This window comes from Panthera tigris, chromosome C2 (genome assembly GCF_018350195.1).
Source record: "Panthera tigris isolate Pti1 chromosome C2, P.tigris_Pti1_mat1.1, whole genome shotgun sequence".
Taxonomy (NCBI): Eukaryota; Metazoa; Chordata; class Mammalia; order Carnivora; family Felidae; genus Panthera; species Panthera tigris.
This window is the reverse complement of record NC_056668.1, coordinates 102,689,851-102,761,939: the sequence shown is the minus strand read 5'-3', so window position 1 is coordinate 102,761,939 and position 72,089 is coordinate 102,689,851. Positions and strand designations below refer to the sequence as shown.

Genomic DNA, 72,089 nt, shown 5'->3' with positions numbered 1-72,089 from the left:
CTGGAAAATGATACATTTAATGATATGGGAATTAAAAAAATGTATATATTCTATTGAAAATATTGATATTCAAAGAAATAGTTTTGTATCAATTTTTAAAATTATATTTTAACAATTAATTAAAATCAGAAATGTTGATTTTATTGTTAGAAGAAATGTTCATCCTCGTAAGTCTTAACTGAGACTTAGTTTCTACATAAATGGTTGCTACACAATGTATCAAATATAAACAGTGTACCAAGAAAATAAATAGACATAAATTATTTCTTACACAGCAAAAGGAAAAAACAAGGCGAAAAGACAACCAATGGAACAGGAAGAAATATTTGCAACTCATACATCTGATAAAGGGTTAATATCCCAACTATATAAAAAAACTCATACAACTCAATAGCAAAACAAAACAAAACAAAATAAAATAAAACAAATAGTTCAACTAAAAAATGGGTGAAAGATCTACATAGACATTTTTTTCCAAAGAAAATATACAAATGGCCAGCAGGTACATGAAAAGATACTCAACATCACTCATCATCAGGGAAATGCAAATCAAACACACTGAGATATCACTTCATGCCTGTTAAAATGCCTGTCATCAAAAAGACAAGAGATAACAAATGTTGGAGAGGATGTGGAGAAAAGAGAACCATTGTGCATGTTGGTGAGATTACAAACTGGTACAGCCACTATGGAAAGCAGCATGGAGCTTCCTGCAAAAAATTAAAAATAGAACTACTATATGATCCAGCAATTCCAGTTCTGGAAATGTATACAAAGGAAACAAAAATACTAACTTGAAAAGATATCTGTGCCCCCATGTTCATGGTAGCATTATTTACAATAACCAAGGCATGGAAACAACCTAAGTCTTCATTGGTGGGTAAATGGATAAAAAAGGTGTGGTATATATATACACAATGGAATATTATTCAGCCATAAGAAAACAAGGAAATCCTGTCATTTGTGAAAACATGGATGAAACTTGAAGGCATTATGCTAAGTGAAATGAGTCAAACAGAGAAAGACAAATACTGTATGATCTCACTTATATGTGGGATCTAAAAAAAAAAAAAACCAAAAATCCCAAACCAAACTTATAGAAAAGAAAAGAAAGTTTTGGGATTACCAGAGGTGGGGGGTGAGGAGTAGGGGGAATTGAAGTAAGGTGGTCAGAACTTACAGTTATAAGATAATTAGTAGGGTTGTAATGTACATGATGACGATAGCTAACACTGTTGTATGATATATAGGAAAATTGTTAGGAGAGTAAGTCCTAAGAGTTCTCATCACAAGGAAAATGATTCTTTTTCTTTTTCTTTTTGTTGTATTTATGTGAGGTTATGGATGCTAAACTAAACTTACTGTGGTAATCATTTCACAGTATATGTAAGTCAAATCATTTTGTGGTACACCTTAAACTTATACAATGATGTTAATTACTGCCTCAATCGAACTAGAAACAAGAAAAAAAAATTTAACCAGTAATAATAATTCAGACTACCTTTTCAAGGATTCTGGAAACATACAAGGATTCTGGATACACAAAGAATGGGCAAATATTGCTATAAGACTTTGAAGCATACAAAAGCATTTGATCTTGAGGCACATGGGTGGCTCAGTCAGTTGAGTGTCTGACTCTTGATTTTGGCTCAGGTCATGACCCCAGGGTCGTGGGATTGAGGCTCCATGCTGAGTGTGGAACCTGCTTGGAATTCTCCCTCCCTCTCTCTCTCTCTCTCTCTCTCTCTCTCTGCCCCTCGCCCCTGCTCACACGCTCAATCTCTCTCTCTAAAATAAAAAAAAAAAATAAAAATAAATTTAAAACAAGAAAGAAAAAAAGCTTTAGATGCTAATTCATTATCATTAATACCTCTTTCTTCTTCAGCGGTGATGGACCTACATTATTTTCTGTCAGTTCACTAAGATTATTACATCACCCATAATGCAGGCATGTGTGCAGGGTAGGTCTTGAATGCCAACATCTGCCATAGGCTGCTTTAGTGAAACACAGGATTTCAATATTGATATCATTTACTGGGCTTTTCCTTCTTTCCTTCTGAGATGGATCTTGTTATCCTCCTGGTGTTTTTTTTTCTCCAGGAGGAATGGATGAGCTGTAATAACCAAGGCAGGGCAGTAAAGACATTCTGACGCCTCTGTGTTCCCAGGGGTGGAGGTGGCGTAAGACGCACAGGAAGCAGCACCTCCCCCACACAGGCCCCTTTCTCTAGCTCCTCCCGGAAGAACATTTACCTTTAGCTGAGACTGCTGCTCCTGCCCCAGTGTGTGCAGTCCCAGTCTTAGCTGGGCTCTGCTCTTGCTTGCGGTCATAGTTTGCTCATTTTCATTGCTGTATAGCATTCGTTGTGTGACCGTGCCACAATTTATCCATCCACTTCACTGTTGATGGATTGTTTTTAAATGTTTGACATTTCAGTAGGTTGCATCTCCACACAGCGTTCAAAACAGTTTTATTGGATGAGTGGATATGGAGTAGGTGACGGGAGATCATACTGGAAAAGCTCAATAGGGCCATTTTTTGGAGAAATGTAAAAGTCTGGTAAAAAGTCTGTAAAAGTCTGCACCAATTTCTTCAGCAAGAGGTTTAGGGAGAAGGGGTTAAAAGCATGAACTATGGGGGCGCCTGGCTGGCTAAGTTGGTAGAGTATGCCACTCTTGATCTTGGGGTTGTGAGTTCGAGCCCCATGTTGGCTTTGGAGTTTTATTTAGGAAACAAACAAACAAACAAACAAACATGAACTGTGGAGCCAGAGTATTTGGATTTAATGGTCAGTTCTACTTACTAGCGCTTAGCTGTGTAACCCGAAGCAACTTACCTAGTATCTCTATGCTTCAACTTTCTTATCTAAAGTAATAGTTATCTAAGGAGATTGTGAAGTGTCAATGAGTTAATAGTTATACATTACTTGGACCAGGATCCAGCACATAGTGAATTCTACAGCAGTAATTGGTAAGTAGGAGGAGGGTCCACTGTAGGTTTTTGAACAGGGAAGTGGCATTCTTGGAGCAAACTGAGACGTTGTAATAAAGGCAAGACGAGGAGGGCGCCTGGGTGGCTGAGTTGGTTAAGCATCTGACTCTTGATCTCAGCTCAGGCCTTGATCTCAGGGTCATGAGTGTTAAGCCCTGAGTTAGGCTCCATGATGGGCATAGGCCTACTTAAAAAAATAAATAAATAAAAGGCAGGACCAGTGGTCCAGCGAAAGGTACTGTTTTTGTCAGGAAGCTGATTGTCACTGACCCAAGGGGTGTTCTTATACAGTGTCCTGTATAAGAAACACTAGTGCGCAAATCACATGCGGAGAAAAAACTTGAAAACAGGGATGACAAGACTACATTGCAAAGATTCCATCCTCTGCCTCAGCAGACAGCTGTGAATGGGTGCTTTGGAGTTATAACCTGTAATTAGAAAACTTTCATCTTTTATAACCATCAGTTAGTGAACAACCTATAGTTATAGAGGTAGAATTTCAGACCAGCAGAACAGGGATTTTTTTTTTTTTCCATCCTACTGAAATGGCACAGTGTAAGAATCTTCCTCTGTTCCTTGATCTATTGAGATTTGCAGGAATTGCCACGGGATGCTTCCTTCAGTTGAGTTGTCTGGGTTGTGCTAGATTATCCCCTTGGAGCCAAACTACAGAACAGTGAATGTGTAGGAGTCTGGGAAGAAACAGGTGCTACATTCCAACTGCATAATTTGAAAAGAGGGTAAGAAAGGGACCATTTTACAGAGTCAGGAAAAAAAAAAAAAACAAAGGTAGTGCAGAACTCTAAGACGAGCAAACTTGGGAAGATCTGACCACCCTAGGCCTGGGAGGTAGAGCTTACCAGAACCCAGAGAGGGCTGAGGACAGAAGCTGTGGGCTTTGGTACAGTGGGCACCCAACCCATGGTTCTCTGGTAAGGAGTGAACTGTGAGAACGAATACTGTACTTCCCCACACTCCCCACTCTGCCAGTGCACCCACTGTCAGAGCCTGTCTGGAGGCTGAAAGACACAGGGATCTGCTGGTGTAGGTCATAAAGGTCATCCTTCCCAAGACACAGAGCAGGTGGAGTCCACAGAGGCATGAACCTGAAGGGGCAAATAATGGATGTCCAGCAGAAACAGAAAACCATGGCATTGGCCAAGCGGCGCATTTTGCTACTTTCAGAGTTAACATAATCTCATAAAACAGCTGTGATTAATATTAATAGTAATAATTGGTATAGTTAAAACATGCCTTTTATCTATTGGGCACTGTGCTATGCCAGGCATTGTGCTTAGCACGTTGCATGCTTTAATTCATTTAATTTTCACAATATTCCTATAGTCACTACCACTGGTATTTTGCAGATTAGGAAAACTGAGGCTTTAGAGGATTAGTTGACTTGTCCAAAGTACCATAGTTCAAAGGAAACACCTGAATCAAAATTTAGTCCCATGCTTTCTGAAACCAAAGTCCGTGCCCTTTTTATCACTTGAGTAATCTACTGATCCCTTTTATTTATGCATTTACTTACTTTCTACTCTGTCAGATGAATAAATTTACATATAAATTGAAACAATAGAGAAATTATAAAGTCAAAGTTCAGGTTGCTCCTTCCCATCTCTATCCCTCAAAACACTTACCTCCTCGCTTCTCAGAAGTCTGTTAATGGTGTGGTATGTCTCCTTCCAAACATTTTTGATGCATTTACAAATATACATGTACGTATGTTGCTCCTCTATTTTACATAAATAAGATCATTTTGTTTATAATTTTCTTCAACTTTAAAGAAATTAATGAATTTTTTGATATATAATTAATTGACAACACAATGCTATATTAGTTGTACAACATAGTGGTTTGATATCTCTGTACATTATGCGATGCTCACAAGTGTAACTGCCGTCTGTCACCATATGAAACCATTACGATACCATCGACTATATTCCCTATGCTGTACATTTCATCCCTGTAACTTACTCATTCCATAACTGGAAGATTGTACTTCCTGCTCCCCTGCACCCATTTTGGTAACTTCTTTTTTACTCTGCCTACCCCCCACCCCAACTTTGGACCCCTTCATACCATAGTGACTTGAATTTTTTATGTAGTGGCTTCAATACATACAGATATATAATTAGGTATAAATTATATAAGCACCTTGTGCTTCTAGGTGGTACACAACTATAAAACCCAAATGAATTAAGGACCAACAAAATTTCACAAAAATAAAAAATTATCAGCATTGGTGTAATGCAGTTTAATGTAACTTAAATGATATAGATGTTTGGGTTTAATGTAATTTACATTATAAAGATGGTTGGGTTGAATAACAGGGAGATGTTTGATTATTTATTTATTAAAGTTTATTTGCAGTGAGAGAGAGACCATGTGCACATGCACACAAGTAGGGGTGGGGGGCGGTGGGAAGTGGGAAAAGAGCAGAGAGAGAGGAGAGAAAGAATAGCAAGCAAGCTCTGTGCTGTCAGTGTAGAGCCCACCAGTCTCAACTTGGGCTTGATCTCACGAACTGTGAGATCATGACCTAAGCCGAAATCAAGAGTTTGGATGTTTAACTGACTGAACCACCCAGGTAACTCTTTATCTTTCAGTTGTTGAGTTGTTGGCTTGATCCTTTTGATTCTGAGTATGGTAGACTATTCTTTATGTCATCATCATCATTATTTTTATTTTTTCTTTAAAAAAATTTCTAATGTTTATATTTGAGACAGAGAGAGACAGAGCATGAGCAGGGGAAGGGCAGATAGACAGGGAGACACAGAATCCAAAGCAGGCTCTAGGCTTTGAGCTGTCAGCACAGAGCCCGATGTGGGGCTTGAACTTGTCAACCGTGAGATCATGACCTGAGCCAAAGTTGGACACTCAACCGACTGAACCACCCAGGCACACCTGTTTTTTCTTTTAAACAATAAATAATACACTCTCTTTTGATCCTATGACCAATCAATGTAATAAAGCATGCCTGTTTTACAAAGGACCATTGAACAAAAATATTTTCCATGTATCTCTTCAATTACACGTTCTGACAACAAACTTTTGCAAGCTGATTGGTATAGAAGAGGATACATACAAAAAATCATCTTGCTTCTTGAGTGGTGCTAACAATCATACCATTACATCTAAACTGCTGTGGATAGTATGACTTGATTCTCCAGATGTTAAGCTTTTGCATAGCACAAGATGAGGTAATTTGACCTCCTGTTGAACTTGGTGCCTCATTTCCATTCTAGGTCTGTTTGAATTCTTTCCTCATTAGCTTGCTGCATTTGAGTATGTTACTGCACATTCATTTTCATGATGTCATATCAAAATCCCAATTTATTTTTAAAAAATTTTTTAATTGTTTATTATTTTTGAGAGAGACAGAGACAGAGAGCAAGAAGGGAAGGGGCAGAGAGAGAGGGAGACACAGAATAGGAAGCAGGCTCCAGGCTCTGAGCTCTCAGCACAGAGCCTGACGCAGAGCTCAAACTCACAGACTGTGAGATCACGACCTGAGCTGTAGTCGGCTGCCCAACTGACTGAACCACCCAGGTGCCCCTTAAAATCCCAATTTATTAAGTAAATTAAGAAACTCAAGTTTTAGGGGGGCCTGAGTGGCTCAGTTGGTTAAGCATCTGACTCTTGATTTTGGCTCAGGTCAAGATCTCACAGTTCTCTGTGAGATCGAGCCCCACGCTGGATTCTATGCTAACAGTGTGGAGCCTGCTTGGGATTCTCTCTTTCCCTCTCTTTCTGTCTCTCCCCGTTCACATGTGCTCGCTCTCTCTTCCTCTCTCTCTCAGAATAAATAAGTAAACATTAAAAAAAAATTTTTTTAAACATTTTTATTTATTTTTGAGACCGAGAGAGACAAAGCATGAGCAGGGGAGGGGCAGAGAGAGAGGGAGACACAGAATCTGAAACAGGCTCCAGGCTCTGAGCTGTCAGCACAGAGCCCAACGCAGGGTTTGAACTCACAGACTGTGATCATGACCTAAGCTGAAGTCGGACGCCCAACCGACTGGGCCACCCAGGCACCCCTAAATAAGTAAACATTTTAAAAAAAGAAATTAAAGTTTTAGTCCATGAAAATTTCTTTCAGTTTTGAATATCATTGCAAATATCAAGATTTATCCTTATAATTGGCCGAAATAAATCATTTAAGTCTAATAACAGATATGTTGCCATTTGGGTACTAAGATGTGCCAGCTCAAGTGTGGCTAGTTACATCTATTAACACATAAAAGTAAAATGCTATCTCTTCAAATGATTAGGTGATATTAAACTGATTATAAACAACAGTGCAAATATACAGGCACTGGAATTAGTGGCAGTTTGTGGGTATTAAGTGGTCATTCAGATTGGCTCAGAATATGCCTATGTGTGTTTTTTTTTTTGAGAGTATCAACCATACGAAAATAAAGGTATTTGTGGATACACCTACCTCCCCCCAATTATGTGTAAGTGAACATTCACAGTTTGAAAACCACTGTGCACTATGTTTTTATGTTCCTGCATATGGGGTATAAAGGCAATCAGGATCAGGGGCAAGAAGGAAAGGATTGCTGGAGTAAAGAATTTACAGAGTTTCTGTCTGTGACTGGCAAGAAAGTTGGTGTTAAGAATAGGATACTGTGGCCTATGTGGGCTTCTTCCTCCCCAGTCCCCAAGCCAAGGAGATATTTCTCCCTTCTTCAGACAGACTTAGACTAAATTCTTTCTGTGCATGTCTAGGCCCTAAAAGATTGACGTCAACCTTCCAAGTTACCACTCCACTAGTTTGTACTGTGGCTTGAGGTCCTTGATTCCTGTTCCAAGGTATACTCAGTTACTATAAAAGGTAGGAGGAAAATCCATAATGGTGTTTGTATGGTATGCAGTGGCCTCATAAATGTGTCACCCTGCCGTATACCTCACCCAGGGGGCATGAGTGCCAGAAACGTGTTTTGTTTCTAGACCTTTTCTTGGGATTCAATATGGGTTTATTCCATTGGGGGAAAAAAAAGTGTCCTCTTAAAATACTACTTTTTCAGAGTAACCAATAATTAAGGAAAATTACAAAAGGTTAATTTTCCCTTTTTTCTCTCCTTCCCTCCTTTCCTTCTTTCCCCTCTCCTCTCCTAGTCCTCCTTTTTCTTCCTTCTTCATTTTTCTGAAAGATACCCTTTAGGTTACCTCCTTTAACTTGGAAGTATAAAACAGACATTTCCAGGTCAATAAATCTCACTGGGCAGAGCTGTTGCTAGACAAGGATCTGCAAGACTCCCAGAACTGTGCTCGCCATACTAGACATCTGCTAAGAAGCTTAAATCAGTAATATATTAATAAACACTGAGCCTTAAAGAATTCCAATTAATAAATCTAGAATGAATGAGGGAAATATAAAGCCACCATTAGGCAAATACCACAGTAATAACTGTTGCAGGCAAGATCCATTGATGGATAAAAGCGGTGGGTGAAAGTTGGAATAGAAGCAGGTTATTAGTAAAATCTGAAAGTATGTCCCCCATTCTATTTTTCAATTATAAAGAGAAGATAGTAACTTGCAATGGAGGAACCCAATAGATGCCACAGTAACCAAGTGGCCAAGATTAATGTCACTGGCACTGAGGCATACCAATATCATATACCTCTTGTTATGATGCACTGAGAAGGACACATCAATTTTTCAATTTTAAGTCAAAAAGGCTTAAAAACCTCTGTTTAATCATGAGAAAACACCCAATAAATCCAAATTGAGGAACATTTTACAAAATACCTAGTACTCATTTAAAAAGTCAAGGTCATGAAAGATAAGGATAGCCTGAACAACAGTCACGGTTGGCGGAAACTAAGGAGACAACCAAATGCATACGGGATCCTGAATCAAACCTGGAGCAGCAAAAGGACAGTAAGAGGAAAACTAAATAAATTCAACTAAGATCTATAGTCCAGTCAATAGTATTGTACAACTATTCACTTTCTGGTTTTGATCATTGTGCAATGGTTATACACCATATTAACAGTAAAAGAAGGTGGGTGAAGGGTATATGGAAATTCTCTGTACTGTTTTTGCAACTTTCTGGTAAATCTAAAATTATTTCAAAATAAAAAGTTAAAAACAAAAGAAAAAAAGAAAAAAAAATACTCAGAACAGAGAGTCTTTCTTGTGAAGGGAAGAAAAAATTCAATCTTTAGGACCATCTTTAAAGTGTCAGGCAGGTTGATGAGATAAAGATCTTTGAGAACATTTGTATATTTAGTTTGTGTGAAGATGTGTGAGGAATTGTACTGATTTGATTTTGTCCTCCCTTTCCCATTTTTCTGCCAAAATAGCCTGTTTTTCCTTGATAAGTGTGATTTGAAAATTGTGTTGTATTTTACAGTTGTCATTATAAAATTCTGAACACACAATTTTTCCTGTTGGGAACTCATCTCAAACTTTTATAGGGAAATAAAATGAGTTTTACTTCCCACAGTTATCTGTGGTAGTCTGCTTTTAGTGACTATATCTCATCTTTTAAATGAGTCACAGTTGCATCCAAATCTGATAAAATTAATCAATCAGCAAATGTCCACTTACCACTTGCTGAGAACTCAGAACATAGCTGCAGTCCTCAGTAAGTTCACAATCTCCTTGGAGAAACAAGGTGAACACAGAGAAAGCAGGAAAAAACCCTCAATGAAACCCTGAGTGAGGTTGTAGTAGAGAATTTAAGTGCTGTGTGAGGAGAGGTGGTCAGAGGGTTGGAATGGTCACAATAACTTTCCTACAGAAGAAATTATTTCAATATCCAAACAAACATCAATTCGTACAGATTAAGTATATACAATTTTTATATGTCAAAGATATCTCAATAGAGCTGTTAATAAAAAGGCATGATTTGATCTCAGTCTTGAATTGTGGGCAGAATTCCGTAGATGGTAGAGAAGGGAAGGATTTCAGACAGGGAGAGAATAAGCCAGCAAACCACCACTTGAGTGATCAATGACAAGCACAGCCTGTCTGGAGTGGGCAGTGGATGTTGACCTGAGGTTTGGTCAGTAGCCAACAGTAGGGGAAGGAGGAGGACTGGATTATGTAGATTCTTGAAAACCAGGTCAAGAATATTAGATTACAAGCCTATAGCAGATAATAGAGAATCTTTGCACATTTGGGAACACAGAGTCTGTCGTAACGATCCAGATGGGACCTGAGGCCTCGCTAGGTTTGCATGTTGATAGTGGGGATGGAGAATGGACCTAGAATATCATAGGAAACATTCAAGATTTGATAAATGTGAGGGAAATGGAGAGGAGTCATAGAAGACTTGAAAATTAGGCTGAGGTAGGTGGATGTCAGTACTATTGACAACAGGAAATTCAGGAGGCAAATAATTCAGAGGCAAAGGACATCATTTTGGTGTAAAGTCTGACATATTGTAAGAGAGTCCAATGAAAATGTTTTGGTAATAGTTTTATAAACTCATTCATTCATTCAAAAAACTATCACATGCTTTGTGCCAGGATTTATGCTAGGTGCTGCACATTTTATTCTAAGGGAGTCTGGTAGAGACAGATATACATGCTGTGATTATAGAGAGGATGAAAAGGCTCTAGGGGCATCAAGGAGGGGCAAGTTTCTCAAGGTGTTGGGAATATGGGACGACAGGTCAGACAAAATATGGAGGATCTGAAAATGTTAAAGTCATCTGCAAGAAGTGATAAGTAGAAGCCTTGATTGGCTAGATCCAATTTTAATGAGAGCCAAAAAACAGGAGGTCAAAGCGTGAGTCCTGCTGTGACACAGAGAAAATAGGAGAAAGTCGAGTGTCAGTGACAGGGAGAGAGTACTGGAAAAGTTCCTGAGAATATGTAGTGGTGTCATAGACACTAAAGAGAGAGTTTCAAGGAGTTTTCCAGTTATTCAGATTTTGAAACAGCTTTGAGCTTTGAGGGGATGGTTTCAGTAGAGCTCAAATAGCAGAAGTTGGAGAGGAACTAGAGAGGAAGTGAAAGCATTAAGCACTTACGTGAAAAGTATGGTAATAAAAGAAACCTAAAAAATAGGGAGATAACCAGAAAGAGCACAAAGAGAGAGTGAAGTAAAAACTCCTCCGTTCATTCACTCCATTAAAAAAAATGTTGATTTGGTTGCCAGGCACAGTGATGGGTGCTTCATATATATTTTCTCTTTTAGTCCTCACAACTTCTTGAGTGGGTAGTGTCTCTTCAGCAAACATTTATTGAGGGCTACTTGGTGCCAGGTAGTGTTTCCTGTGACAAGGATATAATAGTGGACAAAAATAGACAGAGTTCCTGCCCCCTTGGCACTTACTGTCTAAGGGGGGAACTGACATTAAATAAATCATGTCACACGGTATGAAAACTTGAAAAAGAAACAAGGTGTACTTGCTATGGGACTTGTAATCAAACAGGGCTGTGTTCCAGTTCACTTTTGTACTGTGAACAAAAATTTTGCTAAACAAATTAATAAAGGAAAGGCCATGACACGTCTTTATGAAAAATGCTCTAACTTGCAGAGAAGTGTGCAAATGAGCACACTGGGTTTGCTGTAACTCTGATTGTGGGCACTGATGTTAGGTGACTTCAAGTGGAAACTTGTTCTGCTGCCCTCCTGAATCTTCTGACTCATCTGAGGCAACGTATCAAAGTCAAGAATTATGCTCTGTGTGTGCTCTGATAGAGTGGAGCTGGTGTTTAGCATTGAGCCTGGGAAGCGGGATCAGGTTGACCAAATGTCCCGTCCACCCCAGCCTCCCAGGGGCAGTGTGAAATTTAGAACCCCAGACATGCCTCACCAAGAGTGGAGACCATGGGGTTTCCAGAAAGCATTCCCCCTCCAGCTTCTGGTGTTTCTCACTGGGTCTTGACACCCTATTTCTGTTCTCCTGGTTCCTGATTATTATTTGTTTTTGCCCAGATCTTGATCTTGGTTTTTCACTCTGGCCCAATAGACTAAGATCACCTCTGACTGATTTCTTGTCTTTTCTAAGTTGGTTTCTGTCTCTGGAAGAGTCAGGCTCCCATCACCCTGATAGATTGCATCCTTTTTCTCCTGCTTCCCATCTGGGAATTTAGAGGATATATGACCATCTTTAAATCAACTTTTTAGCTCCGTTTGAGTGTCCCATTATAACTAACCCAGAGTCAACCCAGGCTTTGAAGAGGTGAGAAGCAACCATGTCCTCCTTGACATTTCTTCCCTGAGCTTCTCGATGCTTTCAGGTGCTACAGGTAAATGTATCTTATAAGGCTTGTATCTTTGCATGTCTGTGGAATAAAGTCACCGTCATGGTCAGGTTGAAAGTTATTCATTATTATAATTAATCTGAAAAATATGGCTGTTAAATAAAAGGCATGATCACTAAACCAGAAATAAGTAAAAACAGGATTCCAGTGAAGTCCCTTTTTATTCTCTCTGATCAGCGTGCTTTCCTATCGGCCCAACCATCCCTAAACTAGGGCTCAGAGTGTATACGTGGAACCAATCTTTATTTGTCTGAAACTCACCAAACTATAGCATCTTTTCCTTCACGTCTTCATGGAGTTACCGGCTCATTACCTTTGATTTATTGGAGATTCTGAAGCTCTTGGCTGTAAGCGGAACAATTTTCCTCACTTTCTGGTGCCCTGAAATATTTTCTCCTTTCTGAATCAAGAATTTTATTAAATCTTTCCCTCCCTCTCTACTCTAAGAACCCAGAACATCACCTGGAAATGACGTTTTAAGCCTTTTGTATGTAAAGCAAATTACCACAATTATGATAGGAATGCACTTTAGTCTTGCATGTAACTTAATGGTGTGGGTTTTCTTCTTTTTGAGTTTTGGGGAGGGGTGGTCACTCCATTTATAAAATAATGTATTTTGAGGTCCAAGCAATATAGCCAACTAGAATGGAAGAATTTTTATATTAGAAAATAAGCTGATTTTAATTGCTGATTTTAATGTGGCCCGATTGCTATTTATTCTTTAATATGTAACTCAGATATGATCTCAGGTAGAAAGCCTCTGAATTTTCCCACCTTCACCCGAAGACACTGGCTGGACAAACCAGGATGTATGATTACCCTCTATAAAATTCTGTCTAAATCTCAAAGTGCTTACCACATTGATTGATCTCTGGTAATCACATGGAATCAATAAATAATAGAATGCAATATGGTGAATGGGGATGGTTGATACAGATGTTCAGAAGAAGACACCATTTCATCCAATGGTTAACCACATTTTCTCCGGTGCAGACTGCCTCAATTCAAATTCCAGCTCTCTCATTGACTGTGTAACCTTAAGCAAGTCACTTAAACAGCCTGTGCCCCAGTTTCATCCATCTGTAGAATGGGGATAATAATAATATCTACCTAAATGGATTGCTGGGAGGGGTAAGTGAATTAAGTGCCTGACACATAGTACATGCTACACAAACGTTACCATTTATTATTATGGCATGCGGTTGACCTCTTCTAGTAGAAGAGATAGATTTGAACTGGAGCTGAAGGGTAAGTGTGACTGGGTAGAGACAACTATGTGCCAGTATGTGTGTACACATTTTTATATGGCTATAAAGATTAGCAGTAAGGTGGTGTAAATAGCTGTTTTCATTTTATTTCCACTGGTTTCCATCCAGTGTATTTTTTTAATGTTTATTTATTTTTGACAGAGAAAGAGACAGAGTGTGAGTGGGAGAGGGGTAGAGACAGAGGGAGACACAGAATCTGAAGCAGGTGCCAGACTCTGAGCTGTCAGCACAGAGCCCGACGTGGGGCTTGAACTCAAGAACCGTGGGATCATGACCTGAGCTGAAGTCGAATGTTTAATCGACTGAGCCACCCAGGCGCCCCTCCATCCATTGTAGAGTTGGGAAAGTAATTCTCTCGTGTTTGGCCCAGTGGAACTTTAGCTTCATTTTCCTTCTTCTGACCTCGTGATAGACACTGATATGTTGATAATGGATTTCTTTCCAGTGAGCTGATACAGCCTCAGAATGCTTCTCAACGCCCTCTCCAGGAAGGCCCTGCCAGTGCCTGAAGAACCAAAAAAGACAAAAACATATATGCCATCCCCAGGTGAGTTCCTCATTTCACAGCAGAGAAACCTGGAGCATAGAGGAAAGTGACCTGCCTAAGGTGACACACAGCTACCAGAGCAAGGACTAGAACTTGGGCTTTTCTACTCTCTGGTTGGTATTTATCCTTTCACCATCCACGACTCGTATTTATTTTTCAATTACACATTTTCACTTGGTTAACTTAGTTTCTAATTAAAATGGCTTCTGTTACCACCCACACTGCTATAGCTTTAGGTGGCTTAAAAATGTGTGTGTGTATAATTGTCAAGAGCTCGTAAATAGCAGAAGTAAAACCAGGAATCACCTAAGTAGTAACCAGTAAAAGTTTATTGTGCACACACCAGAAAGACAGTCCTCAAACTGAGAACCCTCAAACCAAAATATGGAATGAGACTCAGACGTGTATCGTTATAAAGCAATTTATATCGTAGAAAGGCAGTGACTATTCTTCACAGTGATTGGTTTATAATATTATAATTTTCTTAAATGATAAGGAATTGGTTAGTGGTTACCTCATATCAACTTTGGGAAACTTGTTTATGATTTCGACAGGCATAAGCAAGAAATGACCTGGTCAAGTTAGTCTTGCCAAAAAAAAAAAGCTAAATTAAGCTTTGCTTATATTACTCATCTGGTTTTGTCTGCTCAGAGAATTTTCAAGGCTGGTCTCTGTTTGTTTTTGATGTGTAACAACATCTTATATTATGTGTATATTACATGAAAGACGGGTAACTACAAGTAATTGAAAACAAAAGGAAGCCAAGGTACCATCATTCATCCACATGATGCCTTGATGCCTTCCAATGTTCTGGTGAAATGTCTAAGCCTTGCTCCACCCTCTGCTGCAGTGTTGATGGCACTATCTATCTGGCTTAACCAAATTCTTGTGACATGATCTTGTACTCAGGTTGCAAATGAAAAAGCTCCACCAAGCCCATCAGTGGCAGATTGAGTGTACTTAGAGCTTCAAGCCTCTAAGCATAAATTGTGATCTTTTACTGCTTCTAAATTATGCATGATGAAATGATTGAAGACATCATTATGTGGAACCAAACCCGGTGGGGAGTGTGATGTTCTTAACTATTTCGCACTTCCAGCTCTAAAGGGAGTGTTAAGTACTTTTACAGAAAAACTGTAGGGAAGTAGTATTTGTTGCGATTCAAGCCGTATCTAGAGAAACAGTGGAGCCTTGACCGTATCACAGACATATTCAGGAACCCGGCAAGTGGGAGAGAGTAATGGAGAATCCGGCTCTAAATTGGATTTTAGTGACTTAATTAGCACTTCATGATGACCTGGTAAAGTGGTCCTTAGTCTGGGCTGAATATGAGAATCACCTGGGGAGCTTTTTAAACTACCAGGCTGGGGCTCCTTCCAGGGATTTTGATTTAATTTGGGAGGTGGGGCCAGACACCGGTGGTTTTTAGAGCTCCCAAATGATTCTAATGTATAGCCACAGATGAGAACCAATGGTGTAGTACTTGAGGAGGAAATTCATCAATTAACCTTTAAAAACCCTCTATCTTTTAGCAATGCGCATGCGGGGATTGCCACGAAAGGAAATGTAGGAGCAGAAGATGAGCAACAGGTAGGAGAATATAAGGAAGGGTCAGTAATTTCTCAAAACCTTCACCTCCTTATTCAGAGTTTAAAACTCTCCCTTATAGGGGCACCTGGGGTGGTTCAGTCGGTTGAGCATCCGACTCTTGATTTCTGCTGGGGACATGATCCCCCAGGTCATGGGATCTAGCTGGAGTCATGGGATCCAGCCTGGGATGGAGCCTGTCTGGGATTCTTTCTTTCTCTCCCTCTGCCCTTCTCTCCTGCTCAAGTGCACATGCATGTTCTCTCTCTCAAAAAAATTTTTTTTAAAAAAGAAACTCTCCTTATATGTGAATCACTCAATACAAACTCTAATGACAAATCATATCTGGAATATTACTCTATGCCTTTCAACCTGGAATTGTAAAAAGGACTTAATTTACTCATCAGTTCATTCAATGAGCTTTTACAAAATTACATGAGGAAAACCACAACAACAACAACAAAGACCAAACACACACGCAAAACACGTGGTCTGTGCTCTCCAGAAGCAACACCCACATACCTCTGTGGGAACTGACATAGGAGAGGCATGGAATATGCATGTGTGAGTAATGGACTTTCCTTTTCCCCCTCTCCTTTGGAGCCATTTACTTTCTCTGGCTCGAAGAAATACAATTCAGGGCTAGGAGTTTGGTAGTGCCTTTGCATAATAAGGGGCACAAGATAAGCTACCAGAGGTTACATTGACAGCTGATTTTTTGGACACTTTGTCTATTGGCTAGACCAATAGACACGAACCACTTCTCTCTTTTTGGATTCTCCTCAGAGCCGCCCTGCCTATCCCCAGTCCGTTGTGTTCATCCGGTGGTGAAAACAGAGGTTGCTGAGAATGACAGTAAACCTTCCTGGGGCTCCAAGTAGGTGTAGGCAGGAGGACCTTGAGAAGGTCTGGGAGGTGATGGGGAAGGTCTGTGCAGTAGGGGTGGCTACTGAAATGCAAGGTGCAAGCTGAATCCCCCAGGAAGGCCTCTCCTATAAACCCACCATCCATTCAATGAACTAGATTTTCTCAATTGAATCTAAGGTAAAGGACTGACTGATTACTCTTTGGGATTTTGTGTGTTTGTTTGCTTGTTTGTTTTTATGTATGGATTATATTACCTTTCTCCCACAACAATGATGGTCAGTGCTAAGGTTACAGAGACCATAGAATTTCAGAGGAATTCTGAATTTCCTATCAACAACCAGGGGATAGGGTGCCTGGGCGGCTCAGTCAGTTAAGTGTCTGACTTTGGCTCAGGCCGTGATCTCACAGTTTGTGGGTTCAAGCCCCACATTGGGCTCTGTGTTGACAACTTGGGGCATGGAGCCTGCTTTCGATTCTGTGTCTCTCCCTTTCTATGCCCCTCCCCTGCTTGTATTCTGTCTCTGTCTCTCTCAAAAAATAAATATTTAAAAAATTTAGAAAATAACCAGGGGAAGCTTCAAGAAGCTGAAATATTGAGAGTCACTAGAATTTCATGGACTGTAGACTTTAATTTGAAGAATCCCTGGAGAGACCCAAGTCCATTCTCTAATTTTCTAAGGAGGTTATTGAACTTTGAAAAATAGTGACACAATAGGCCTGGGATAGGGTGAGGCAGAGTGAAACTTAGAAGCCAGGCGATAGAGGAGGGAAGACATAAGACCCACTGGAGGATGGAGAGAGGATCGATTGCCTGATTATTCAGAAGACTTATTTTAACTGAGGGAAAAGGAGAATTATTGTGACAAAAGAAACAAATATTAATATGAATAAGATGTAAAACATTTGGATATTGCTCATGTTAGGAAAAAATATGAGATCAGGGAAGTTCTTTGAGGAATGAGGACAGAGAAGGATTGCACTTTGCTTGGAAGTGAGACTTCCCCAGTATAAACTTAAAGAACAAAAGGATAAACCTTCTTCCCTCCCCTTCCCTCCCCCCAATCTCTCTCTCTGTCTCTCCTTCCTCTTTGTCCGTTTTGATCAGGTCGGTGCCATCCAGGGACTTTACTGGCTGCTCGGTGTGGGTGTGGCTTTGGCAGGTGGAGGCTGGGAGGGTGGAACCTGGGGTGCTCTCCTCTATTTTGCAATCTCCCCTCCCCCATAATCAGACATCTGGGTTAAATGCTGCCTCTTTTAGGAACAAAAGTACAATATTAAAAGCAGCAATTTGAATTTTGAATTCCATCTGGAAATGATGAGAGGTGTGAATATTGTTAATGGAATACATCATCATTTTGTTCACAAAAAAGCTACTGAGATAGGCTTTGCCATAATAGTAAAGGCAACTGTCATTTTATTTTGGAACTCCTTCTGTACCCTATTTCTTTATAATTTCCAACCAAATAGCTAAAATTAAAAATTGGTCAGCCCAGTATGATAAGACCGCCATTAAATCTTCTCAGTACTATTACTTTCACTGTTGTCAGCATAATAATTCAGGAATGAATCAAAGAGACCCCAAGCCCTGAAGTTTTCTTTCAAAGCCTTTTCAAGCTCTAGAATTAGTGTTGGGATAATTTAATCCCTTGGAAGAACCATGCTACTGATTTTTTGGTTTTAGTCTGATGATGCAAAGTACCTAGAGAATAACATTCTGTTTCATGGTGGAAAATAGGAGTCCTTTCTTCCAATCAGAAGTATAGACTCTTGGTGTGCCTGGGTCGCTCAGTTGGTTAAGCATCTGACTCTTGGCTTCGGCGGATGTCATGATCTCATGGCTTGTGTGATTGAGCCCCGTGTTGGGCTCCATGCCAACAGCATGGAGCCTGCTTGAGATTCTCTGTGCCTCTCTCTGCCCCTCTCCCCCGTTCATGGTCTCTCTCTCTGTCTCAAAATAAACTTAAAAATAAAAAGGATAAGGATTCTAGATGAGATATAGTGAAACTTTAAAAGCTGGAAAAAATAGTAAAAATACATGAACTTGGTTTCTTTCTGTCTCTCTTAGGACAGTTTATCATTTCCGGAAATTACCAAAATGAGAAGGAAGTTTCTTTTGGGTAGGTTAGATGTTTAAAGAAAAAGGTCTTGAGGGGCACCTGGGTGGCTCAGGTTGGTTGAGCGTCCAACTTTGGCTCAGGTCATGATCTCACATTGGTGGGTTCAAGCCCTGTAAGGGGCTCTGTGCTGACAGCTCAGATCCTGGAGACTGCTTCGGATTCTGTGTCTCTGTATCTCTGCCCCTCCCCTGCTCATGCTCTGTCTCTGTCTCTCAAAAAATAAAATTAAACATTTAAAAAATTTCTAAAAAAAGGAAGAAAAATGTCGTGAGTATTTCATGGAATTACTCCTTTGATCCAACCTATAATCAAGGCGTGTTGGCTTTTTAGCTACAAAATACATGTGAAATCAGACCATCTGTCTCTCTGCTTCTGATGCTTCCACCTTAGTCCAGCTCTCTCCTGCATGGGGTATCCCGGCTCTGACCCCTGCCCATCCCATCTTCCCTCACACAGCAGCCAGGTGTCCCCATCTTACAAGGTAAGATCACCTCTTTCCCACATGGTCCCCCTGCTTAACCTCCTACAGTAAGAGAAGTTTGGATTTAAGTCTCACTGGATCCCCCAATTGCTCTACCTGCCTCGACCCTCTGTTTTCTTCCTCTCTAGCACTCTGCTGTTCCTTTCATAAGACCTTACCACAACTCATAAATATTTTGTTTGCTTATTTTTTTTCTTTGTGTCATCTTGCCTACCAGATTGTATGATTCATGAGTTGGGGAATGTTACTGTTTCTGTCTCATTTATCTTTGTTTCCTAGTGGCAAGCTCAACAACTAGCACATGGTAGACTTGTCCTCCAATGTTTTCTCAATAAAAACTTTCAAACGTGCAGTAAAGTTGAGAGAATTTTACAACAAACATGTGAATACCTACCACCTAGTTTCTACGATGCTTTCTTCATAGAATATCTATCCATCTTGCCATTCCTCTATCAGTACATGGTTGGCTTTTAATACACTTGTTGAATGAAGAAATAAACGAATGAGTGTTACTCTTTTGGTTGATAGATGGAAATTTTCCATTCTGAGGTTGGCCCAATACAAATACTGAGTTTCCTTGTTTCTATGTGGATACAGGATATGGGAAACTATGTAATGTTCTCTAGGAGGTGTATCTGCTAAGCTCTGTATTACACACTGGGCTAGATACTGGGCATTCAGAAAGAATAAATTTCCTGCCTTCCAGGGGACACATGCTCTACTAGTGAGATAATCTAAATATGGTAATGATGGAAGAAGAAAAAAGTAGAAAATGTGAACTAGAGATTTTTTTTTTTTTGTACACACAACTTATTAACAAAGACTGACCAGTATTATCTTGCTGTTAAAACTGCCTGATTTCTTAGCATTTCATATTTTTTTTTGTTGCTCAAGTAGGTAGAAGCAATTGTCAACTTGGCCAATATCAGTGCAGGAACCTTTTATGATTCCAGGTTTAGTGAGTGACAAACATAAGCCCATTTTAACCATAAAGCTTTTGGCTATTTTTTTTTTTTTTTTTTTACAGTTCTGTGACCACCATTGAAATATACATATAAAAGAAATAAAGAAAAAGCATATAAACAGTGTTTGTAAACTAGGTGAACTGTAGTCATGGTAAAGAGCATCTCTGCCTAGTCTAGAAAATTGACAAAGCAGACACGGCAGGTAGGGCTTTCTTGCCTTCTGCATGCAGATAGGTTTTTATCCAAACTGTTTGATTGTATTTGTTGGACTCTGTGTTTATCATTTTGATTGCTCAGAGGAAATGCTTACCTTCAAAGTGACATCCTGGGGCAGTGCTTTGCAATATTTTTTATTAAGCTTTGCTGTGTCTATTCACATTTATTTTAACTTTTATTTTTAGAAGGAGGATTTTAAGAAGGTCAATGCAGTATCTTTGTAATTGAATTCCAAGAGTACTTAGTAGGGGTCCATGTATATAAGGGTGTTAAATCATTGTGAACTGGGAATGTGTCCAAGTTCATGCTTAACTGAGAATCCTCTGTTAAATATTTAAAAGTGAAAGCAATCTTTCAAAATAGGCAGATGGGCCTGGACAGCATAGAGATGGGTGAACACAGCACTTGGGTAACAGCAAAGGTGGAAGCTGGGACTTGGGCTTGTTGTTCCTCTGACCTCAGCTGTCTCCTCATACCCTTGCCCCTTTAAATTGATGTGGTTTTGCTTTCTGACATGTTGGTGACCCTATCCCATCAACTTTCATTTGCTCACATTATCCTCCCATGGGCTTGCATGTGGCAAATATTTCAGGGCCCTGTGTGGTCCTGGATTTGCTTTCTTGCTTTGCCACTAGTAGATAAAGGATCTTAAACATGAATCTCATCTTTGCCAAGTTCTACTTTCCTTACCTGTAACTGGGAGACCTTAATACCTACTTCAACATGTAAAATGTGTTCACTATGGAGAAGGCCCTTGATAGATGTTAGTTTTATCCTACTGTTTTAAGATCAGTTGCCACAATGGATTAGTAAGAAACAGGAAGTCTGGGGACAAATGAGGACAGAAGCACCTGGATATTTAGTGTAATATGAGGAAAAAGCAAATCTGGAGGTGAATATTTTATTTACAAAATTAAACCTAATTTTATTTTGCAAAAATCAACAGTACATGTTCAGATCTGGTTTATCTTCAAAACACGTTTTTGTTTTTTAACAAACATGCATGTTAATCTGGCATGCCAAACATCTTTCTCTCTGGGCTTCCTGGGAATGTTTGCTTTTTTTTCCCCCCATAATACAAACATAGGTGCAAATATTGTCCAAAAACTATTTCCATTTTTACTCTCCAGAATTACTAACCTTACTAGTTATTGGAAGGAAAGACAAACTATAAGGTTTGGTCTTTGGCATTCACATCTGATTCAGCAGTATACTTAAAAACTTGTATTTGTTTTTGAGATAAACACTTTGAAGGAAATTGAATAAATCTTGTTTTTGCTCTGCAAAGGAGTCACTATATCAAAGCATTTAACTGGAGCTGTCGAGTTCCTGCTGGTAGAATATTACTTCCAGTCTATTTATTAGCGTTTCTTCCTGTAGCCCAATACATGCTTCCCCCCAACCCTCCACTGAGTGAAATCACAGAAAGAAAGCAGTTTCTTTTCCCTCCCCCTTCTCCCCCTGGCTCCCCAGCATCACGCAAGGCCAGGCAGCATCGCAAGTCACAATATCTAAATTTACTTTGATTATGTTTTGTTCCTTACACTTAAAATTTTTGTATCATAATACTTACTGGGTTATCTAAAATCAACATTGTTGATTTTAACCTGTTATAAATCCAGACTTTTAGAAGGCATTTGAAATAATTCATGAACCGTGTCTGAAAAGAGATAATTGCCTCCAGCCTATTCTTTTGCACTTGAAGTAAAAGAATTTTAGGTATCAGCAGTTTACTAGAAAATAAGACTTTAGGGGGCCCATATAATTTATTCATATCTTTTCATATGTTGTAAACAAGGATAGGATACTTTTGACAGGAGCTTATGAACAGATTTTTAAAAATAGACCCTTTAGTACAGAACAAGTATCAAGGGAGCATTTTAAATATGATTCTGGTAGGTCTCTTAGGAGCCAACTTCCCAGAAAAATTTTATATGAAATTTCTGATTAAAAAAAAAAATCTGAAGTTGTAGATTTAAGTTGAGAGAATACGGCTGGTATGTGAGGTAAGGTCTTTGTGTTATCCATGGTCCGATGCACAATGCAGAATGTACAAAAGAACCTAAAGAGACACCTATCTCACATTTCAGGCAAGATACAAGAGTGCATAGAGAAGGGAGCTTTTCAGATCAGAGAGTGGAAGAAGACACAGTATTCATGTAAGTTGGTAAGTTGTAAGCAACATTTACAGAGGCAATGCCGATTCACAGAATGCAACTAAGATCAATTAGAAATTGTACTGTGATAGCCACACATTTTGGAGAAAAATTCCCAAGCCAGACGAATGTGGATTGGGATAAAAACATAGGCGGTGTATACCACCATAGCAAAAATGGTTAGTAAGATCGTATTGAACATGGATCGCTCCCAGGGTTCCAAGACAGCACAGCAGCTAATGATTTGGTACTGATAGTAGAGCCAGGAGAAATAGTCCTTCACACGTCTGAAATCCATGGTCGGCTCCTTTCAAGCTGCAGAAAGTCTGTCCTGTTAACAGATGAGAAGAGAAATAAAATAAGGAACCAAACACAGAAGCTCCTTAGGTTTTCGTGGTCTCCGCACGTTAGCACCTTTAAAAACATGTTAATGATCACTGAATGGATTAATGTGAGTATTATATAGAAATAATACCCAGTATGTTAATCATAGGAATTCATAATATTGTCATTATGAATAATAATTAGTACTAGGATTAATGGCAACAATATTAGCAATGATAATATTTATCTAAAAATGATAATTGCTAGTAATAGTCTAGTGAAAATATCTAAAAATTGAGGCTAACCACATTTTCTTTAGCCATGTGTACAAAGAGTGAGAAGTGTGAACTTTCTATTTCCTACAATATGTATTCTGGAAGAATATTTAAAGAATGGTGCGCAGAAAAGAGTTAATATAGCAAGCCTGAGGCTGCTATCTTTAGAAGGATCTGCTTGCAAGTTTGGCCCTGGGCTGGCATCTGGGAACTTGGCTTTTGGAATGTTCTCTCCATTCCCTAATGGATAAGGATGATTCACTACACCTAAACTGTGCAAATGACATAATTCATGGTGAACACCTACTTTATTCTGGAAGTCTGGAGTTTTGGTAATTGTCAGGCAAAGATGTCCATGGAACAAGCCCCAGTGAAGACTTCAGTGCTGTGTCTCTGATGGGCTCCTCTGGGCAGAAATATTGCATGTGTATCACTGCACTTTTTGCTAGTGGAGAAAGAAGAGCACTTGGTCTGTCCACTCATGGGAGAGAGAGAGCATCAGAAGCCTCTAAATGAATTTTTTTGGGATACTACCTGTATCTTTATTCCTTGCTGATACTGTTATACATCTGTTCACTGTAATAATCCTTATCTGTGAATATAAATATATATTGACTTCTGTGAGTCTTTCTGGTAGGTCATTGAACAGGTGGGTGGTCTTGGGGATCTCTAAAACAAACGGGAAGCCCAAAGTTGGATGGTCATTTGACTTTTGGGTAGAGAACTTATGAAACCACATAAAAATGTTTTCTTGGTCTCACTGTGATTAGATGGATCACACTTACAACTATATGCATCTAAAACCTCCTAGAAAGAAGGGCATCTATCATTTCTAAAAAAGATTCTTGGGAAGATTCTATAAGGTTTCATAGACATGATAGGTGTCTATGGTAATACAAGCTGACCTTTGTGCCTCTTCTGCTTACTCCTAAGAATATAACGGTGCCACATCATCTAATTCCACTTTGAGAACGCTTCCTATTCAAATCACAGTTAAATTTTTTAAAGATCATTTCTATTTTCTGACCTGAAAATGTCTCTTTTCTTTGATTCTTTTTCGTGAAAGTATGATGTATTTGCTCCATAGGACTGTGGACTCCTCAGGCTATGGTCATAAGTAAATATGTGCTGAATGAGTGAGTAAATGAATGACAAGCAACCAACTTAAAGAAAAATAATAGTTATAGATCACTCAGAGTCCCAACCTAAGTAGGATATAGTTAGCTATTATTGACTTTCAACAGTTTGGCTTTGATAATAAGTAACTCTTTCTGATAAGTGTAATTTCTACAAAAAAAAAAAAAACCCTGAAAATGAAAAGTCTTTGTGTTACCAGGTTGCGATTATCTGTAATAATGGCCAGGGTAATCCAAATAAATGGATGATACAAACTGAAGTCATTGCACTTTCTTATGAAAAGTCAGCCTCCCATCTTTCCTAAAAGCCAAAGTAGGAACTAAGTAATTGGATTTAAATGCCTTGTCCTGGTAGGAGGACCTTGGTAAGAGCTGACTTCCAACATTATTTTTCATTCCTAGCTTTGGTTGCAGAGAAAGAGCAAAGGCCAATAGAATTAGGTCTTGGAGGAAATGAATGACCGAAGAAGTGGTAATTTCAGTGAGTGATATTATCCAAACAACCAACATTTTTCACTGATAGGCTGAAATGGAGAAAATGAGGAGGTATCACCATTTGAGCTGTTAGGCTGTCCCACTAGACTACTGTATATATTATATTTAAAACTCTATTCATGACTACCCATACTTGCTTCCTCTTCATTACCTAGATAGGATTCAGGGTGGCACCAGGTAACTGTTGGGGAGTGTGAGAATACCTTCATCAGGTATCATGTTCCAGGTTGTACTGGGAGAAGGTGGGAGAACAATGACTCAGACATAGGCATAGACCTATGGCATAGATCCCTTAGGAAACTTGGTCCGGTTGAGGAGACAGGTAGCAATCAAATAATATACACAAATATGTAATTTCCAACTACATTATGCCCTAAAGGAAAAGAGCAGTGTATAAGGGGCTGTGGGAAACCTGATCCAGTCTCAGCATGTCTTGGAGGAAGAGATATTTGAGATGAGATTCAAGGGATGACTATAAGTCATACAGATAAAATGGGTAGTCAGGTGGGAGAATGGCCAAGATAGGGATCAAGTTGTGTTTGTGCCAAAGTTAAAGGTGGGAAGAGGGTTGATGGATGTTTGTGGGAGGCAGGGAATGGAGCCATAGAGATCTGGGGATGGAGGGTGGGAGTAGGAGAAAACTGAAGAGAAGGGAATGGCCAGAGTTAGGCAACCACTGCAGGGCCTAGGTGGATAAGCTAAATATTTTGTCTTTATCCTATGAGTGAAGGGGTCTCTAAGGGTTAACAGGGGAATGCTGTGGTAGGTTTGAGAGAATGAGGAGTTAATTTCATATGGACACATGGCCTTCCCTGCATTCTAAAGCCAAGTTGAAGTGAATTTTAAGCCCAGTGATTTCAGAAAACCTGTCTCTGTTCTTCCATGGGCGTTACTCATTCAGGATCAACCTTGTACTAAAAATCTGGTTAAAATATTTTTTTTTTTTTAAATTTTTTTTTTCAATGTTTTTTATTTATTTTTGGGACAGAGAGAGACAAAGCATGAACGGGGGAGGGGCAGAGAGAGAGGGAGACACAGAATCGGAAACAGGCTCCAGGCTCCGAGCCATCAGCCCAGAGCCCGACGCGGGGCTCGAACTCACGGACCGCGAGATCGTGACCTGGCTGAAGTCGGACGCTTAACCGACTGCGCCACCCAGGCGCCCCAAAATATTCTTAATACTCTTTTCACTTTTATAAATGAGATAAATTACTCATTTACAAATTATTTATAGAAATATCATTGACTTTTTCTCTCTACATTTTAGCTTTTAAAAATACACACAAGCCATAGCTTTGTTTTCTAAAATTAAATTTCTTGCTTGAGCAGCCCCGACGGACACCTTGATTGCAGTCTTGTGAGAGACCCTGAGCCAGAGTTGCTCAGCTAAGATGTGCTCAGATTCCAGAGCCACAGAAACTGTGAGACAGTCAATGTTTATTATTTTAAGCTGTAAAAAATCAATCAACCAGTCAATCAAACAATAGATCTAAAGCATACCAACATGCATTACACCAAAGGTGGATACCTGGTAGGACATTGATTACACATTGCTAACAATTTAGAGAATTAAGATTTTAGAAGTTTTTCTTGTCTTGCTAGTTTTTCCAGTCCTCCGTATAATTTTCTAACCCTCTCGGTAGCCATCTCTGACATGTAAAAAATGCCTTTATTGTCATATGTCACTTCGGTCTCCTGAAGTTCTAAAAGTTCTAAAAGGCATTGATTTCTCCCCCCACTTGGATTATTTTTTCCCCTTATTGATGAAAAGCAATTTTAAAGATTGTTTACTGTTTCTTAGGTAGAAAGATAACTATATAAATTAGTCACGGGGATGAAAAGCACAGCATAGGAAATATGGTCAATAATAATTGCAATAACTGTATGGTGACTACACTTATGTAGTGAAGTGCTGTTAGTGTGCTGAATCACCATGTTGTACATCTGAAATGAATACAACATTGTATGTCACCTATATGTTATTTTTTAAAATGTTTATTTATTTTGAGAGAGAGGGAGTTTGAGTGTGTGCAAGGGAAGGGTAGGGGGAGAGGAGAAAGAGAACCCCAAGCTGTGTGCTGTCAGCACAGAGCCTGACACGGGGCTCGATCCCACGACTGTGAGATCATGACCTGAGCTTAAATCGAGAGTTGGATACTGAACCAACTGAGCAACCCAGGTACTTTAGTATGTCAACTGTAATTTTAAAAAATTACTAATGCAGTTGAAAAAAAATGGCATTATAGTATATTCTAGAATCTGTGTGCATTTTTACAGAATAAAATGGGATAAAATTGTGTAAAACATTTAAAAAAAGAAAAGGTGAGAAGAGAGAGTGGGTTATTATTGGTAAACCATCTGCTACAATCTATTGTTGGAATATCACTATATTTAGGTTCTAGATTTGCTTAAGTAATATATGTCTACTTCCTTTTGATTCCATTTTTAAATTTCCTATGGGACTGCATCCAAGATTTAAAAAACCCACTTTTTAAGATGAGTAATGTGGGTAGAAGAATTCACTCATTCATCAACAAATGCATTTTGAGTACTACTGTGTGATTTCTTCTGAATAGTAATGGCTTCAGAAGGAATCTTTCCCCAAAATGGACCTGCAGACAGGAGATGCTCTTACAGGCAGCACGCTGGACCATGCAACAAACACACAATGGCTGAGGGGCCAGGAATGAGTACCACATGGGGGAAAGGACATGGAAAGATGCTAAGAAGGAAGCTAGGAGAATAGGCTGAATTTGGGGAAATAAGATGGCAGAAATGCAATGAAATGAATTACCCATAGGTAACATAGAACTAGATGAGAGGAAACATCTTGAAGTCTTAATTTCTCACAATGAAGGGTGGAATTAGTTTGCTCACTTCCTTAACGACCTAATGCCCTATCCCAGTAAAGCTAAACAAAGAACTTAAAATGGTAACCTGCTCAAGCACACAGTGAATCTCCTTGTTTTTGGTTAAGCGCTTTTGAAAGATGATTTCCATATATGGAAAAGAGGGAGGCAGTAGTTTGTTACCTTTAAAATAATTTTTCCCTCGGGGCTCCTGGGTGGCTCAGTTGGCTAAGCATCTGACTTCGGCTTGGCTCGGGTCATGACTCCCTTAATTTGTGAGTTTGAGCCCTGCATCTGGCTGGCTGCTGTCAGCACAGAACCCACTTTGGATTTGCTGTCCCCCTCTCTCTGTCTGCCACTCCCCCTCACTCTCTACCTCTCCCCCGTTTGCATTCTCTCTCTCTCTCTCTCTCTCTCTCTCTCTCTCTCTCTCTCTCTCCCTCTCTCTCTCTCTCTTTCAAAAATAAACATACATTAAAAAAATTTTGGTCCTCTAAACTTGATGATTTTAAAAACCTTCCTAGATCTTTAAGGAAGCTGTACTTTTAGGGGTAGCATTGCTTAAGCAGATAGTGATGTGGCTGCAGGGGCCTAGATGGGTGTGACTGACAGCTGAAGCTGAGTGATGATACCCTTGGGTGAATTGGGAGGGCTGGAAGCCCCTATGGAACACAAAGCAATTGAGGCTTCCTGTAAGAGGTGGGAGGTGAAGCGAAGGGCAGCAGTGTTACTTGAAGGAATGGATTGTGAAGCGTAAGGAAAGGCTTTCTCTGGGCCATTGTTTTAAAAACATGGGGACCAGTGTGGTACTACATTCTAAGGTGCCTCACGGATTTGATTTATCAGAGTTTCTCTAATAATAATAACAAAACAATTTGGATTATTTATAGTTTGGGAAATGCTTTTATTACATTTGCATAATGCAGAGTATGGATTTGGGAATAAAGATAGATGTTGGTTCAAGTCCTGACTCCTGCACATACTGGCTGTGCGACCTTGGCCCAGTACTTACCTGTTTGGGGCTTCAATGTCCTCAGTTGTAAACTGGAGATAATAATCCCTAGTGTTTAAGTTTGCTGTAAGGATTAGTAAAAATGAAACTGTAGCATCAATTCAAAGGATTTGTACATGGAGAAGCATATAGATAGGAAGTTAGAATCTAACTGGAAAAAGCCTTTCCTCTTTCCCTCCCTCCCTCCCTCCCTCCCTTTTATTTACTGAAAATAATTATTGACATGCCGGAAATTGCACTAGGAACTGGAGATTCCATGGTGACAGAGATAGTCACCATCATCTTTGAGGATTCTTTTTTTTTTTTTAATTTTTTTTTTTACATTTATTTATTTTTGAGAAACAGAGTGAGACAAAGCGTGAATGGGGGAGGGGCAGAGAGAGAAGGAGACACAGAATCTGAAGCAGGCTCCAGGCTCTGAGCAAGCGGTCAGCACAGAGCCTGATGTGGGGCTCAAACCCACAAACTGTGAGATCGTGACCTGAGCCGAAGTCGGACGCTCAACAAACTGAGCCACCCAGGCGCCCTTGAGGATTCTAATTCAGTTGAGTATATTCCACCCATATACATTATGGACAATATTTGCCACATGTGTTAGGCAGCTAAAGTGAAATCTAGAATGTTAAAATGAAATCTAGAATGTTAATGGAACTGAGATCCCCTAGACCAAATCACTCAGTTTAAAGAAAAGGGCCAAGTCTATGGGGCTAACACCAAATTGATATTAAATTTGTTGACATTTAAACTGGTTTGTCAAACTGAATGGAAGTGACTGGACCAGGCAGGGAACACCCTGTGTTTTGGGAATTAACATTGGATGAAAGAAGTGAAAAGTCCAGTGAAGGTTTTCTGTGGTCTTAGAAGACTCAGACTTGAGCAAGGACAATGGAGCCAGGTATGTAGGATATCTGGAAGACTTCAGCCCTACCCTGTTTCCCCTGTCTCTACTCTTCTTGCCCTACTCAGGACTCTTTCCTGAATCCCACAGTTCATATGCTCCTCTAACCAAATGAGGATCCTGATGCCTATTTAATGCAAATGTTACCTGGAACTGGCAAAAATTAAGGTTCTTGTTAGTGATGTACATCTTAGTATGGTTAAAAGACCCAAAGCAGAGTTTTACCAAGTTCAGGGGAGGAAGAGGGAGAAGGATTATTAGAGTCCTGGGAACCACAGGAAGAGACTGAATCCTACAGAGAATCCAGCAAATGAACAGGGACCTTGGGGCAGTGGAAAACAGTAAGGGCTTGGAAGTCCCCTAAGAAGTTATCCTACAATTGATTGGAGAGTAAGTGACTATATTTTATTTCTGAATGTCACTGCCCTTTTTTTATCAACAGATGATGATTTTTTTCTCTCACTAGATTTGTGTCCAGTGAGGAAGGAGATAAAGTTTCACCTCTTTTCCCAGAATGAACAGGGAGGACCTGGGGCTTATGACACACATTACTCAGGAGCAGGACTTTGTTCCGGCCTGAATGGACAAGAAAGGATAAATAGAGCAACATCAACAATGAAAAACAAACAACAACATGTGTTCCCATGAACCCATGTTTGAGTCATGAAATGAGAATACTGTAAAGGGAACGTGCAGGGATGTAACAAATGTGGAGGTGGGGCTTGCTCAGAAGTTCCGTGTTGTTTTCTGTCCATGGGAATAGGAGTGGCAGAAAGTTAGGCAACTGCAGTGAGAGGTAAGTAGCAGGTGGTTTGGCAGGGTGGAATTTACCTTGCTAATATCACAGAACACGTGATCCTGCACCTAAAGAAGGTACTCCAAATTCCTGGATTTTCTCAGTATGAGATCTCCCTTTCTAAACATTAGCTAAAAATGAATCTTCTCTCTTGGGGGATTAAAAAAAACACCTTCCAACACATTTTGGGTTAAATTTACTTCTAAAACATCAGAATCCGGGGCTGAGGAGAAAAGTCAGAAGGATTTGCAATTGATTTTGGGTTAATTCCTTTCTGACTTACTTTGGAACTCTATGTCAGTCACTCAGCTTTTGTGTGTGTGCTTCATATTAGGAACCTGAAAATCTGAGATGTGAAAAAATTATTCTGCCTGCTACAGAGAGAGACACTGAATCTAAAAAGAGACTGTGTCTGTCCTCAGAAGTAGGTTTCCTTTTGGAAGGAACTCAATATGATTTACTCCAAGTTCAAGCCTCCCTTTAATTAAGTAATTCATTTTTAAAAGGAGCAGAGTGATTTCCTTCCAAAGAGTACTATTTGAAAAGGGAGATAAAAAAGTAAATTTACAGTGGAGAAGACTGATTAGCACTACCTCAGCCAGTGGATCAAGGCCAACATCAATAGTGATAAATGATGTTAATGGTAGGTATCTATGATATCATGGCATGAAAATGGCACTTTGCCTCTGTGTTTTTATCCCAAATAACCGACAACCTCAGTCTAATCATGAGAAAAAACACCAGACAAAATTCCAACAGAGTAGCATGCTGTAGAATATGTACCCCTTAAACTCTCAAGGTCATCAGAAACAAGCTAAGTGTGAAAAACTGTCATAGCTCAAAGGAGCCTATGGAAACACAACAACTAGATGCAATGTGTTATTCCGGGTAGAATCCTGGAAAGGAAAAAAGGATACTAGGTAAAAGCCAAGGAAATACGAGTAACATACTGGCTTTACTGAATAGCATATCAACATTGGCTCATTAATTGTAACACATGTGTCATACTAATGTAAGATATTAGTAGGGGAAACTGGGTACAGGGCATGTGGAGACTCTGTACTATCTTCTCAACTTTTCTGTAAGTGTAAAACTGTTCTAAATAATAAAGTCTATTAATTTTTGGAAGGCAAAATAGTAATTAAGAAAGTCTTGAAAGGTCCAGAGTTATCCCTATTCCCTATTCTAAACTCCAATGAACTTAAACTCTGCACTTCTGGAAACGTTTTCCTAATAACTCTGAACATAGTTAAATCATACCCTTTCATAAAGGCATGGCTTTCAAACATTTTTACGCAGAATGGAGAGGGAAAGTACATTTACATTGTGATCCAGGGTACACACACACACACACACACACACACACACACACCCAGCTGCATAACCGAAACAAACATCTCTCAACAATATTATTCTGCAGTGCATGCTTTTTTTTTTTATTCTATTCTCTTTGATTAGCTCTACTGTATTCCATGTTATTCTTTTTGGTGATTGAAAAATATCCCAATTGTGAGCTACACCAATTGGAAAAACCCTCCTTTAAGGCTTAACTCAAGTGCCAGCTTCTCTGAGATGCCTCTGCACTGTCCAATATGGCAGCTACTAGTCACATGTGGCAATTTAAATGTTTAGTGCTCAGTAGCCACATGTGGCTCATGGCTACCATATGGGACAGCATGGATGTAGAACATTTTCATCATTGCAGCAAATTTTATTGGGCAGTGCTATGGATTCTCTCCATCTCTTGCTTGAACTAATGAAATAGCCTACCAACTTATCTCCTTTTCACCTTAAAATCTTCCATCCTGCTGCTGGAATTAACTTTCTAAAATCACAGATTAATTTCTCTGCTTGAAACCCTTCAGTGGCTCTCCATTTCCTATGATATGAAACATTTCTCTGAGGCCCTTCAGAGTCTGATTTCTCTACCTCTCCAGTAGCATCTCTGAACTCTCCTGCTAAATTCCATTTACTCTTAAGCTTCTATGCTTTTGTTCATCTTTTTTTTTTTTTCTGGAAATGCTCTTGTGCCCTTTCTTTTCTAGACATAATCCTGATTACTTTCATAATCCTAGCTCCTATATTCTCCCTTCTATGAAACATTCCCAAGAGACTTCTCCCTTCTATGAAACATTCCCAAGAGACTACCTTCCCAAGGGAAATATATTGCTTTCTTTTATGTGTTACTACTAGAGCAGTGTTTTAGCACTTACACCATATTATAATTAGCCATGTACAGTCTGTTTCTCCCCTAGACTATGAGGTCTTTGAGAACTGTGAATATGCCCCAGTCAGCTCTTTATCTCCACTGTCTGCAATGTGGGATACTTGTATGCTGGCTGATGAGCTGGATGGCTGGATGGATGGCTGACTGGATTGTAAGTGGGGTGAGGGCAGGGATCACACCTGTACTTATTTAATATTTCCACAGCACAATGTGGGGTACATAAAAGGTAGTGATGAATTCTCATTGTCTGCTTTCAGGCAAGGAGGTTTAGGCAGATTGTTTTTTATAAATTCAGTACAATCTGTCTTTTTGTAGGAAGGAAAGAAGAAGCTGGTACTAAGTTTTTTTCAGTGTAACAAATGCTTTTTTTTTCTTTCCTTCTCATACTGTTAAAAGTTCACAGACTCTGTGGGGAACAAAAAACTACTTGTGAAGTGGTTTTAAAGCCCATTAAAATGGCTTTTACAAGTGCTTACTCTAGGTGAGTAATAATTTAAGATTGGTAGGTAGAAAAATTGTTCTAATAGAAAAAAATCACAGGATGAGAGAACATCTGAAGACCTGAATTCTGTTTCAGCTTTACTGTTTTGTCATCATTCATTCATTAATTCATTCATTTTACTTTGTGTCCTTGAACAAGTTCCAAAATCTTCTGGGTCACAGCTTCTCTGTGTAAAATAAAGATAATTCATAATTGTCTCTAAGTCTGTCTCACTGATGTAAAGAATGTAGGGATAGGTTGTGAGCTCTTTAGAAGTCATAGTCATAGTAGTATTTGTTGTTGTGTCTTATGAATTGGTACTGCTTTAAACTATTTGCAAGATTTTCTTGTTATAAAGTCAAAGAGTCTGTGAAATAACGGTTGTCTATAACGGAGTGCTTTGTATATTTTATAGGGAAAAGAAAACCTCAACCCTTATTTGTGTTTGCTAGTTGGATTGCCTAGTAATTTTTTTGAAAAAATAAAAAATAAAACAACACACATATATAGCGATGACCACAAACCACTGCTTGAAAGGCACCGCAATCTCCAAGCACATTTTCAAATATCTTGGGCAGGGTTACCACATACCACTGTGTGGGCTGTGCCCTGCCCAACCTTAAGTAATAGTTTTTGTCTTGGGGACCTAATCAACAGCTGCTTCTTTATATGAACATGATTTGATTCACAAAGACACAAAGTTCCTATGATTAATGGCAAAACCTCCTATCATGTCTATGTAAGAATCAGGCATAATAGCAGTTTATTGGCTTCTCACTTTTCCAGATATCTTGCTCTAAGTTTTCTGTGGATGACGCCAATGTTTTCTGCACCTCATAGAAAGTTCCATCCTTGCTTAACATTTTCATGTGAATTTCCCTTCCATCTTAGAATATGCTCCAGCCGTCCTTTGGCAACCAATTCTTCACGCTGATACTAGGGTTAATATTGGAAGTCAGACCAGAAGTGATGGATTTGAACAATTCTCTAGATTCCTCAGAGAGGAAGGAACAAACAATTATAAGTCAAAGGATGTTACCGCTTTGGGCAAAAGTTACTCTAAGCCTTCCACTCTCGTTCTTAGAAGTGAGTTACTGAAATAGTACTAAAAGGAAAAAGTCTCACTAGCAGTTTAGCCAAGTTGTTGTTGGTACAGTGTTGGTTTGAATCATACAGGAAAGCAGAGTGTTTTTGTGGCTATCTGGACCAACTTTATTACCTCCAAATTTAACTGACACTAAATAAAAGCAGAACAATAGAAAACATGTGTTTCCAGTCCAACTCTCAACTGAGACCTGAGACCACTGGGCAGCATGGCATGTATTGAGTAACTGTAATTTCAAAGTAATCCTTGTTGTTTGGCATTTGCTGACAGATTCCAGAGGGATTTGTGAATTAAGGACATCTGCCTGGGAAAGAAAATTTGGAATTTGACTTTAACAGAAAATTTCAAAATAATTTAAGAAATAAACTATTCATACTAAACCAGTCTCTATGTTGGGTAGCTATCAAAAAGAAGATAAATATTTCAAAACTAAAAAAGAGCAGGAAGTACATTAATGTTGAGTAGATCAATAAGAAGAGAAATTTGCACTAGGGGAGATGATATATCTTGTCTTATTCCTGTTGTCCTTTCATTTACTCATATAGAAAAAGAGCAAGTGGGGCACCCGGGTGGGTTAATCGGTTAAATGTCTGACTCTTGGTTTTGGCTCAGGTCATGATCTCATGGTTCATGGGATCGAGCCCCATGTTGGGCTCTGCACTGACAGCATGGAGTCTGCCTGGGATTCTCTTTCTCTCCCTCTCTCTCTCCCTCCCCTCCCCTCTCAAAAATAAATAAACATTAAAAAATAAATAATAACAAAAAGAAAAAGAGCAAGTATGCCTATTTATTTCTGCCAATACTGGAGTGGAGAGTAGGGCTTCTAAGCCAAGCTTTTAACTATAATGTCATTTCTTAAGATGAACCTCTGTATTACTATTTTATTAAAGAAAGAAGAAACCCTGTTATCCTATAAAGAAGGAAAGAGGAAAGACTATAGCTTCTGGGTGGCCCTTTCCTTCTGAAGATACTATTCCCAAGGTCTGCCAAGTTGTTTTCAGAGGTAAAAAGTAAACAGAGTTGCCACACAAACAGTGGCCTTAAAGTCATTAAAAATAATTAAGTCATTAAATGTACACCCATATTATTCGTAAGAGCCAAAAGGTAGAAGCAACTCAAATGTCCACTGGCAGATTAATGGATGAATAAAATGCAGTATATACATATAATGGAATATTATTCATCCCTAAAAAATAGGAAATTCTGGCACATGCTACCACATGGATGAAACTTGAGGACATTATGCCAAGTGAAATAAGCCAGTCACAGCAAGACAAATGTATAATTTCTCTTATAGGAGATATCTAAAGTAGTCAAACTCATAGAAACAAAGTAGAATGGTGGTCTTACCAGGGGCTAGAGGAAGGGGGAAACTGAGAGTTGTTCAATGGGCATGGTTATGTTCAGTTTTGCAAGATGAAAACATTTCAGAAACTGGTTGCACGGCAATGCAAATATACCTAACACTACTGAGCTGTACATTTAAAAATAGTTAAGATAGTAAAATTTTATGTTACATGTAGTGTATCTTATTGCAATTAATTTTAAATGTCAGGGGCACCTGGATGGCTCATTCTGTTGAGTTTCTGACTCTTGGTTTTGGCTCAGGTCATGATCTCATGGTTCATGAGCTTGAGCCCTGTGTCAGGGTCTGTACTGACAGTGTGGAGCATGCTTAGGATTCTTTCTCTCCCTCTCTCTCTCTGCCTCTCCCCCACCAAAAATAAACTTAAAAAAATTTTAAATGTCAGTGAATAACTCTAAACATTATGGAGAACTGAAATTTAAAAATACACTTGGAAACAGTCTGAACAATATATGGTTTTTGTCATTAAAAGTCATTGAGGTTCTCAATTCATAGTGGGGCATGACTAGTTGAGCAAAATCACATAGATGTACTATCCAAAGCTGAGTAAATGAATAACCCCAGATGTCTTCAAATAATAATTGCAAGGTCCCAACGGGGTTCCCTTTTTCTTGACTTGCAGGGTATAAGAGGAAAATTGGGAACTGCCAAACTACAAAGAAGCTTCTGAGAGGAGGATTGACATATTTAGGTGTATTCTTGGCATCAGTGAAATTTGGCATACAATATACAGAATATAGTACTTGTAGGAACTGTAATTATGATATGCTGATTCGTTTTTGACAATGAGCACTTACAAAGGAGTAAGAGTGGAAAAGTGGTTAAATTGTTTGATTGAAACTTTTCTACTATCATTATAAACCCCTTTCTAGGCAACTGTGTTCCATGCACATCATAACAGTTCTGCCTTTCTCTTTTCTTCCCCAGCTCTTAGCCATAACACCCACAATTTGGTAAAGGAACTACTTGCTTACTGTTTGTTTCAAAGGACTCTGTTTTCTTAGGAGCTAGAAGTCTGACCATGAAGCCTTTAACCATCCCCACCTATCCTCATTATAATTGATATGTCATCAGAAACAGAAAGCTTATTTCCAAGGAACAATTTGAGGCCGAAGAAGGTGAGTTACTGCAACACTGATGTGTCAAAATCATACCTGCTGAGCACTTGTTCCCAGAGTTCTGTCAAAGGAAATCTGTTTGCATAGGCAGCTGGGCAACCAAGATACTTCGACAGTGTTTCCTAACTGTAGTTTTCTTTGCAAATTTATTTATTTTTTTTTGATAATACTGAATATTTGCTCATAAAACTTTGTTTTTGTTTATTTTTCTGTTCTTCCTCCTCTGCTCCCTCCTCCTTCTCATTCTTCTGGCTTATTTTTTACTTCTTATCATACTGTCTGGAATGCTCCTGGTGATGAGTTCGGTATTTTTCTTATTTTGGTGACCACTAACACTGAATTTCCAAAGGTGTAATTTTTGTGACAGTAGTAATATGGTCTGCTGCCTTTTCACTGCCCTCAACTGAGCTACTTCTGTGTCTCAGTTATCACTGCTTTTAGGCAAATGAGTGGAAAGCCAGGCTGACTCCAAGCGTCATGGAGATTAACATAGCATTGTTGAGGTATCTTCTCTGCCAACCCCCAGATCCAGGGGCATTTCCCTACTGAGTTGGTTGGGATTCTAGGTCAGCTAGTTTCTTGGATAGGAATTGGAGGGGTAAAATGAGAAGGGGAGAAAGGAAAGGCAGGTGTTTATAGAGTTATGTCAGAAAATGTTGTTGCTTTTAGTAAATTAAATTACTCTAATTAGATCTTATGATCTTGTACTTAGAATTGAGTTATTTAAATGACATACTAAAAGAAAAAATTCTCGTTGACAATTGAGCCAAGTGGATTTCTCATTCTCCTAGTATGTGGACATATTATTGCTGGCTTTATTCTCCAGGTGCATGGATGCCTTGTGTGATTCTAGTGAAAAGTGGAGAAGCGCTGAGCTCCACGCTTGTTCTTTTAAATGGGTAACGCTTATTCGTTTCCTAAGAACTTTGCTGATGTTCAAGTAAATGTGAGGTTAGCGGCAAGTGGGTACATTAAGAAAAATATTTTCAACTGGCAGATTTTATAACCAATTTAACTATACACCTAAACTGGGTGAGATGAAATGTTCTTTTCCCTCTTTGTATAAATGAGGGCTTGTTGGTCAAGAATACCAGAGGGAATCCCCTAAGAGTGGTGGATCCCCAAAAACATATGTCCACATCTTGGAACTTGTGAATGTGACCTTATTTGGGAAAAGGGTCTTTGTAGCTAAAATTCCAGCAAGGGAGGTACAGAGGAAAAATGTTCCCTAAAGCCGTTGGAGGGAGTGTGGCTCTGCTGACACATTGATTTCAGACTCCTAGCCTCCAGAGCTATCAGAGAATACATTTCTCTTATTTTAAGCCACCAACATTGTAGTACTTTGTTACCACAGCCCTGGGAAACAAATTAAGAGCTCTTTAAAAACCCTAGAATTTTATAATGTGGAACTCTCTTCAGGGAACAGAAACATTTATTAGGTACCACTGCAGCAGGCACTGGCTAGATGCTTAACTTAAGTGATGAAGGATGAAGAAACTGAGGGCAAAAGTCTCACAGTGACCACACGGGGAGCTGGGTGAGAATCTCACTGAGAGGCAGTGTGGTGAGAATGGAGCTCTGGCTCTGGATCATGTCTGGCTTTGATCCTGGCTAAGTTACCCACTCCAACTCAGTTTCCTCAACTGGAAATTAGAAATCATAATAGAACATCATAAAATTTCTGGCAAAATGAAAACGTGTAAGGTATTAGAATAATACATAAGAAGGGCTAAATGAACATTAACTGTTATGATGACTACACACTAGACTACACACTATATTCTACACACTATACACTATGCTAATCCTACTAATCATAGCCTTAGCTATGGACACCAGGCATAGATTAAAAGAGAATGAGCTCATCTGTAAGACAAATCATCTGAACTTTATCAGTTATCACATTAGAGGCCACTTTTAGAGAGATTCTTCTCTAGTACATTTATTCAGTTCTGGTGTGGCTGTCAAAAGGAGATAAAAAATACATCACCTCATTTTAAAGATACAAAAATTGAGGGGTGCCTGGGTGGCTCAGGTTAAGCAACTGACTTCGGGTCAGGTCATGATGTCACGGTTCATGGGTTTGAGCCCCGAGTCAGGCTCTGTACTGACAGCTCAGAGCCTGGAGCCTGCTTCAGGTTCTGTGTCTCCCTTTCTCTCTGTTCCTCCCGTGCTTGTTCTCTGTCTCTCTCTGTCTCTCAAAAATAAATAAACGTTAAAAAAAAAAAAAGAAAAAAAAAGAAAACTGAAGTTCGTTATCTTTTTGTACCTTGCTCATTGTCTAAAGCCAAGGAGGAAATGACAGTGGGATTCAGTCCTAGGATTCTCTCACTCCAAAGTGGTCTTTCTGTCACACTGCACTTGCTTCCTGTGACAATGCTCTGCACATGCTAATGTCCAAGGAGTGTTTTTTGAATTTTAAAATCAGGCCTCATTATCAATAACTTTAAGGTAATATTGGAACTTCCCAAATTATTTTGAAATGAAGAAATTGTGGCCAACCATTTCAGGATCATCAATCTCTGAAAACATTATGGCAAAGGGAAGGATTAAGAAACAATCAATTTAGAAGATAAATCTATTTCTTTTTGTCCCCACCCCTACTCTTTTTCCCGTTTACCATAGATTTCATAAAAGTGGCCAGGCAACTAGTCGAAATCTAGGTTTATTTTTCTTTTCTTTTCTTACTTTCTTAAAAATTAAAGAAACAGAAGGGAAATGAATGTCCCATTATAAGCATGGATCATCCTCACTTTCACAGTTAACATTTTGGAAAGAAAATGTTTTCATTTTATATTTCTCAATTTGTCCCATCTAGTTAATTAGATACTAAGACATTTACTCCTCTCTTGTATCAAAGGTCTTCAGGATAGGATGCGGCTCCATTTAAATAAAAGATGAAGGATACTGAAACAGAAGCAGCCTTTAACCAGCAGACCCATAAATAAGAAAGTAGTTGGAGCTATACAGTCCTGACCCTGGCACTTGTACTGAGCTGGCGAGAGGTTCCTCACCTGGAGGTTAAGCACTCGGTGGTGGGGTGCATCTATAAACCCCTTAAAATGTTTGCAAATTTTGCAAACATTTTCTACCTACACTTCAAAGGGGCCTTGATGTCTGTAAACTGAGAACGGCTGCTTCAAGGCCTCATTACTAAAGCTAATTGCCACATTTTATTCCTTTATATTATCTTAAATGCCATTGTAATATCAAGTGTATAATAAATGTTTGTTGGTTGCTTATGTGAGAACCAGAAGCTCCATGTTATTAAAGATGTCATATTGTTTCAAAAGGGTCAGATTTCTAAAAGGGCGATTCCATGCTCTAATTGGAAGAATTTACCTGCCAGGGAGGGTCCAGATTGGGTTCTTGCCCTTGTGCCTCTATGGAATGATCCTGTGTGGGTTACTTCTCTTCTCTGGGTTGCTGTTTCTTCATCTGTGAAATAAAGATGGGAATTAACCCAAAGTTGCCTTCAAACTTTAAAACAATTCTGTTCCATGTTGGTGTGCCTGGGTGGCTCAGTTAGTTGTGTGTCCAACTCTTAATTTTGGCTCAGTTCATGATCCCAGAGTCACAGGGTCAAGCCCTGCAAAAGGCTCTGCGCTGAGCATGGAGCCTGCTTGAGATTTTCTCTCTCCCTCCCTCTGCCCCTCTCCTCCACATGCGCATGCTCTCTCTCTCTTTAAAATAAATTTAAAAAAATGAATAAAATCTAAAAATAAATAAATAAATAAGACAATTCTGTTCCATGTCAAAACAATTCTGTTCCATCCTGCTAAACGATTTCCCACAAAATTCTAGATTGTATTATAAAAATAAGGCATGAAAAGTTAGCCATACTTTAAAAATTATTCTTAGAGAAGGTTACAGTTTGAGAACATGCCATTGGCTAGTGACATCTGAATGTACTTGGAGGACTATAAGGTGCCACATTACCATCCATAGCAGGGTTTAGGGGAGGTCCCAACTGGGACAGAGTTAGAGGCTAAGAGGCTTATACCTCTCTTCTAGCAGAGCAACCAGCTTGTAATCTGCTTTACGTAGTGGGTTTCTGACCGAGATTTTGTTTGTAGAGAATGTTTTTTGATTTTAATTAGTCTCTGTTGATATCCATGTGGAGGGCAGGGAGGTTGTAGAAAAAGGAAAGAGGTGAAGTTAATTATTGTATTTAAAATCAGGTTTTGAAAAGTCACTGGAAACAGAAGGCCGAAGGCTTGTTTCTTAATTTCTTATTTATTAGCTGTGTCACATTTGGCAAGTCAGACAGTCTTTCTGAATCTTTGTCCTCACATATAGAATGACAAAAGTATCTCATTTACAGGGTAGTTGTAAGAATCATATGAAATGCTTGTGAAAGAGCTTCATAATTGGTAAAGTAACATAAATTTGGGATTCAAGCCCTGTGTTGGGCTCTATGCTGACAGCTTAGAGCCTGAAACCTGCTTGGGATTCTGTCTCTCTCTCTCTCCCCCTCCCCCACTCATGCTCTGTCTGTCTCCCCAAAATAAATAGACATGAAAGCAAGAAAGCAAAAGAAAGAAAGAGAGAGAGAGAAAGAAAGGAAGAAAAAGACAGTTTGCAGATAAGTCCAAGTTATGGGGTGGAGTTGTAAAATACAGCAGATTACAGAGTTCCAAGTATGGTCAAACTTTAGGGGAAATATAAAGTCGTGTTCTTCAGTTAGAAAAGTCAGTTGGGGGTACCTGGGTGGCTCAGTCAGTTAAGCGTCTGATTCTTGCTTTCAGCTCAGATCATGATCTCACAGTTCGTGGGTTCAAGCCCCATGTCAGTCTCCATGCTGACAGTTCAGAGCCTGCTGGGGATTCTCTCTCTCTTCTCTCTCTGCCCCCTCCCCCTACTCATGTACAGGAGTTCTTGCTCTCAAAATAAATAAATAAACTTAAAAAAAAAAAACCCTGAAAAAATAGTTAATTGTCCAAGGGTAAGATGGAGGGAAATGTGGCCTATGATCAGTTCAAGTAAAAAACACTAAAGAATTTAAATTGACTTCGAGTTCATTATGAGCCATTAGTGTTGTGGAAAGGTTGGCAAATAAAAGTGATCTAATTGTCTCAGGCCATTTGGGCTTTTATAGAATGCCACAATCTGGGTAGCTTATAAACAATAGTGATTTATTTCTTATAGTTCTAGAGACTAAGTCCAAGATCAAGGTGCCAGCATCACTGTCTTTCTGGTGAAGGCCCTCTTCCCGGTTCATAGCTGGCACTTTCTAACATGTCCTTACATGGTGGAAGGGGCAAGAGATCTCTCTGGAGCCTCTTTTATATGATCACTAATCCCATTCATGAGGGGGCTCCATTCTTATGACCTAAGCACCTCTGAAGGGCCCCTACCTCCTAATCACTTTGGGGGTTCCGATTCAACATGGATTTTGGGGGGATACATTCAGACTGCAGTGCCAATATTCTTCTGTATCTACAGAAGTACTGTGCCGTGGATGACAAGAGGGGGCTGCAACTCTTTGCTTTGATTAGCATCTTTTTTTCCAGCTGGTATGAGTGGTTGCTGCGGCAGGTTGAGCACAGCCAAAGACAGTTAGATAGAGAACGTCTGGAAGGTTTTCAAGGGCAACATTGAGAGAAGATTTGGAGAGAGAGAAACTTGTGTTTTAAATGTGTTACAGGCTATCATGGAGGTGAAGGTTTGGAATTGTTTTATTGTTTTCAGAGGTGAATCTCAGGAAAAACTTTAAACAATAAGAGCTATCTAAAGGGGAAACGATTGCCTGGTTGAAGGAGTGAGATTTCCATTAGGGAAACTGTTCAAGCAGAGACTGAACCACACCTTCTGAGGGTTGTTACCAATCAGCAGGAAGGTTTTAAGAAGAAATTACTAAGATTTCATCAAATCTAAGATCTTATTTCTACAACAGAATTCAATATCCCACTAGAGAATGATTTGCTTCATTAAATTGTTTTTTTGCCATAACAAAAGTGTGGGTTTTGAAATTGGCAAACTGGAGTTTGCTATTGTGCGATATTCAGAATGTTGTTTAACCTCTGGGAACATTGGCTAGGTTGTCAGTAGCACAAAAATGATTATCTCTGCGTTGCTGTGAAGGTGATACAGCAAACACAACATTGGTAAAGGATGCTTCGGGGAGCTCAGAGAGTAAGGGCTCAGAGAGAATAACTTTAATCACATTTATTACCTGTTCCTCTTATTTTCTACATGCATCTTATTTCCAATCCAAAGAGATTCCTTTCAAGTGACTCTACTGGACCCTTCAGAGACATACGAGCTAAGTGGGTCAAATGGTGACTCCCATGAGTCTAGGAGAAAGACTTCACTCCGGAAGTTCACAGGGGTACCATATCACCTCTTTTGTGTTTGCATCAATGTTTGTTTTCTCCTAAATGGAGGAAACCTGTGGAACAACTCCTTTGTCCTAAATTATAACCTGATTTTCCTGCCCTTCGAAACCAGAACTAGGGCAACCTGATTGATTTATTTTCTTTGTTTAAAATTTTAGTCAATAAAATACCTTATTAAAAATTTAAGGACCAAGATCTCCCTTGTGGAGTAAAGTATCTGCAACCTCGAGGAATAAAGAGTTGGTAACTGAAGTATTTGGGTCAGTTATGTATTCTTTCTATGCCTATTTTTTTCCATCAATAAAGCAATTCTAAGCTGATTTTACTTAAAAACGACTCCCCAGTTAATGGGTTAGTAAGGGGCAAGCAGTTTACTATTCTTAACAGAAGATGAAAAACATGACATTCCTCCATGGTTAGGAAAGAGACCGTGTGAATTCTCTCTGACAGAAGTAGAAGGAGGCAGTAAAGACGCTGGGTTTCCATAGGTTGGTCATAGGCCAGCCTTTGGCCTCAGTTAGAAGGTAAGAGGGAACTGTCTATGAGGAGATACTATGATAATTCTGACTAAAGATCTCACACAAAAAATGGATTATTCAATTTTCAAAAGAAATGAAAAAGATACTATAACACTCTTTAGGTTTATTTATTTATTTTTTTAAAAGTTATTCATTTATTATTTCTGATAGAGAGCATGAGTGAGCACAAGCTGGGGAGGGGCGGAGAGAGAGGGAGATGCAGAATCAGAAGCAGGCTTCACGCTCTGAGCTATCAGCACAGAGCCTGATGCGGGGCTTGAACCCACGAACTGTGAGATCATGATCTAAGCCGAAGACAGATGCTTAACCAATTGAGCCACCCAGGTACCCCACACTCTCTAGGTTTAGATAAGACTCAACTTCAAATTTTGTTTTCACTTTTCTTTCTTCTGCATGAGCAAACATTTATTGATGCCTGGGGGGCATGACATTCTATGAGGCACAAGCATGTTGCAGAACAGGGATGAGCTGGCACTTTGGTCACCTAAAGAAGAGGTCTGGGTGTGAGGACAGTAGAGTTATTATTGCTCCAGAAAAATTGCCATGGAAGTAACATTTTGAGCTTGTTTCCTTCTTTCTTTTGCTAGTCCTTTTAATTTATTTGTTCAATATTCTACTTCTATTAATTCCCAAATTCACTTTTGAATCTTTTCAGAGATCTTGAACTCAAAATGATCACATTAGCTTGGAATTCCTACTTGACAACCTTTGATCTTCTAATGGAGCTGAAAAGGTAGGGATGCAATGTTTAAATAGCAAACTGTCACCCAGGAAACTACCATTCTATTTTGGTAACAATCACAGAGAGTATTTATTGAACAACTTATGTCCCAGAACTTTGCTAACCACTTTATATGTATTGCCTTATGTAGTTCGCCTAATAACACTATAATGGAGGCACTATTTCTATAACTGTTTCACAAATGAGGAAACTGAGACACTGGGAAATTTAAAACCTGGTGCAAAGTCTCACAACTAATGTAGAGTACACAACTCTTAACCACTCTTGCTATACTGTCTCTTTGTGCAAACACCTTTGATCTTAACCTGGCAGATCATTAATCTACATATCCATCCATCCAATCAACTATTCATCAAGAGTATGCTGGAGATATAAACTATGAATAAGACTGACACGGTCACTCTCCTCTGGCCACTTTCTACAGAGAGAGAGCGTGCAAGTGAGGAAGAGGGGCAGAGGGAGAGGGAATTAAGCAGGCTCCATGGTCAGCAATGAGCCCGACTCGGGGCTTGAGACCCGGGGATCATGACCTGAGCTGAAATCAAGAGTTGGCCATTCAACCAACTGAACCACCCATGCGCCCCAACAGGGATTCTTTTGACTTATTTCTAACTTGACTCTGAACATGCTTAAATTCTTCTCCTCTAAGCCTGAAATAAATGCTCTTTTTTTGACTTAAAAAAATCAAGTCCCTGCTCTCTTTTAAGCCATTTTCTAAAAGCTCTATTCCAGGAAAGCTGCCACACCCATTGTATTTTACTGAACAATGTGTCCTCAGGTATCTTTTAAAACAGGTGACTTGAGTAGAGATTCTGGGACAGTCCAGCTAAGTGGACACTCTGGTTGCATTCCCCCACCTTTTATCAAGTGATCTGTGGGATTCCATGCTCTGTTCTCTAATTTTGAAAGATCTGTTCTCCTTTCACCTCTCCAAGTTGGCCTGAAAATTTTCTTCCCCTCAACCTCTCCCCTACCCTCTCACTCTTCAAAAAGATGTTAACTTTGGGAGAGCAGTTCTTAATTATTTACCACACAGTCCTCTGGCAGACTACAAGAATCCAGGGCAAAGCAAAAGAGAAAGGCAAAAGAAAACCGAAAGCCCAGGCTAATGATTTCCTTCAACGAGAATTTTTGTTATCATAAGGCGGTGTTTTATTTAGGTTATAGTTCTTTAGAGCAGGTATTAGCTATGTCTTCCTTGTACCTGCTTGGAATTTGTTGAGGCTAATATTTTCCTTACTGAAACAGCAGCAAATCTAAGGTAGCAAAATAATGCTGATGGGAAGGGGAAACCAAGACTCCCAGGGGGAATCTTCATGGTCTATCTCAGAGACATGTGGCCAAGTTTGTACACAATCTTTACGTTATCTAATTATATAATTTTACTTCCTAGCTTGATGCCACAGTTTAAAACTGCACCTCATTCCCTTCCCTGGTTAATTTTTCTCCAGAGCCCTTTTCTCTGCTCATATGCTATAAAATTCACTTATTATAATAATTATTATTTTAAAATAATTCTTTAAATGGCTGATGTCCCCTCTAGAATTTAAGCTCCTCAAGGGAGCTTAGTTTATTACTCATTCAGGGCCTAGAGTTGTTCTGGCACAGGATAGGTGCACGATAAATATCTGTTGGATAAATGAATTATTAATCCTGATCAAAGTAATATTAATAAATAATAACTGTGATCAAGGGTTTTTTTTTACATATATTTAATTTATAGACAACTGGTTGGACATTTACAGTTACAATTATTTTATATAAATCTTCTAATTGGCAGGGTGCCTGGGTGGCTCAGTCAGTTAAGCATCTGACTTCGGCTCAGGTCATGATCTCATGGTTCGTGAGTTTGAGCCCTGTGTTGGGCTCTGTGCTGACAGCTCAGAGCCTGGAGCCTGCTTTGGATTCTGTGTCTCCCTCTCTCTCTCTCTCCTCCTCCCCTGCGCATGCTCTGTCTCTCTCTGTTTCTCAGAAGCAAATAAACATTAAAAAAAATTTTTTTAAAAATTCTAATTGGCTAAAATATGACAAAAGGACCTCTACAAAACTTTGATGGTCAAAAGTCACATAGAACCCATTTTTATCAGCATGATATGCTTTTCTAAACATACATGGCATGGGGCGCCTGGATGGCTCATGTGGTTAAGCGTCTGACTTTTGATTTCAGCTCAGGTCATGATCTCATGTTTCATGAGATCGAGCCCTGTGTCAGGCTGTGCACTGACAGGGCGAAGCCTACTTGGGATTCTCTGTTTCCTTCTCTCTCTGCCAGTCTTCTGTGCATGTGCATGCGCACTCTCTCTCTCTCAAATAAATAAACACTTAAGAAAGTTAAAAAAAATAAACATACATGGAAGGATCAGTCTGTGCTGATGAGAATGGAAAATCTTGAGTTTTCCTGAAGCAGGCAGACTTACTTGAGTCCCTACAGCTAAGGGTAAGGGCGTGGTTTGTCTGAGTGTACTTATAACTGTTTCTAGCAGCAAGTTGAGGTGCTGCTTACCAGCCAGACGAAACTCAGACTCACCAATTTTATATTCTTATTTCTGGACAAAACGCTGTCATCCAATTCCATGGTTCTTAGGACCAGATCAGGCAGTCCATTAATTATTTGAGAGCTTCTCCTGTATTTGAGACTGTCCCAATCACAGGAGATGCTTCCCAGCAGTGACATGTCAGTGTGCTTTGAGGACCCTAGTGGCTGCCCCAGCTCGTCCTTTCCTCCCAAGACTCCTACTTCCGGGCCCAATCCAGTGTAAGCGAGACTGGGCTAATCTGAGTAACAAAGTTCACTTTTGGCTGAGATTTAGTAACCTCCTCTCACTTAGTGTGGCCTCTTTCAATAAGTGGCCTGAAGAACTGATAAAGGATTAGATTTATCTAGAAGTGGGAGGAACAACTGGCTTCATTGGGCTTAAATTAATAGAGTAGGTTGGTGAGTCCAAAAAGGTAGGGGATTTGCAAGCCAATTTTCTCTAGGCCTGCCTTAATGACACTTGACTTATTTCTAAACAGAGGAAAGCTTGGTGGGTTTGCAAACATACGCAAATCACATAGCCCTGTAACACCTGTGCCACTCTTAATTATGTCATATATTTCAGTGTGGTCCTTGGGAGAAAGCCTCATATAAACTATACATCTACTGGTACGTGGGGATTCATGAAGTCCAAATTCTAAATCCATCTGTTCTTTTAATATCTTGGCTAATTTATTTTTTAAAAAAGTCTTATTAACATGTAATTCACCCATTTAAAGTATATAATTCAATGGTTTTTAGTATGCTCACAGTTATATAAACATCACCAGTCAATTTTAGACCATTTTCATCACCCCAACAAGATACCTGTATCCTTTAGCAGTTGTCCCCTATTCTTTAAAAAAAATTTTTTTAATGTTTATTTATTTTTGAGAGAGACAGAGACAGAGTGTAAGCGGAGGAGGGGCAGAGAGAAAGGGAGACAGAATCCAGAGCAGCATCCAGGCTCTGAGAAAGCTGTCAGCACAGAGCCTGACGCGGGGCTTGAACTCACAAACCACGAGATCATGACCTGAGCCGAAGTCGGACACTTAACCAATTGAGCCACCCAGGCGCCCCAGTTGTCCTCTATTCTTCTACAATTCCACCCTTTCTTTCTGGCTACAGGATTGCCTATTGTGGATATGGAACACAGATGGAATCATACAATATATGGTCTTCTTCCACTTAGCGTAATCTTTTCGATGTTCACCCATGCTGTAACAAGTATCAGTACTTCATTCCTTTTTATTGCTGGATAATATTCCGTTGTTCCATTCTGTACCATACTTTATCCATTTTTCAGTCAATGAACACTTAGATTGTTTTCATTTTTGGCTATGTTGAGTCATGGTGCTGCAAACATTCGTGTATACGTTCTTACGTGGACACACATTCTAATTCTCTTGGATATACAGCTGAAAGTGGAATGGGGCTGGATTATACGGTTACTCTATATTGAACTTTTTGAGGAGCTACCAAACTAGCTGCCATAGCAGCTCACCATTTTACATTCCCACCAGCAGTGTATGATGATTCCAATTTCTCTACCTCCTCTCCAATAACTGTTATCTGGGTTTTTTTTTGTTTGTTTCTTATTATGGCACTTTGGTTGGTGTGAAATGGTGTCTTATGCTTTTGATCTTCATTTCCCTAATGACTACTGATAGTAAGCACTTTTTCGTGTGTTGATTGGCTGTTTGTACGTCTTCTTTGGAGAAATGTCTATTCAGTTCCCTTGCCCGTTTTCAAATGGCTTATTTGTCTTTTAGATGTTGAGTTTTTCCTCACAGGCCTTAAGAATCGGGGATAGTTGGAGGAAGAGCCTCAGACCTCTTGCCTGCTCCAGTCTAGAAAAGGACTCTTGCGACACAAAGCTGGGGTGGTAAGATGCCGGCAGCCTGCTTTTCTCAGGGATATACCATAGCCCTAGACTAGGATCCAAGTTGAGAGGGAGTCCTGTGTTCTCAGCGGCACCCATCCAGAGTGGAACATGGTCCCATAGCTGGAGGCGGGCCGGGACTGGGTTGCGGCTCAGATGCCTCACACTCTTGCTGCTCTTACTGAATTTTAGTAGACTGTCTTGAATAAAGTTTTCTTCATCCGTTATATTTCCTCAGGACAATTTCTAGAGGCTAACTAGTTGCTGATGTATACTCTTTACCAATTGATGTTTTGCTAAGGAGTGGGTTCATGGAGCTCCTTACACACCATTCTGGAAGTTGAGTTCCATTTGGATAATTTTTTAGAGAAAGTGTTTCACCTTGTATACTTGGTGGTAAAATAGTTTATGCTGACATAGTAGATACAGAATTATGAAGGGCAGTTTTTATAAAAGTATTTGCAAGTTTATAAACAGTGGATTAAGAAAACTGATTGAAGTTGAGGACTGGTTGACTTTTAACTTTGTATCCAAATGTATTTGGTCTGACAAACCATTTTTAATTTATTGCTATTAAATAGTTGAATGGAAATATTTGAACAATGAGGGTGATAGTGCATTTCAGATGAGAGCTTATTGCTGCTCTAGTAATCTGTGTAGAAGGCCATCACCGCCATTGAAATTTATCAAAATGATGCCTGTTTTTAAAAGCATAGGAATAGTTACAATGTGCAAATCAAGTTATGAAAACCTCATTAGTTCTATGCATTAATCTGAAAAGTTCATAGGCAAAAATGACCATACATTTCTTCATTAATTCAAAAGAACTACCATACCACTCTGTGTCTTTTCGAAAAACAACTTTCCCCATTTCCCTGATGAATTTATTTGTAGTTTTAGGGCTAAGATTTACATTTAATAATTCTTCAAATTCTTTATTGAATCAAGGGCTGAACTCCTATATATTAATCGCCAACCAGTTGAATATCACTTTAGTTGAGACTCTGCTCATATCTAAAACCCTTTTCTTCCTATTCCTCACACCCCCACCTCCATGGTGAAGTTGACTATTCCTTTCTCTTGGGGTTTAGAAGTCTGGTTAGTTTAAATAATCACATCAGCATCTTTGAGAGAATACGTATTGCTTAATAATCGTGAGAAAACGTTAAAATGTATTCCTTATTGGAAATTCGTCACTTTTTGGCCAGTTGGCTTGTGTGTTTTACTGCCTAAAGTAGCTTTCTGGGCAAAAAAAGTATTGTATAAGAACATAAAACTAGAATATTTAAGAATGAAACCAAGCATCTCCCAATGATATTTCCCTGAACAGTTACTGAACTACACAAAGATAAATCCTGAAAGTAATTAACGAAGTAATTTTCTCTTCTTTTGGCTGGGAAAGTTTCAGTAATAAAGTTTGGCTTCTGTTGAGTTGAAACCTAACTGTGTTGTTTCTAACACAGTTCAAGGCAAATGGAAAAACCCATTCAATCCTTAATTTTTTAATGCAGTTAAATAATAAACTGATAAATTGCATTAAAGCTAGGATTAATTTTTCCCCTGCAAAGGCAGGAATTCTATCTTACTAAATCTGCTTTAGCGTTCAAGCATATATTTTGGAAGATGCTTACCTCCCGGTTGGGTGTATCTCCCTGCGGCTTAGGTGAGCACCCAGGCTTTGGCTCCTCCCCAGCTTCTGCCAGCTTCCCACTGCGCCGGGTGGCTCGGAGCGTCCTGGAGTTAGGTGTTCGGCCCCGCCCTCTGCACTATTGCTAAAACTCCAATTCTGCCAGACTGATTCCGGTGATTAATTATTGACAAAAGGAAAACACTCCCACGCAAACTTGTGTCCAACAGCACTGCTCCCAGCGATTCCTTCCAGAAGAGAATGCCGGCTGCACCACTCCCCTCCCCCCTTGCTCTACGGTCCCAACTTCCCACACGCTGCCACTCTCAGTCCTGGGCGATCAGGCTCGTCCTCGGAGGAATGCAGCCCAGCGACTTCTACATTTTTAAATTGGGTTTTCTGCAGCTCGTTAGCACTTCTCCGGGGACCAGCCTCTCTGGAGGGGGCGCTTTCCGGATGCAGGGGAAGCCGGGGCTCTGAGAGCAACGGAGGAGGCTAAGGCGTCGCTGTCACCTCCGGCTGCTGCAGTAAAACCCCGAGCCGCCGCGCGGATGGGGAGGAGGGGATAGGGAGGTGTCCTCCCCCTCGCTTGGGCTGGGAGCCCCGACACTACCAAAGGGGCACGTCCTTTGGTAGTGGTGGTGGGGGCGGGCTGATAAACCGGAGGCCCAACGTGGGAGCTTTGGGGCTTTAGCCTAAGCCGGCGTTAACCCGACCAGGGGAAGGAAGCCTGCCCAGCATCCATCCATCTGCAGACCTGGGCAAGGGGGCGAAGCTCGGCGGATGCCGCGCAGGACTGCGGAGCGAAACTCGGCAGCAGGCTGAGGAGTGAGCCCAGGGCTCGGGGCCGGGGCGGCAGTCGGCCGAGCAGGCATCCCACTGCATTTGTTTGTCAAAAACCGAGGAAAGTAAACCCGTTTAGCGTCGGCAGCTAATTTTGGTGCCTTTGAACGTGCAAAACGCCTCTCCCCGCCCCACTCCCTCCATCCCGCCACCTTCCCTCCGCCCCTTGGCTGGGAGGTTAATCGTTGAAAAACTGGACTCCCCCGGGGAAACAGATGGAAGGATCGTGCCCGGGGAACTTGTGTGTGCTCACTCACAAGTGAAGAGAATTAATGTGGGCCCGGACTGCGGCAGGAAAGCAAACTGGGGAAAGAGGGCTTGGGAGGCGGCTCGCCGGTGCAGACACGCGCGGCGCGGGCTCCCGCGGATCCGGGGCCCGCGTGCCCAGCGCTCGCGCTCCGCTCTCAATTATCTTCCCGAGGAGGCGCGGGACCGGCGAAATGCATCTTCCCTGGGAGCCAGCATCCAGAACACCATCGATCCCTTCTCTACCGAGAGCAAGGTGCTTAGATTTAACGTGGCGGCTGCTTTGCCGAGAGCGCCGAGGCCCTAGAGGCTCCCAGCCCTGATAACTCCGCACCTGAGACGATCTGCCCAAGACCCAGGGGCGTCCGGGGCCCAGAGCCTCCTTTGACTGATGAGCATTTGGGCAACATCTGCCAGTCAGCCCCCAGGGCTTGAGGAGGCACTGCACATGCTCGGCCCGGGCTGGTTGTGCTGGAGCGCGAATTTCAGCTGCTGGCAGGTTTCTGCTCAGCTCACAACACACTTCCAGCAGGTTCCAAGCTGCGGGTGCCGCGAAGAGGGAGACTTAACGTTATTGGGCGGGATTTTCTCCACGCAGGAGGGAGTGTGTCCCCAAAGGAAGCTGGAGGTGGCTGGGACCTGGGGAAGGAAACCACTAGGAGGAACTGAGCTCTTTGGAGCCTGTGTTGGCCGTTTTTACATGTTACCTTGTCCTTCTCCTGTACGGCATCTAAATATTTGCACCCGTTGCGAGTATTTTTTATTTCATCATCACTGTGTGTTGTTCGCATTCCTCACCTCCCTGCTTCTCCTGACAAACCTCGTAATTTGGGCAGAGCAAGTAAGACTCCACCATTGGGGTAATGAGGAAAGAGAAAACCTGAAAAGTGACTTGTCCAGGGTCACCAAGCCTGTTGTATAGTACAGCCAATACTATTTACACTAGTTTTTAGGTCTCATTATTCATTATCTAGTTTTCTTACTAGATCTTGACTCACCCCCCCCCCCCGCCCCCCCATGTGATTATACCTTTGTGGAAGCATAGAAACAGGTCTCACTTCTCCCTGCCAAAGGTTTGTGAAATGGATACGAGACCTTGTGATTACTTCAACTGCAGTTGGGGAGAAACTGGTACAGTTGGCAGAAGCGTCCAGACCATTAAAAATAATCTTGGGGCGCCTGGGTGGCTCAGTCAGTTAAGCGGCCCACTTCGGCTCAGGTCACGATCTCGCAGTCCGTGAGTTCGAGCCCCGCGTCGGGCTCTGGGCTGACACCTCAGAGCCTGGAGCCTGCTTCGGATTCTGTGTCTCCCTCTCTCTCTGACCCTACCTTGTTCATGTTCTGTCTCTCTCTGTCTCAAAAATAAATAAACGTTAAAAAAAATTTAAAAATAATCTTAAATGACATGTGTGTAATATAACCACACCCAGATAAACCTTTATGTGTATCTTTTCACTTTCAAGTGGAAAAAAGATATTTTTTTTCTATCTAAACATAGAACATTCTCAAAACTTAACTAGGTTGTAAAATAAAAATCAATACATTTTAGGGGCGCCTGGGTGGCTCAGTCAGTTAAGCGTCCGACTTCGGCTCAGGTCATGATCTCACAGTCCGTGAGTTCAAGCCCCGCTTCGGGCTCTGTGCTGACAGCTCAGAGCCTGGAGCCTGCTTTACATCCTGTGTCTCCCTCTCTCTCTGCCCCTTCCCTGCTCATGCTCTTTCTCTGTCTCAAAAATAAATAAACATTAAAAAAAAAGAAAAATCAATACATTTTATATTATTTAATATTTATTTATTTTTGAGAGAGAGAGAGAGAGAGAGAGAGAGAGAGAGACAGCAGGAGCAGGGAAGGGGCAGAGAGAGAGGGAGTCACAGAATCAAAGCAGGCTCCAGGCTCTGAGCTGTTAGCACAGAGCCAGATGCAGGGTTCAAAGCCACAAACTGTGAGCTCATGACCCAAGTCAAAGTCACAGGCTTCACCGTCTAGCCACCCAGGTGCCCTCAAAATCAACACATTTTAAAAGGCAGAAATCATACAGATCACATCATCTATCAAAGCACAATAGGATAAAATTAACAAGAAAAATTCCCCCTCGTTGATATACAACTAGACATTTAAAAATACTTTAAATATAGATTAAAGAGAACAAATGAGATTACAAAATCTTTTTTTAAAGTTTATTTATTTTGAGAGAGAGAGAGCTGCACATGCCCAAGCAGGGGAGGGGCAGAGAGAGAAAGAGAGAGAGAATTATAAGCAGGCTCCGTGCTGTCGGTGCACAGCTCACCTGGGGCTCAATCCCACGAATTGTGAGATTATGTCCTGAGCTGAAATCAAGAGTAGGACGCTTAACCGACTAAGCCATCCAGGCTCCCACAAAATCCTTAAAAACAGAAGAAGAAAAAATCATACATAACAAACTCATGAGAGTATAGATAAGCTGGGATTTGAACCCAGGAGTATTTGGTCCCAAAGTCCATAACCTTTTCCACCATGCCACGGTGGTTAAGTTTGGAAGCCTGAGAAAACTCACAGGCTTAAGTGTATTTTTTGCAAAACAATGTACAAACCAAGAAACTTAGGAAAAAATTACAAAAAAATTATGTTAACTAGTAAAGATTAGAGCAGAAATTAATGAAATAGAAAACTAAAAATCCAGGAGAATTGATCAATAAAAGAAAAACTTATTCACTGAGAAAATCAAGAAACAAAGACACAAGTAACATTAGGAAGGGAAGATGAAATATAGCCACAGATAAGGAGGATATTAAAAAAAAATCCTCAAATGATGTTCTTTCCCCACGAAGAGGATTCTCCCTTTATGCTGATAATACAAATTGTGAGATAAGAAATGGTTAAGACACCCCACGGCTTACGGAAAGGGGAATAAAATTTAAAGAACCAGAAAGAATTGTTAGAATATAATAGTAGAAGAATCTGAAGTAATGATAATTGTATCAATTGAACATTTTGAACCAGGCCTTTTGTCATCATTATCATAAAGCAACTGTTGCATAACTGAAGAGCCCATGTTTGCTGAGGTAGAAATCTTTTAGAGGCAATAAAAGTTAAAAGTAATAAAAGAGTATATTCCCTTTGGTAACCTGGGAGGTTTGGGGACAAATATTACAGGGAAGGGAATGGGATCACTTGGTAAAAGCTGTACTGATTGATCCAGAAAGGTTGTTTGGAATATATCTGGAGTTCAGCATACCAGGGAGGAGAGAGGACCTGATGTGAGATTTTACTTAAAACAGCCAGCTGTCAGGTGCGAGATCTGGTGTGCATCTGCTGAGGATGGTCTTACTTCTGGGGGAGCGAAATTAACAGTTTGAAATGTGAGTTTTTTCAGGCTTCCAAACTTAACCACCGTGGCATGGTGGAAAAGGTTATGGACTTTGGGACCAAATACTCCTGGGTTCAAATCCCAGCTTTTCTACCAACAGACTATATTCTGAGACAAATGATCTAGTATCTCTATATTTTAGTTTTCTCATCTGTGACGTGGGAATAGTACTAGCTTCATAGGGTTCTTCTGAAGAATAAAATCAACCACCATTTACAAAGTACTCATATAGTTCTCCATCTCTCCCTCCCCCCCTTCTCCTCTTGGCTTCCTTCCTCCATTCTGCCTTCTCTAAATACTCATCTTTCAGAACTTCTCTTATGTGCTATGACATTTCTCCTATTTTGTTAGTGGGACTGTATGTTCCTTCCCTTCCTTTCAGTGACTCAGCCACCTCCTTCATGACTCTTTAGCATTCAGAAATCCAAGCATGATGACTGAGAACCTTTGGAATACTTTAGAAAGAGCCCCCCGAATTAAAAACTAAACCAGCCGCTCTCTTATAAGGTGCATGTCAAAAGCAGGATTGCCTCCATGCCTGCTTTCCTCCCTCCCCTCCTTCCTTCCTTTACTTTCTTCTTAATTTAATGCATTTTCTGAGTACCTATGGAGCTATGTTCTAGCAGCATGAGCGACGCTGCTCCAGCTTACTGATTGCAAGTTTACAGATATGTATATGCTTAAGCTGAAGTCTTTCATTGTCAGAAGATCCTAACCCTTAAACATTCTCAATTGTAATATTAGAATAAAAGTCATATTAATAATGAGAGTCAGTAGTTTGTTCTAAAAACTGGAAAAGGAGTATTTCATTAAGGAATGAATGTGGCTATCCCATTAATTGTCACAAACATATGAAATGTATCATAATAGGCTTCTTCTTAAAAGGATACTTCTTAGCAATAAAGAGACCCCAGAAGAACAATACATAAACCCCCAGAGCTGCTGTAAGACCAGCTTAACAAAAGATTTCCTACAGGATCTATTCTAAAGCAGTTTCAAACACTGTCTTTACATAACACTATCCAATGTGTATCTACAACCATGTGGACAAGACAAAGAGGACAACGGAAAGCCAATGAAATTAAGACAAAAAAAAAAAAAATAAAGTTCCAGCTAACTACATCAGCAACATCTCCCTTTAACTATTAACCCCTATTCTCTTATATTCATCTTATTATCAGGAGGAGAATAAGTAGGAAACCCAGTAACAGATGTGGGTATTTAAAAGCAAAAAATGGGTGCACATGGGTGGCTCAGTCACTTAAGTGTCTGACTCTTGATTTTGGTTCAGGTCATGATCTCATGGTTGTGAGATTGAGCCCCACATAGGGCTCTGCACTGGGATTCTGTCTCCTGTCTCTCTGTCCCTCCCCTGCGTGCACTCTTTCTTTCTGTGTCTCAAAAATAAATAAGAATAAATAAATAAATAAATGCAAAAACAGAAATTTGAGACAAATTTTATTGACTTCTTTCTGGTTTGCTTTCACAGTGTGCAGGTTAACCCTTATTTTTTAAAAACAGTGTTAGATTAGCATCACTTATTTTTATGATGACATAAAATGCTCTTACTGTCCCAGAGTAGAACTCTTTGTAACACTTAGTAGAATTCTAAAGGTTTGTGAAGCTTGCATAGAGTCACCAACTAGCTTTGTACCAACTCTGCACTTTTGGCTAAGCCAGCTACTGTTTCCAGAACCATATCATGGTTAAACCCAGGTGCTTGGATAAATTACTGGAATATATTAATCAATTAAAGGAACAATCTCAGTTTCCGTCTGCTTAGTATAAGGAACGTCATTAGTGATTGTATAGTTATCCTTGTGTTCTCAGAACAAGTGGGTAATTCTGTTTTTCTGTTAAATGAAAACATTTTTTCCCGTCCTGGCTATGTGATTATAAAGATGTACCTGCTATCCTCCATTACTATCAATTCTTGTGTTTCCCTCTATCTACATAGAATTTTATTTTCTTCATTAATTAGAACTTTCAGGTTGAAAACCAACCAACCAACAACCAACCAACCAGGAAAGTTGTATGGCTTGGGTTTTTGAGCTCTCTGTCAAGCTTCAAAAGAATAATAATAATGATAAAGATAATAATAATGATGATAATGACTATAATTTATTGAACTATGATCACCAAGGTTTCCATAAATCATCTTTGTCTTGCCACAAGTCTGCAGGATAGGAGGTTTTGTTTCCTTTTCATAGATGGTAAAGCAAGAATCAGAGAGGTTGTGCCTCTTCTAAAGTGACAGAACTTTAAGAGTTGGATTTCAAAACCTGTCTTTTGCCCTATACTCTGTTGGCTCAGTGTAAACAATCTTCCCATGACTTTGTATATATCACTTTTCTCAGAGAAGGTGGCCATGTTGTGCTGGTTAGGAGAACAGATATTGGAGCCAGACCTCCATATTTAAATCCCAACATGACCACGTAACTTGTGAATGAAAACAGCTTACTTAACCCTCAAAGCCTCAATTTCCTCATCTGCCAAAAGGATAATAAACATATTAAATTACTTAAGTTAATACTCAGAAAGCACTCAAAATTGTGCCTGGCCCCGAGTAAATGTCTCATAAGTGTTCCCTACCATTATTTTGAGAGCTTAATGAGATTATAATACATATATAAAGCAGTTAGCTAAGTATCTGGACCTTAGAAAATGCTTAATACATCTATTTTACTTATTAGAATCTTTTCTTTTATAACACATACAGCTTGAACCTAGTCTTTTAGGAATATGATTGGTTTCTCCTTCTCCTCTCCTTCCCTCCATCCCTCCTTTTCTCTCCTACCTCCCTATCTTCTTCCCTTCCTCTCCTTTTGTGCCAACTATGACTTACTCAACTGTGTTTTCTATGAACCACTTTTTCAGGGAAACTCCTTGCTTACCTTAATGTAACAGACCAACATAAGACATATTTTAATTCAGTATCACATATCCAAACACAGAGCACTTCACTTCCTCATCTGTTCAAAAGACTTTTAGTAAAACAGCAGTTAATTTAAAAAAAATTAAATAATTCAGATTTCAAAAGTAGAAATTAACTTAAAGAGAACAATTTCCTGTTTTATGAGAGAGATTGATTCATCAGTTAAGGATAGTAATGATGGAACTCTCAATGTCTGAAATACATGTTGGTCTAAAGTGACTGTATTAGGGTTCTCTAGGGAAACACAACCAATTATAGAGAGAGTGAGAACAGAAGAGAGAGAGAGTGGGGTGGGAGAGGAGGAGAGAGGGAGAAAGTTTATAAGGATTTGGCTCACTTTCCTATGGAGGTTGACAAGTCTCAAGCTCTGCAGTTGGAAACCTGGAGACCCAGGAGAGCAAATGATGTAAATTCCAGTCCAAAAGCTGACAGTCTCCAGACTCAAGAAGACTTGACCTCTTGATTTGAATCTAAGGCAGGAAAAGACCAACATCCTGCTCAAGCAGTCAGACAGGAGGAGTTACCTCACCTTTTTGTTCTATGTAGGTATTCAACTGATTTCATGAGGCCCACTCACATTGGGGAGGGCAATCATGTTTGTTCAGTCTACAGATTCTAATCATAATTTCCTATGGAAACACTCTCACAGACACATTCATAATAATGTTTGCATGAACTTCTGGGCACCCCATGGCCCAGTCAAGTTGACCATTAATCAGCACAGTGGCCAAAATGTTTGAACGATCCAACTATTTTACTTTGGGTTTTGACGTGTAACTGCAACTCTGCCCAGAACAAACTTACTTTGCCTGTCTTTTGCTAAGAGATTCATTGCCTTCTTTTTTTTTTTTTTTTTTTTTTTAAGGCTTTTGATTTAGCATCAATCTTCTCAGACTTATCCTTAATTAGTTGGAGTAAGACTCTTCAGCTGTAATTAATAGCTGTGTAATGAGAAAAGGAGAACTCCAACCCCATGACTGCCCCATTCCCCACTGAGTGAATTGTCACCCTTCTTCAACAAAACATCTTTCTCTGACTTTTATGTACTATGAAAATTCATAGCTGCTCTAGGGTTGTGAGATTTTTCTGTGGCGAATTTGGCATTCATTGTAAAGATATTATTTTAGTTACCATCAAATTTAATTTTGGGGTCAGGGTTGCTGTTAGGTATAAAAAGAACAAACCCAGAGTGAAAATAAGAAAAAAGAAACTAAGGCAATAAGAAAATTCAGGTGTCAAGAGTAAACAACAGTAGGCAAAGAAGCTCATGCAAACATAATGGCAACTGAAAATGAAGCCAAGGTCCTTTTGTGGGCAGTTTGTCCCACTCTTCAGTATTTGGCCTAGTGACCTACTGACCTGTATTTTAAATTTATATGACAGCTTTATGGGAGGCATTGGGGGAATTTGGTGAAGCATCTCACAAACCATGTAATAATCACCTAAGAAATTCTTCCCAGCAAGACTAGACTTTTTAAAATCAGGCAGGTCACAACATGCTATTGGCTGTGTAAATTAAAACAGAATCTTACCATAAATAGGAACCAAAAGTTTATATTGATGTCCATCATTTAATTTTTTAAATGGCTGTCCTACCCTTCTATCTTTTGTTTTTAAAAAACAGCATTATTGAGATATAATTCACATACCGTACAACTCACTCATTTATAAGGTACACGTCAGTGGTTTTTAGTATGTTCACAGAGTTGTGCAACCATCATCGCGATCTAATTCTGGAATATTTTCATGACCCCCAAAATAAATCTCATATTCATTAGCACTTTTTTTAAAGTTCATTTTATTTTTTGAGAGAGAGAGAGAGAGAGAATGAGCAGGGGAGGGGCAGAGAGAGAGGGAGACACAGAATCCAAAGCAGGCTCCAAGCTCCAAGCGGTCAGCACAGAGCCTGACGTAGGACTTGAACCCATCAACTGTGAGATCATGACCTGAGCCAATGTCGGTGGCTTAACTGACTGAGCCATCCAGGCGCCCCTAGCAGTCACTTTCTATTCTCTTACATCCACCTCCTCCCTAGCCAACCACTAACCAGCACTCTATCTCTATGGATTTGCCTATTCTGGAAATTTCATATAAATGAAATCATACAATATGAGGTCTTTTATGATTGGTTTCTTTTATTTAGCATAGCTTTTTCAATGTTCATTCATGTTGTAGTATGTGTCAGTTATCCATTCATTTTTATTGTTGAATAATATTCTGTTGTGTGGCCATACCACATTTTATTCGTTCATCATTTGATGGGCATTTCAGTTGCTTCCCCTTTTGAATTTTTATGTATAATGCTGCTATAAACATTTGTGTACATTCTTTGTATCAACACGTGTTTTCATTTCTCTTGGGTACATACCTAGAGTGGAATGGCTGGGTCATATACCAATTCTGTGTTTAACTTTTGAGGTACTGCCTCAATCACGGTACTGCCAGAATCACAAAGTGATTTCTGAGGTAGTTGCACCATTTTGCATTCTGACCAGGAATATATGAGGGTTCCGATTTCTTCACATCCTGGCCAATACTTGTTATTGTTTGTCTTTGTGATTTTAGCCATTCTGGGAGGTGTCAAGTGGTATCTCATTTTGGTTTTGATTTGCATTTCTTTAATAGATCATGATGTTGCACCTCTTTTCATGTATTTACTGGTTATTGGTACGTCTTTGGAGAAATGTCTATTCAATTTCTTTGCCCATTTTTAATTGTTTTTTTTTTAATTAGGTATTTGTATTGTTGTAAGAGCTCTTTATGTATTCTGTACACAAGTCCCTTATCAGATACATGATTTGCAAACATTTTCTCCCATCCTGTGGGGTTGTCTTTTCACTTTCTTGATGGTGTTCTTTGAAGCACAAAAGTTTGTGTTTTTTAAATATTTATTTATTTATTTTGAGAGAGACAGACAGAGAGCATGAGGGGAGGAGGTACAGAGAGACAGGGAGAGAGAGAATCTTAAGCAGGCTCTGTGGTGTCAGCACAGAGCCTGAGCCAAAATCAAGAGTTGGACACTTAACTGACTGAACCACCCAGGTGTCCCTGAAGCATAACATTTTAAAACAAATTTTTATGAAGTCTCATTTATCTTTTTTCTTTGATCTCTTGTACTTTTGGTGTGTAAGTAAGAAACCATTGCTAATCCAAGGTCATGCAGATTTATTCATATTTTCTTCTAGGAGTTTTAGATTTTACATTTAGGTGTATGATCTGTTTTATGTTAATTTTTGTGTGTGGTGTGACGTAGGTATCCACATCTTTCATTTGCATGTGGATATCAAGCTGGTCCAGCACCATTTGTTGAACAGAGTATTTTTTGCCCATTGAATTTTCATAGCACTCTTGTCAAAATCAATTGACCATTGTTATGGACTTAATATTTGTGTCCCCCCATCCCCACCAAATTCATATGTTGAAATCTAATCCCCAAAATAGTGGTATTTGGAGTTGAGGTCTTTGGAAAGTAATTGGGTCAAGAGGGTGGAGCCCCCATGGATAGGATTAGTTCTTTTATAAGCAGAGGCCAGAGAGCTAGGTATCTCTCTTTCCACCCTTTGAGAACACAAAAAGTCATCAGTCTATAACCTGAAAGAGGACTCTTACTAAAACTCCACCATACTGGCACCCTGATCTTGGACTTACAGCCATTGCAATTGTGAGAAATAAATTGCTGTCAATTATATGCCATCTAGTTTATGATATTTTGTTATAGCAGCCCAAGTTGACAACCATAAATGTAAGGGATTATTTCTAGACACTCAATTCTATTTCATTAATCAATATATTGAGCCTTATGCCATACCATACTCTTTTGATTACTATAGCTTTACTATACTAAGTTTTGAAAATTTGAAATGTTTTTCCAATTTTGTTCTTCTCTTTTAAGATTGTTTTGACTATTCTGGATCCCTTGCATTTTTATATTCATGTAATTTAATTTTTTAATTTTTATTTTTTTAGAGAGAGAGAGCGTGTGAGTGGAAGAGGGGCAGAGGAGAGAGAGAGAAAGAGAGATGGGGCAGAGGAGAGAGAGAGAAAGAGAGATGGGATAGAGAGAGAGAGAGAGAGAGAAAACCCCAAGCAGGCTCCATGCCCAGAGTGTAGTGGATTGACCATGGAGCTCAATCCCATAACTCTGGGATCATGACCTTAGCTGAAATCAAGAGTTGGATGCTCAACTGACTGAGCCACCCAGGTTCCCCTTTCAGATGAATTTTAGAATCAGCTTGCCAACATCTTGAAAACAGCAACTGCAATTTTGACAGGGATTTCTATCCCTTTCTACAGATTGAATCTGTAGATCAGTTTGGAGATTATGCCGTCCCAACAATATTAAGTCTTCCGATCCATTAACATGGGACGTCTTTCCATTTATTTAGATCTTTGTTAATTTTTTTCAACAGTGTTTTGTAGTTTTCAGTGTAGGAGTATTGTACTTTTGTTGTTGTTGTTAAACTCTTGATATTAAACCCCAAGTATGAATGATGTTTAACAATGTTTGGGAACTATGTCTTGGTCAACGCTGCTCTGTATCCCTCCTTCCTGGCTTAGTGTCTTGAATTGTGGTTGGCAATCCCTGTGCTTATTGAAGTGAATTGAGAAAATATATTTTATATTTTTAGAAACTTTATGAATATTGGTTCTTTTTTATTATAGCATCTCATTTTAAAAAAAGAATAAGTATTAACCCTATTTAATAAGAAAGTTAACTAATAGATAATATATGAAGGCCAAGAAGATTAATTGGCATGGCCAAACATACTTGGACCATGTCAAATATAAAATTAGAGCAACATTCAACATTTCCCCCCACTATTGTATTAATACTGAAAGCTTTTATTTTTTTATTAAAACAATTTTTTTTAATGTTTACTTATTTTTGAGAGCGATAGAGTCAGAGCACAAGCAGGGGAGGGGCAGAGAGAAAGACACAGAATCCAAAGCAGGCTCCAGGCTCTGAGCTGTCAGCACAGAGCCTGACGCGAGGCTCAAACTCACGAACCATGAGATCGTGACCTGAGCCGAAGCCCAATACTTAACCAAATGAGCCGCCCAGGTACCCCTGAAAGCTTTTAAACCAGGAAGCACATGGAAAAGATCAGGGGGAAAAAGAGGATGGCAGTATGTGACTTTTACTGAATTGCATAAAAAATGTATATTGTCATATCATCCAGATCCTTTAGGGCTAAAAGAAGGGTTGCATTCAGAAGATGTATTTCTTTTTTGAGCTTTTCAATTAGCAAAGTGGAGAAAAGGCTTACAGATATCACCATGTCACATTTCAGTGACTCATTGATGTGAAGATATAAGTCTCTTGACTTAATTAAAGTCTGACTACCAGAGATGGAGTTAAACATACAGCAAACCTTCTAGACGCTCTTTTCTACTTGTGTTTCAGAGTGGAGGGATCTCTATTACCAGTTGACATCTCCTAGAATGTTGTGTCTCTTCATTAGACTTGTGCATCCAGTTAAGCATTTGGTTGAGCATCCAATAGAGAAGTGCATGAGATAAAACAGGTATTAAATTATTATGACTAAATGAGTGATGGGTATATTAAGGAGGGCACTTGTGATGAGTACTGAGTGTTATGTAAGTGATGAATCACTGAATTCTACTTCAGAAACTAACTTTACACTGTATGTTAACCAAATAGACTTTAAATAAAAACTTGAAACAAAAGTAAAATAATAACAAAAGGATAAAAATAAATTACAGTGACTGAAAGGAGAGCAGGGTATCTAGCATTTATAGACCAGGAAGACATTGTCAAGGCAAGGCAACCAAATGGACAAAAAGTAAAGTGTTAGACCTGGCTAGATATTACTGATCATTACACTTAGAGTTTCCGACGCTGGAAACAGGAGGTGAATTAAGAGAAATGCCTGTCATCAAGGATATCAGACATTGTGGCATAGGGAGGAACTGCCATCATTGACTGATGCCTTTCAGGTCTAAACTTGATGAACGATGATGGCTACCTGGACCCAAGATGGAGAAATTTTCAATTGTAAGTGGTTCAAAAAGAAATGACCTCAGGAAGTATTCCCAAAGGAATACTTCCCCAAGGAAGTAATACCTCAGGAAGTATTCCCCAAGGAAGCCACATTAAAACCTGTGATATTTCTTCTTTGTAGAAAAATGTAAGTAGATTTTCAGATTTTTCCCCAAAAAAGAATTTGCAGATAAAGAAGTAAGTTGAACTGCTGTTGGCCACATATTTATTATCTTATTGATTGTTTGAGAATCTAACCAATGAAATAAAGAAGTAAACGTTTTAATGAAGGCTACAGAATAGACCCTGGGCATAACATGTGGGTGCAACATTTTTTTAATTTCACTATATTTAAATCATTTTAGAGGTCTTTAAAACTTGTGCTTTTGCTGAGCCACAAGCTTGAATTCTGAATTTGAGATTGGAATGAGAGAGCAAGTTCCTTAGTTGGGAAGTGACCTAGCTAGTGAGTAAGAGGTAGTCTTTAAAAAGTTGTTTTGTTTTATTGTGTTTTTGTTTTTAATTTGCAATCAGCTCTGGTAAAAACAGGTGGGAGGTAGGGGCACCTGGGTGGCTCAGTCGGTTGAGCGGCCAGCTTCGGCTCAGGTCATGATCTCGCAGTCCGTGAGTTCAAGCCCCATGTCGGGCTCTGTGCTGACAGCTTGGAGCCTGCAGCCTGTTTCAGATTCTGTGTCTCCCTCTCTCTGGCCCTCCCCTGTTCATGCTATGTCTCTCTCTGTCTCAAAAATAAACATTAAAAAAAAATTAAAAAAAAAAGGTGGGAGGTAACATGAATATTTACGGTAAAATATTTGAATTACTGGAGTCTTATTTTGAAATATCCCTATCTTCTATTAGCATAGATAATAGAGTTTATTTAGAGGAGATAGGGCAGTCCCGCATTTCTATTAAAAAATTTCTGGGGCTCCTAGGTGACTCAGTTAAGCGTCCAACTTCAGCTCACGTAATGATCTCAAGGTTCACGACTTCAAGCCCCCCATTGGGCTCTGTGATGACAGCTGGGAGCCTGGAGCCTGCTTTGGATTCTGTGTCTCCCTCTCTCTCTCTCTCTCCTTTCCTGCTCTCTCTCTCTCTCTCAAAAATAAATAAACATCAAAAAAATTAAAAAAAAGAAAATCTCAGACATGGCAAATAGTAGGAAGATGAAGCTTTCATCATGAAGCTACATTTCTATGGTAAGTATCCAAATTTAAGTGAGGAGAATATTAAATAAAAACTGCAAGAGTTTATTTTTTCATCTTAATTTCAAGGAGGCTTATAGTTTTTTAAAAAGAAAAGATTCATATTGCCGTTATTGCTAAGGAAAGTTGAGATACAGTTTTGAGTAAGAGGTTACCTAGGCATTCTCCTCAAACTGTTGTGTGAATAATACACCATCAATTCCAGGTTATAAGGGTAAAGTTGTTTTTACTGCGGTCGTTGTTTAGATGCAACACAGTTTTGTGGAGGGCTTACTCAGAAGTCTCTTTGACAGGTCTTTGGAAAATACGAACTCAAACTTAAGCCCTTCTAAGGACTAAGGATCTTTCAAGTCCCAGGAGAAGGGAGCCAGACTTGGGTTCATTGGACTTAGCAACAAAAGACCTGCTTTTGAGGAAGAAATAACAGAGCTGCGAATTTGGACCCATGGTAGGACCTGACAGTAACTCTGAAGCTGCAAGGAGTCTTGGAGCACAGATTTTTGTTCTTTGTTTTTTATAAGCTGGACAAGTTTCAGTCAACAATACATCAACCTTTGTGTCCTCCTTTTTGAGACATTGGGCTCCGAGGCGGGGTCTCTTAAGTTCAGAAGCTGCTGGGCAGGGAGATACTATCCCTTCTGTCAGCAGCTTTTCTCCCCACAGGCATTTGAGGGATAAACAAATGAATATATAGGCTAAGCCTTCCTTCTGATTTTGAAATCAATAATAGCAAAGGAAGGAGCAATTAAGTGGTAGATCAATAGCTGAAACAAAATGAGTGCTAGGAATTTCCCTCTATTTGAGAAAATTGTCTTATATTAAGATAAACTGGTTTTTTCTTTTAAAATCATTTTTTTTTCTGTTTCAGGTTTTCATTCTTTACACGGAAACAGTGTAATAGTTTGAGTCAATATACCTCAGAGATGGTACATTTTATTTGCCTCAAGCCTTTTATACTAGAATTTTTTTTATGATGACTTTTATTTTTGTTTTTAAGTCAATGGTTGGCTTTATAAGAGGTCGAGCACTCATAGATACATACCCTCCTGCAGTGTGTATGTATTCCTTCTCCGGATCTGCAGAAATGCTGCTTTTCCTGAATTCATCTTAAAATTATCTTTCATGGAGGCGTAGAACAAGGTTTTCTGGATTTAGCAGATTTCAAGACAATTTTAGTAATTATAAACCTTGAAGTTTTAAATAAGACTGGAGCTCATTTAAAAAAAGCTGAGCCATTCTTAAGGGAGAACTATAAAAATTTCCAATCAAGGGCTATAAAATTGAAGACTTCAATTCTATACCACGGCCACTAGGGGAGAGACGGAGGGAAGACGATGAGGATGGGGTGTCACCAAGATGGGGAGAGACACACACAGACGGTTCTTCCCCCAAATGACAAGAGAATGAAAAGTGGCTCAGCTAGAGAGATTGACAGATAGAGAATGAGAGACAGGAGGGGATATTTACTGCAGATGCTCTGAGAAGACACTCTGCTTTCTCACCATCTTAGTAAATAATCCACTTTTGAGCCCTCCTTTGCTTAGGGGAGGTTTTTGACCTCCTATACCTCTTACGAAGGACGGGATGATAATCTTTGCCCTCCCTGTATCCTTTTAAAAATATCATTTGGAGCCCTTTTGGCTGACTTTATTTCTTTGTTCACGAGGAAATAATCAATGTCCCTTGAAATGCCTGTCCTTTCCAGTGATATCAAATAGTATTCCTGACTTAATCGGGAAATATACCTTCCCTACTCTTGTTTACTAAAGCTAATGTTTCTTCTCTCCAAGTCTAGTTAGTCATTTAATGCATGGATAAGGCGTTAGAAATTTACTTTTCAACTTAGCTGTTGGATCATTTAATTTAAATTTGACACAAAAGTTGCCAGATTGGCTTACTGTTGGTTTCAGTGGATATCTAGATATCTACATTACCTGGCTATGTGAAGGTTAGTACCTACTGATGTGGTGAATAAAATGATATTAAAAAAATTTTTTTTTAATTTATTCATTTTTGAGGAGGGGAGGAGGGGCAGAGAGAGAGGGAGACACAGAATCTGAAGCACACTCCAGGCTCCAAGCCATCAGCACAGAGCCTGACACAGGGCTTGAACTCATGAACCGTGAGATCATGACCTGAACCAAAGTTGGATGCTTAGTAGGCTGAGCCACCCAGGTGCCCCAATAAGACGATATTTGTGAAAACTGAAAACAAACTGAGCGTTGATGGGGGGTGGGAGGGAGGGGAGGGTGGGTGATGGGTATTGAGTAGGGCACCTGTTGGGATGAGCACTGGGTGTTGTATGGAAACCAATTTGACAATAAATTTCATATTAAAAAAAAAAAGAGTTTCCCATTGCCTTGCACATAGCAGGTACTCCTTGGTTATTAGTTTTCTTACTTCCTTAATAGTGAAGTTTATGAAAGATTTTTTTTTTTAAGTAGCAAAATTATGATTTAGGATTAAATGGGTTAATAAAAGCTTTAATTTCCTTTTTTGAGTAGGTTTCATGTTCATATATACAGAAAGCCTTGCTAGGATCGAACTAAAATTAAAATTTTTTTAAATTTCACAACACTAATATTTAATTTAATGTTTCATATCTGCATTTATGGCTTAACACACTAAATTTCCTCTATTTTAACATGTCTCTTTGGTATCACTAACTAGGATTTTAGATATAAAACACAGTTCCTTCTTCTATGAAGCTAAAACTTGTGTCTTTGCAGTCTTGTAGGAACCTTAGCAATAGAACAAGTCATTTAGGGTTATTCTGGAAAGTTACAAAGTATTGTTACAGCTATGGGTGCCTGTGATGGTTTCATTCATTCATTACTTTATCCAATGAACACTGATTAAGCACCCAGGTCCAGCTGTGCCCATTCTAGCCTACAGTGGTGACAAACACAGGGTGACTTCCTCCTTTCATGGAGCTTTTCATTGCTGTGATTGTAAATTAGCTGAGCAGTCTGGAGGTTTTGGTTTTGGAGGATTTATTTTAAACAACAATCATATCATGTGAATAGGTCAGGGATGAGGTAAAGTTACTCTGAAAGTTACTCGTGTAGATCTCGGTCTTCCTCTTTAAAAAAAAAAAAAAATGTTTTTGAGAGGAGGGGAGGGGCAGAGAGAGGGGGGCAGAGGATCCAAAGAGGGCTCTGCACTGATAGCAGTGAGCCCAATGTGGGGCTCAGACCCACAAACCATGAGATTATGACCTGAGCTGAAGTCAGACACTCAATGGCCTGAGCCACCCAGGCACTCTGTCTTCTTCATCTTTTTGGAGACTGTCATATTTGCATCTCCTAAGAATCTTGTAGGAAAGTTTCTTGCAATATAGGCTGATGGGAAGTTAAGCCAAAAGATTTATTTATTTAAAATTTTTTTTTAGTGTTTATTTTTGAGAGAGAGAGAGAGAGCGAGCACGTGTGCACACGTGAATGGGGGAAGTGCAAAGAGCAAGAGAGAGAACACAGAATCTGAAGCAGGCTCCAGGCTCCACTGAGCTACCTGGGCACCCCCTAAGCCAAAAGATTTCTAAGGTCCCTTTCCTACCTAGGATTTGGTGAATTGATAAACCAAGGGGAGGGGATCTCTCCAAAGTGACCCCAGAAAAACACAGAAACCCCCTTAAAAAGTGCTATTTGACTCAATGTAACTGTAGTGAGCTTTAATGAGTCTGCAGGGATGGGTTATGTCTATTGCACTATTGACCCTTGCTCATCTTTTATCATTTCGTGCAAAGAAAGTCTGGAGACTAACGGACAAGCATTATGGAGCTTTATTGATCTCTGCTTCTGACTGTGAACTGGAGCTAGAGACCTGTTAAGCTCAATGAGCTCAACTGAGACTCGGGCTGCCTATGTTTATGCAGAAGCTGCACCTTAGCTTCTGTGTCTGCAGAGGTTTCATATGTAAACAGTTTTGAGGTGGGCTTTTTGGTGTTTGTAAAACAAAAAAAGAAGAAGAAGTGTGCCCTCTTAGTCTTTGGTGAAATATGGAAATTTCTGTTGTTTTTACTTCGGAAGTGTATGTGTTTAGAATTTGTTACTACAAAATGCTTTTCAATTTAACATTTTGAAAAGTAAATAAAATTCTAACTTCCTGAAGCTTTGCTGAGTGGGCAGTGTTAATTTCACTTCAGTGTCCATTGTGGTTGGAGATATTTAAACACAGGATCCATAGCAATGAATATTATAGGGCAGTGGTTAGCGATGAATATTATAGGGCAGTGGTTCTCAGAGTGTGGTCTTTGGCCCAGTGGCATTAGCCTCACCTGGGGACTTGTTAGAACTTTCCCTTGCTCCGGGTGGTTCTGATGCATGCTAACATTTGGCAGCCCTGTGATAGGAATAGAAGACTTAGGTCAGTAATTCTCAAGGAAGAGAAAGAGGAAGGAGAGTATCAGAAACATTTGGGTTTCTTCTTAAGCTCACGGTCTCTCTTCCCTTTCTCATACTCTTCCTTCTATCTTCCATTACTGCACAGTGAGCCATTACTCTGAGAATCTGAACAAAACTTTGGGAGGTGTTGGGGTGAACCATTAGACTGGATAAATGTAATTTTCCAAGAGATGGTCAATCCTGGTGAGCTTTTTACAATACTTGTTGATAAAGATTTATAAAGTTCTGTTGTCATTGCATCTGCTATAGAAATACTGATAGCCCCCACTACTCTTAGGAGTTAGGAGTAGGAGGAGATGTGCAATTGTTTTACAGTCTAGGACTAGCACCTGGTTGCAGATCTTTCCTAGCAAACTTGAAAAATTTGTTACTCTTTTCCAAAATAAAAGTTTTAATCCTACTGTATTATGCCTTGCACTTTGGGTTTCTCAGAGGTAAGCCACCCTTTAACTGGCATTGAGAAAAGATAATGCAATGGCCGGAATATGCATGAGCCCTTTCCCAGGCTGTCTGGGCACAAATCCTGGCTACATATGTGATCTTCAGAAAGTTCCTTTAGTTCCCATGGTCAGTTTTCTTCATTTGTAAAATCAAGCTAGTAATGTCTAGCTCTTACTCTGTTTCAAGCATTTAGTGAGATAATACATGTTAAATGTGAGATTTACACAAACATTTAGTGAGGTAATATATTTACCTAATAAATATTAGGTACCCCTATTCTGACTGTTACATAATGATATAAAATTACACACACACACACACACACATATATATATATATATATATATATATATATATACAATCTGATAATCTGTCAGGATAGAGTGAAGAAGCTATGGAATTAGACACACATAGGTTTGACTTCTTGGTATGTGTCTTACTGTAAGTAACTGCCATTCTTGAGCCTTGATTTTCTTAGTTGTGAAATGGAGACAATGCTATCTGCTTTGCAAGGCTGTTGTGAGCAGAAACAGTAACACTCTAAAGGAGGCTGGTGGTATACTCAATACAAATGGTTATTATTCTTTTCATTGCTGCTTGCTATCTTGACTAAATTTTGAACAGCGACTTCCCTTTCCTATGGAAATCTAGGAGTCTGATTTAGAGGAAATGTGTATATGCTGTGGAATGGCCCATATGCCACCACGTTGCTATTAGAATGTGACTCATTATTTCTAAACTTAGTGTTCCTTTATTTGTATGCTATTTGCTTTTCTCAGAAATCCCTGTGTTCTGATCCAATCATGAACTTTGGGTATTAAAAGAAAGCAACCTCAATTAAATGGGTTTTTGTTGGGAGCAACCACAAGTCACTCAGATGTGGTTGTTTGACCAAGAAGTGATGTAAAGAGGACTGTGGCATTTTATATTTGTACACAGCTTTTCTATTTATAGAATTTTAAATGCTATTATTCTTTTTATTGAGCCACAATTTACATATGGTGAAATGCATGGGTCTTAAGTGTGCATTCTATCAGTCTTAACAAACGCGTATACTCTGTTAAGGGACAGAACATTTCCATCACCCCAGAAAGTTTCCTCATGTCCCTTCTCAGTGAATTCCCCCCACCCAGCCCCATGCAACCACTGTCCTGATTTTTGTCATCACTTGTTAGCTTTTCTTGCTAGAAAACTTCATATAAATTGGGTCATTCAGGCTTTTGTGTCTGGCTCCCCCCCCCCCCCCCCCCCGCTTAGTGTAGTGCTTTTGACAGTCATCTGTGTTGTTGCAGGTATCAGTAATTTGTTCCTTTCTGTTAATGAGTAATATTCTATTGTGTGGATACACCACAGTTTTTTTTTTCTTTTATCCTTTTTCTTATTGGGGGACACCTGGGCTATTTCCATTACTTTTTTTGATTCTCAGTATAATAATGTGGGATAGGCAGAGGTTTTACTATCTCCATTTTCCAGATTAGGAAACTTGGACTCAGAGCAGTGGGGCAATATGTTTTCACTGCCAGCAAATGATGATTCTAGGCAGAAAACTTGGCCTTCTGCTTCCAGGACCTCTGTTTCCCTCCCATTAAAAAAAAATGTTTATTTATTTAATCTTTTTTGAGAGAGAGAGAGAGAGAGAGAGAGAGAGATTGAGCAGGGGAGGGGCAGAGAGAGAGGGAGACAGAGGATCCGAAGCAGACTCTGTGCTGACAGCAGAGAGCCCGATGTGGGGCTCTAACTCATGAATGTGAGATCGTGACCTGAGTTGAAGTCAGACACTTAACCGACTGAGCCACCCAGGTGCCCCTGCCTTCCATTTTCGAAGACCAGTTTGCTCTGATTTGACCCTGACTCATATTTGATTGAGAAAGACTCAAAACATCAAAATTCGGGAATTCAGCCTAATCTGGGGTAGCCCTTGGCAAAGCCTTAGTGTCTCAGAAGGAGCAAATGGATTTCCGAGGCTGGCCCAAGGGTTGGACCAGAACAGGGGATCTGGATGGGTTAGATTATAGATCTCCAGATGTCCCTCCCAAAGATGCTCCAGGAGAGCAGCCTTGTCTTCTATGGTGCAGAGGGGAAGGGGGATGGGTGTGGAATAGGACCGGCCTCGGTTACACTTCAGCTCTGCCACGTGCTGGCTGTGAGCGCTCAGGCAAGTCAACCTCCCTGAGTCTGTTCCCTTCTATAAGGGAGGTAGTCTGGTGCTTTTCTCCCAGGTCCTGATGAAGAAGTTTCTGACACATGACCTGCCCTTTCTATGCTCTATCAAGGGTGGGCTTAAGGGAGCATTACAATGTGCTGTTGACCTTGCTGTGAACTAATCCTTCCTTTTATCTCTGAAGACAGTAATTCATTATTTATAGACTCTGAACAGAGACAAGAAAGTTTACTTGTCAGTAAGGTCTTCACCAAAATAAATCAAAGGAGGGGCACAGAGGGACTCATTTGCTTTAAGGGGGCTGGGAAAGTGAATAAAGCTAAATGTAGCCTTTGGAGACACTTTGTCGTCCCCT

General features: G+C 39.7%; 1 protein-coding gene across 2 annotated transcripts; it reads right to left on the bottom strand.

Annotated features, from left to right (window-relative positions):
- Nucleotides 1-21,766: 21,766 nt before the first annotated feature.
- On the bottom strand, nucleotides 21,767-50,672 carry SPTSSB (serine palmitoyltransferase small subunit B). Of its 2 annotated transcripts, XM_015539378.2 has the most exons (3): nucleotides 50,160-50,672; nucleotides 39,855-39,950; nucleotides 21,767-22,761 (listed from the first exon to the last, which is right to left on the bottom strand). In XM_015539378.2, exon 3 carries the CDS (start codon nucleotides 22,726-22,728, stop codon nucleotides 22,498-22,500), a length of 231 nt encoding a protein of 76 aa, XP_015394864.1. In that variant the 5' UTR covers nucleotides 22,729-22,761; nucleotides 39,855-39,950; nucleotides 50,160-50,672; the 3' UTR covers nucleotides 21,767-22,497. The 2 variants fall into 2 exon arrangements, with proteins under 2 accessions (XP_015394864.1, XP_042812528.1); XM_042956594.1 differs by lacking the exons at nucleotides 39,855-39,950; nucleotides 50,160-50,672 and adding an exon at nucleotides 23,337-23,410.
- Nucleotides 50,673-72,089: the final 21,417 nt, after the last annotated feature.

Excerpts from the sequence above, each read along its gene's own strand:
- SPTSSB (XM_015539378.2), bottom strand. The coding sequence starts at position 22,728 with ATGGATTTCAGACGTGTGAAGGACTATTTCTCCTGGCTCTACTATCAG.